The 72,089-nt window shown below is 44.9% G+C and overlaps 2 protein-coding genes across 2 annotated transcripts in view; both read right to left on the reverse strand.

Moving 5' to 3' along the window:
• Nucleotides 1–284: 284 nt before the first annotated feature.
• On the reverse strand, nt 285–26,604 carry LOC127583645 (out at first protein homolog). The gene is made up of 4 exons (XM_052039837.1): nt 26,027–26,604; nt 10,619–10,753; nt 8,068–8,248; nt 285–3,427 (listed from the first exon to the last, which is right to left on the reverse strand). The coding sequence occupies exons 1-4, from the start codon at nt 26,261–26,263 to the stop codon at nt 3,162–3,164; spliced, it is 819 nt and encodes a 272-aa protein (XP_051895797.1). The 5' UTR covers nt 26,264–26,604; the 3' UTR covers nt 285–3,161.
• A 26,143-nt stretch (nt 26,605–52,747) lies between these two features.
• LOC127583783 (myelin protein zero-like protein 3) overlaps nt 52,748–72,089 on the reverse strand; it is a 21,862-nt gene continuing 2,520 nt past the window's right edge. Inside the window, exons 3-6 of the mRNA XM_052040120.1 lie at nt 56,148–56,358; nt 54,915–55,068; nt 54,035–54,098; nt 52,748–52,943 (exon numbers count right to left, since the gene is read on the reverse strand). Coding sequence (XP_051896080.1) covers nt 52,881–52,943; nt 54,035–54,098; nt 54,915–55,068; nt 56,148–56,358 — 492 coding nt within the window. The 3' untranslated portion in view covers nt 52,748–52,880. The remainder of the gene's footprint in view (nt 52,944–54,034; nt 54,099–54,914; nt 55,069–56,147; nt 56,359–72,089) is intronic.

Genomic DNA, 72,089 nt, shown 5'->3' on the forward strand with positions numbered 1-72,089 from the left:
TTGCTTTAGCTGAGTTTCACACAAGCACTGTTTGAACACTCTAGTAATGTATTGTGCCATCTTCCTCCACTACTGCTCAGCTGCTATAGGCACACACTTAGATTCAGTGTTTCGGGCTCAGTTGATCCCTCTACCTCCCTCACAGCCACCACTCACCCCTACTCTTTCCTCTCATTCAAATCCTCTAACCTCAGGTCAGTCTCCAGCCTGAACACACAAAGCAATGGGAATCTGTGGGAGGAAGAGAATGACAAGTGCAAGACTTTAATATTGAACAAGGAGAGTCAATGAATAAAGTCATCTTTTATTTTTAAAAACACATTAATACAAAAATAATTTGTTAGGAATTCTGAAACACTGAACCAAAAGGCACTTATGTGACATTGCAGTTATTGTAAAGGCTTTTTCATGCTGCAGACCACAAAACAATCTCCCAGAACCACACAATTACACCTCCAATACCCCATTAATATTCTCACCAACACCATTGCACCTCCCAAGTTTTGCCTGAGGGTCTGGTGTCTCCACAATACCAGCTGTAAAGGTAGCCAATCAAACCCAGGCAGAGGCCTAGTGACACATCACTGGCTCAGCTCCTCTAAACCCGCAAACTGGACACAATTAGTGAACATGTTCGCACCTGGGATACAGTAACCTAGACAGCAGTGACATCAAAATAATCAACTTCTATTCTCCAAAGATCCCTCGTGAGAGAGACAATTGCAAAACATAGAATGTTCACCAGAAGCAGTGATCATTTTTCAGATGCTTGTAGAGTGTTGGTGGTCAACAGCATTTGAGACCAGAAGATTATCCAAACCCCTCTCTTGAGGAGAAGGTGAAGAGGTAGAATTGGAGAACTGTCACCACTATGTCCAACTGCGGTCAGGGAACAGAGTGAGAAACTGGGCTTGAACAACAACACTCTCCCTGCTGGGTCTTGACCACTCAATGGTTTAAGAACTGGCAGTTTCACCAGAATGAGGTCTCCTACTCAGCTCCAGAATTCATCACATTGCCCTTGCTGTCTTCAACCAGGAGAGAAACAATGGACATTCAGGAGCACAAACTGGGATTATATTGTTTAAAATGTCAAACATAGATCAAGGTGTTGAGGCCTAGCATCAATTCTCATAGAGTCAAAAATTTTCAATAACACAGACAAACAGAATATGTTCAAGTCATGAACTCGTATTTCTTTCACTGCTGTGAAATGCCTAGAAGCCAAGGAAATTATTAAAGTAGTGAAGAGAATGTGCTTATGCAAAGGAGTTTCCCCACTTCTACTACACACTCACTGGTTTGTCCACACACACACTTACCTCAGGAAGGACACATGTCAATTTAAAAGCACAGTGCAGTTGCTAGGATCTTTGGTTACTCAGTCTCATTTAAGTTTCTACTTTATAGTATTGTTTTCTGAGGAAAAACAACAATATAAACTCAATACTGTGACAATAATCTTTCCTTCCAGGCACTTCTGTCTTCCTTCTTGCAATGAGTAAATTCTGGGGATGATATCTGTTCTTTAATTTAAAAATCAGAAAGAACTTTGGACGCTGGAGATCTCAGGTTCAGGTTGTAATACTTGTAAACCTGACCTCATTCTTCAATCTCAGGAAATTTTGGCTATGCTTCACAGGATGGAGACTTCACATGTGGATTGACACTATTTAAAATCAAACTCAAGAGCCTTCTTGTTGTGGGATTTGGCAAATAAAGACAGGTGCACAGAATTGAGACCACAGGTACTCTTCAGATTTAATTTACTTCTGTCTGTTATGATTTAAGTATTTGGTGAAAATACAGACCCCATCATTCTGGACTTCAAGACAGGCTAGTCCAAGGAGGGAGCCACACAAACAGGATAATACCTTATTCACTTAGGAAGAACCAATAATAGGACTTGGTGGAACTCCTGAATTGGGGCAAGGTTGTACTAATCAGAGTTTACTTTCCTTCACCTCTATACTGAGATAGCCTCATCTTCTCTGGCAGATTAAAAGAGGACACAATCCTCTGACATTAGAGCAAAACAGCATCTCATTCAAATTGCTGGCTGTTCTTGTATTGGATAATACTCCCCGTGATTGTTCTTAATGGATAAATAACTGGGATTCTGGTCAAGCCATCAATTTAGTATTGTTGAATGACTACACTACCTCAAGAATAGCACTGGTAGTTTAGTGGTTAATATTTAGAGCTCTCATGGCTATGGATTCAATTCCTGGTCACAGAATTAGCTTCTTCCAACAAGGATGGCTGCACTGTATATTTAATGCATGGTAAGAAAATCTTTGAGTGCTGGATATGGTTTACCCAACAATCTGAGGCACTTCTCAGGTCCAGGATGAAGTGCATTGGTCCCTAACCGCGTTGACCTATTAAAGGGACATCTCCACTGCCACTCATCAAATGTGAAAAATGTTTCAGAAAATGGCCTTTGAAGCCAGTGGCTGGTTTCTATGATTCAAAGGGCCAAATAGGCTGGCCATTCTTGCAAATCAATAAGGAGCCACTTCTGCATTAAATGTCAGCAATGTTGGTAAAACAGGGCATTGAAATGATCGCCACTTAAACAACCTCCTAGAACACAGATCAGTTAAAATACAGCATTAGTTAATTCAAATTCTCCACAAAGAAAACAAGGCAATCCCCTGTGGAAAGGTTATCTGAACAAGAATTTCCAATTCTGAAACTTGGCTCACTGCCAAAATCTACAGTCCTTCAAAAAAATACAAATAAAACTCGTTTTACACATTCAGGGTCTCTGAAGATTTAAACTCCAAAAATCACTCTTGAAATGTACAGGAGGCACCAAATGTGGGCACAGACCTATCACAGAACAAGGCCTTGCACCAGAGGCAAAGCCCAAACCCCCATCCAAGCTCCAGTAAACCCACCAACCCCAAGTGCCCAGCCTCAGTTGAGTACCTGGGACCTGGATTCCTTCCCTCATACTGAAAAAATTCTAATCCAAACACACCAACCCACACAGACTTTCTCTCAACCCAGGGATCTCCCCTCAATGATCCAAAGAGCCCCGAAACTGATTGCCAGTCTATGTTTGGCCCACAGGATGAATACGTGGCCTGCAATTATCACTTTTACCCCGAACTCCTCCCTGTCAAATACAAACAGTGGATGGGGAGAGGCAAGGATTAAGTGTCCTCATCCCACAAACACAGCTGTTTCTGCGGGACGTAGAAATCAAACTGGGAACACTTCTGGCAGCTTTTGATGCCACACTTGTAGGTGCTAGTTTTCCCAGCGGCATCTTTTGTCCGACAGTATTTCAGGAAGCAGGGATACCATTCCACACACGAGGAGTAGCGGCAGATGCAACCCTTCCACCAATCACGACTGACCCGACATCGTGGAACATCTTCTGACACGTGGATTGCTTCAAAGATTGAACCATCGACACCTGGAAGGTGGGGGGTGGGGGTGGGGGGGGGGGGGGGAAGTGTGCAGCGATGTGAACAAAAGGAGAAACAGATCAACCATGAGTCAACTAGCAGCTAGGGGTTCCCCAAAGAAGGAAGTGCATTAATATAGCACCTCTCGTGTCCTTTTCAGGACATCCCAAAGCACTCTACAATCTATCAAGTACTTTTGGAAAGGTTGACATTATTATGATGTAGGAAATGCAGTGGCCAATTTGTACACAGCAAGCCTCCACAAATTGACAATGTGATAATGGCGATGTAATCTTTATTCACCAGATCAGCAGGGATAGCTCCCATGCCCCTCTTCAAAAGAATGCCATAGGAGCATTTACTTTTGTACATCTGCTCGAGAAAACAGACACAGCCTTGTTTTAACATCTTGCCTGAAGGACCTGTCCTTCAGCACTGTGGTACACCCTTGGTACAAGTCCCTGTTATCTAAGAGGGAGAGAGGCATAAACGTCCCACAAATAACAAAAAAAATGGTCAATACACCCCCAGAATAGACATAAATAATGTTCTAAGAGCCATCAATATACATAAATGAACATATTAAATATTTGAATACTTAAAAAGGGAATGACGTTAGCAGCCAACCCCTTGCATTGAACGTATTCAAACTTCCAAGCAGTGACTAATTTTAAAATCACAAGGTGCACCTGTGTAAATACAGACTGCTCTTTACCGGATGACATCCAGCAGGGAGCCACTTGACTCAAGAGGTTTGGAAACTGATCACCTTATTTAGAGAGGCTATGACTAGTTCCTCAACCTGTGCACATATCTATTTGTTTGAAAAAATTCGAGATGGTGTCTGTGCCAACCTGGTGAGTATGCAAAACAACAGATAATGAGGACTGGAGATTCATGATTTTTTTTATATATTAAGAAGTGGAGTGTGACTGGAACCATCTGACTCATTGGGAGCAGGTAGAGTCATACAGCATGGAAACAGGCCATTCGGCCCACATCCACACCTACTGGTGGGCACCCATCTGTATTAATCTTCCAGCACTTGGCCCATAGCTGTCTTTATCTAGGTGATTCAAATGGTCATTTAGACACCTCTTAAATGCTGTCTGCTGCCACTACTCTCTCCAACTGTGCATTCCAGGTACTCGCCACTCTCTGGGTGAAAAAGGTCCCCTTCAGATCCTCTGCAAATCTCAACCTGTACCCCAAATCTACGTGCACTAGTTTTATTCACCCTTAAAAAGGGTGAAGGATTCCTTCAGCCTACCCTATCGATACCTCTCATAACTTTATATACCGCAATTAAGTCCCATCTAACCTCCTCTGCTCCAGGGAAAAAACAGCCTCTCCAGTCTCTCCTCAATGTTCTAGACAATATCCTGGTGAATCTCCTCTGCACCTTCTCTGGCACGATCAAATCCTCCCTTTTGTGTGGTGACCAGAACTGCACACAGTACTCCAGCTGAGGTTTGACCCAAGTTTTATAAAGCTGGTGCACAACCTCCCTGCTCTTGTATTCAGTGCCCTGACTAATGAAGATGGGTATCCAACATACCTTCTTAACCACATTATCTAGCTGCGCTGCCACCTTCAAGGATCTTTGGACCTGCACATCAAGGTCCCTCTGTTCCTCAATACTCCCCAGGACCCTACCATTCATGGTGTATGTCATAACCACATTAGTTCTCCCAAACTGCATCACCTCTCATTTACCAGGACTCCATTTACCATTTCTCAGTCCATTTCACCAGCACATCAATGTCACCCTGTTACCCAAGGCTACCCTCCACACTGACACTAATCTTCGTGAAATCTGCAAACAGACTGATCATGGCATCCACATCCAAATCTTTCATGTTTATTACAAAGGTCCCAGCATCAATCCCCATGGAACACCACTAATCACTGGCATTCAATCAAAAAAGCCCTCTACCATCACACACTCTCCTATTGCCAAGCCAACTTTGGATCTAATTTATCAACTTGCCCTGGATCCCATAGGCCCTAATCTTTTGAACCAGACTCCCACGTGGGACCTCACTGAAAGCCTCAATGAAGTCCACGTAAACCACATCTACTGCACAGCCCTCATCAATAACTTTGTTCTTCAAAATATTCAGTCAAATTGGTCAGACATGATTTGGCCTTGACAAAGCCATGCTGACCATCTCTGATTAGTCCTTGTCTTTCCATTAATCCTATCCCTCAGAACTTTTTATTCCCCAATAACTTCCCTATTACTATTGTTAGGCTCACAGGTCTGTAATTATCAGACTTTTCCCTGATGCCCTTATTGAAAAGGGAGACCACATTTGCCTTCCTTCAATCACCTGCTACCTCATTCGTAACCAGTGAAGATGTGAAAGTTTCAGCTAAAGCCCCAGCAATCTCTTCCCTTGCCTCCCATAGCAGCCTGGAATAAATCTCATCCAGCCATGGAGAATTATCCACCTTTAAGTCTGCTAAGGCATTGAGTACCTCCTTTATTTATGGAGACTTGCACTAGGCTTATCACATACCTTCACTGAATTCTCCAACTACAAAATCTTTTTTCCTTTTGTGAATAATGAGAAAAGTATTCATTTGGTAACTCACCTATACTTACCTGGCTCTACGCACAGGTTGCCCCTCTTGTCCCTAATAGGCCCTACTCTTTCCTGGTGTTTTTTGTCCTTCAAGCACTGATAAAACATCTTTAGATTTACTTTAATCCTGACTGTATGTGATATTTTGTGACGTCTCTATGCCTTCCTAATTTCCTTTTTAAGCACCTCCCTACAATTTTTATACTCTTGACAGGCCTCCCATCTTTAGTTCTCTATACAAACTTTGTGCTTCCTTTTCACCCCCCCTTTATCCAACCCTTGATACCCCTCGACATCCAGGGTTCCCTGTACTTGTTACCCTTGGCTTTTACCCTTATGTGAATGCCCTGAACTCTTGTTATTTCTGCCCTGAATGCTTTCCACCATGCAGGTGTAGACGTACCTGCAAGTAGATGATCCCAGTTTAGATCCTGTCTATTTGGCCTTTCCCCGGTTTATCCCCATCTTTTTCCATAACCATTTTGAAATGGACAGAGTTATGGTCACCATCTTCAAAATGAACCCTCACTGACATTCCCTCTACCTGATCTGCCACATTCCTCACGACAAGGTCCAATAATGTTCCTTTCCTCAGTGGTCCATCTACATACTGTGTCAAAAAGAAACGCTCCTGGACACACCTCAAAAATTCCACCCCCTCTGAGCCTTTAACTGCACCCCACCCCCCACATCCCCGAGTTAATCCCAGTCAATACTTGGGAAATTGAAATCCTTCAGTACTGCCCACCTTCCTCCTCCATCAAAATACCCTGAACACACACACACAACTTTAGTTTAACTGACTCCTTCACATTGCAAAATACAAGGTGAAAATCAGATGCTTGGTGGGCTTGAACTCTTTCCCCCCTGCAACCAGCACCACCTTCCATACACTAAAACTATAGACCAGACTGAATAGCAGGATAAAGCAAAACAGGATCAAGAGATATGGGAACATGTTATTAGGCTCTTTGCCCACATGGATGTGTGATGCTGAATAGTTTGTTTGTGTCTTGCATCATCCATGTATTTGTGCATCTTCCTCACTTTCCCAAAATAATAGGTGACACAGCAGGTAGTGGAGCTGCTTCACATCACCAATGACCTAGGTTTGATTCCAACCTCTGACACTGTCTGTGGAGTTTGGGCTCTCTCCCTGTGATGGAGAGTGTTTCCTCCCACATCCCAAAGATGCTGTATTATTCTATGACTATGTGCTGGTTTGTAGGATAGATGGTTCCAGGAAACTCCCTGGAGTGTAGGTGGACAGCAGGAAGAATCAGGGGAATTGTCATGCAAGGGACAATGGGTTACAGTGGGTGTGTGTGTGTGTGTGTGTGAGAGACAGAGAGAGAAGGGATTGCTCCAAGAGCTAGCATAGATTCAATGGGCCAAATTACAACAGTGAGAGAGGCAAAAGGAAAAACAAAATATATACATGGATAATATCTCTGGGAGTTGTGAATGGAAGTACATCCATCTGTCAGAGTAAACTGTGTCCAAGAGAACCAGAATACACATGGGTGAAAGTTGCATCAGTGGTATCAAACAGAACCCAGCTGGTGTATTGAATCAGTTTTGAGCACAGCCTGCAGGGCTGAAGGAGATTCACCAGGATAACACCGGGCAAAAATGCAAGTGGAACAGGATTTTATTTCCTTGAGCATGCAGATCAAGGAATTACATTGTTTAAAATGACTAAAGGAACTTAGGGGCCAGACAGCTAGCAAGTATTTCTTCTGCTGTGCTAAATGTAGAACAAGGACACAATATTAAAATTAGAAAGGGATAATTCAGGGATTATATATTCTGGAACCTTCTCCCACAGAAACCTGTTCAGGCCGGGAGAGATGGGCCAATTGAAAATATCAAAACCAAGGTAGGTAAATTTCATCATTAAAGCCCGCAGCAGAGAGACAAGATACTGATCGGTCAAAATATAATTCAGTGGTGGAGCAGGCTCAAGGAACTGTACTCGTATGCCGTATTACTCTAACTGAATGGGCTCCTGTCCTTGTCATTCAATTTGCCAGCTTGCCTCTTGCATCAATTTCACGAACCTGAATTTATCCAGTGTTTCACGTCGCTCTCTCTTGCATAGATACCGTCTGTGGCCTCTGCGCACACATTGTGTATATGGATGCTCAACTGACTGGCCCTGCTGTAATTCACTGCCACATCCATGTACAAATGCTCAAGCCCTCGCTGCTCTTCTGCCACGCGCACTGCTCTTGGATTCTTCTGCAGTGTGAAAAAAAAGCATTCAGTATTGTGGGGGGGGTTGATGATCCAGGAAGAGATGGAGCAAAGGTCACATTTCAACAACAACATAAATAGAAGTACTGTGGTATCTAGAATGAAGGCTTGAGGAGTTAAATCGTAGAATATTACATTCACCCATGTCAGAGTTTTCCGTCGAATGAGCCATACCAACCAATCCAACTCTCCTGCTCTCATTACCCATCCAGTCTAATCTCAATTAAATGGGAGACAAAATGGGTGTGTAAAATCTACCTTAAAGAGTGCAGAGAGACCAGGGAAAATAGTAGTTTCCTGATCTTTAGAACAGAGTCAGAAAAGTTCAAGGAACTGTTGGAATTTAAGTCACTCAATAAGAGGCAGCTTGTAAGAGGTCAAAAGCAAGATTTCACAGGAGTTAATATTGATTTCTGCTGAAGTGCCCAGACCATTATTTAGATGTAACCCAGTAATATTAGAACTAGAATGAGAGCAAGTCCCTTACTGGAATGTACGAATTAGGAGGAGTGTACCACCTAACCCCTCGATGCACTGCCATTCAATAAGGTCACAGCTGAATTGAATTCAATCTCAACTCCACGCTCACAGCTACTCACAGTAATTTTCCACATTGTTTATTGAGAATTTACCTACTACTGCCTTAAAACATTCAAAAACAACCTTCTATAAATAAAGGAGACCAATACTGTACACAGTTCTCCAGATGTGGTCTCAACAATGCCCTATACAACTGAACCATAACCTCTCTACTCAAGTATTCAATTCCATTCACAATAATTACCAACATTCTCTCTTAATTACTTGCAGTACCTGGATACTAGTATTTGTGAATCACACACTAGGACTCTCAGATCCTTCTGCATCCTCTCTTCCTTTAGACAAGTTGCCTTTTTCCTTTCCCTGCCAAGATGGACAAAGTCGGTTTCCCCACATTATACTCCATTTGCCAGATCTTTGTACATTCATTTGAACTACCTACATCCTTCTTGTGGCCTCCTTACATCCTCTTCACAAGTTTCCTACCCATCTTGTCATCAGCAAGTTTAGTAACATTTTCTTTGGTGCCTTCTTCCAAGTCAATGAACCACTAAAAGGTTGAGGCCTCAGCACCTTATCACTTGTTGCATCTTATCAACTGGTGAAATACTCATTTTGCTTCCCTTTGTTTCCTGTTAGACAGTCAACCTTCTATCCCGTGAGGTTTTATTTCCAGAACAGACTTTGATGTGACACTTAATCAATTGCCTTTTGCAAATGTTAGTACCTCCACCATTTCCCCTTTATCCACAGCATGTTACTTGTTCAAAGAATGTCAATAAATTAATCAAACATGATTTTGCTTTCACTAAAAAAACATTGACCACCTGATTAATTTTTCTAAGTGAAACAAAGGACTGCAGATGCTGGAATCTAGATGAGAAACACGATGATGCTGGAGGAACTCAACAGGCCAGGCAGCATCCGTGGAGAAAAGCAGGCTGTCAACGTTTCAGGTCAGGACCCTTCTTCAGGACTCGGAACGCTCACAGCCTTCTGGCATGAACATTGAACTCCACTGCCAGGAGAATTCCAAGCACAAACTGGAGGAACAGCACCTCATTTTTTGTCTTGGAACCTCGCAGCCTAACGGCATGAACATTGAATTCTCCCACTTTAAGTAATCCCCTCACCCCCTTCCCACCCGCAAACCATGCTTCTTTTCTTCCTTTTCCTCGCCTCTCTTTTTTCCCCAACCCATTTTTTGTTCTCTCTCTTTACCCTTGACTCATCCCCCAGTGGATCTGCTCTCTCCTCCTTCCCCCCCCCCACACCTGCCTATCACTATCTCTTACCTGCATCTACCTATCACCATCCCGTGCCCACCCCGCCTCCCCTCTTTTGTCCACCCATCACCTCTCTGCTTTTCCCTCCTATATATTGGGCTTCCGCTTTTCCTATCTTCAGTCCTAGAGAAGTATCCTGATCCAAAACATTGACCACCTGCTTTTCTCCACGGATGCTGCCTGGCCTGCTGAGCTCCTCCAGCATCATAGTATATAATTTTTCTAAGTACCCTCCTGTGACATCTTTAATAACAGCTTCTGACATTTTCATGAGAGTAAAAGCAGTGATTAGCAGCCCCATCTCCAACTCCTCCACTCCCACCCAGTGATCAGAACAACCAGCCTTTCTGTTCAATTACTCCAGGGGTGAATGATTGCATCTCATTCTCACAGTCTCCCTAATCATTTACAAAATGCCTCAGAATATCACTTTACAAACCTGCACAGAGAAGAGACTGAAGAAAAAGAGGTAGCAGAAATGGTTAGAGGGTCCCTCTGGTTTCTGGCTGGGTGTGGGACCATGTCTCACCTGTCGGAGTTTTGCCATGGATTCACTTGGAATAATTTCATTCTTATGAAGCTTGGTGATGAAACAGAGACCCTGAAACTGTGTTTGACCTCGTTCCATCTCCCCCAAGATCAGGGAACGGATAATCTTCACGTCCTGTTTCAAGGAGAACAAAGATGGGACATGTATTACCAACGTTATGGGAGAATGTAGATGTAAAGCAGGACAAGAGTCCACACGATAATCAGATCATTGTACTCTTCTGTTATGAGTTTTCAAGTAAGTCAAGTTTATTGTTATGTGCACAAGTATGGTGAGGTACAGGTACAATGAAAAACTTGCTCATTGGACCCATGACACTGGTCCAGCTCAGTGAGACCCAGAGGTATACCCCATTGAGGTCCAAACTGGAGGATTTCATAACAAGAAGAAATTCTGGTTGTACATACCCCAAAAGTGACTCAGAACACAAATAAGACTGTAGGAGTCCTTTCAGAATGTACCTTCCAAGTTTTCGGGACAGGATCACTGCCATGTCTCCCTGTTCCTTCTCCCTCCCATTGATACTCTATACCTTACCCTTCCCTCAGGCAGCACTGAGTTCACAGCCCACAGTAACACCCTTGACAATAAAATACGAAAGTGATTTAAGGACTGAACTGAAATCCTTGTCCACATGATGGCGCCAGAAACCTATAAACTCCATTCAAGTGCCTGTTCATAACCCAAACCTCAATCTCAGGCTCATTATTCCGGAGGAATAATTTTAATACCCAACTCCTTTCACTCTCTCCCCCCCTTCCTTACTACCCAAACCTCTCACCAATTTCCACCATCTCACCTTTTAATAGTAAATGAAAAAAAAATCAGAAAACTGCAAATGCTAGAAATATGAAGCGAAACCAGAAACTGCTGGAAACACTCAGCAGGTGGAGAGAGAAACAGGGTTAACATTTCAAGGCCAAGGGTCTTCAACCAAAAACTTTAACTCTGTTTCTCTTTCCACAAATGTTGCCCAGCCTACTGTGTCTTTCCAGCATTTTCTGTTTTATCTCACCCTCCACCAATGGAGGGAATTCACTTGACATACACACAGTGAGAGAGTTCAGCAAGCTAAACATAACCATTTGACTGACTTGGTAGAGCCCTTCCCTATAGAGGGCCGAATTCTCACTAACAACCCTCCCTCACCTCCATACTCGGAGACATTAAAAGATTAAAATGTAACTAATGCCCACTTTCACAGCAGCTCATTAGAAAGTTGTAGATTTACGATCCAGAACAGGAAAGATTGTGTTTCCAAAAAAAGAACTTCCAAGGAAATAGACTTTGATCAATCTTTGGTTCAAATTGTGTGTCACATTTTACAATCTCTACAGGTCCCTTATCAAATATTTCAGAAAGTGAATGGGTAAATAAACCACTTCCTGTTGATAAGCAGATACAAGTCTGAAGTTGAACCATGTCCAATCAGGAAAGTCCCTGTGGATCTCTGCAGGAGCTGAAAGCAGAACAAACCACGTGAACAAGGCTCGGCCTCCACCGAGTGTTCATCCACAGTTTGGATTTCAAACAGATTAAAATGGTAACAGTGATAGGACTGAAACAGAGCAACAGGTGGAAAGATGCGTGTTGAATAATAGGTCAGTGTTTTCCAACATATTTCCCACCAATTCTATCTGGAAAATTAGAAATCCAGACGTGACTAGTTATATTTTTGACTTGTACAGAAAATCTCAGTGACAGACATTCAAGTCTGGTGTTAGATGCAGCTCAGCAAGTGGCATTTTTTTGAAACAATTGATCACAAGTTGGCGTGACACACGTGGGCTGAAGGGCCCTTTTCCGTGCTGAACTTAGAGTATGACTCTAAGTCCAAGTCTGGGAAGAAGGACAAAAATCCAGGCTGATGTTTCAATGTGGCTCTGAATACCATCATCTTTCAAATGCAACACGAATCTCAGGATTTATTTGCCCCTCTCAGATGAAGGTCAAACACCCTATGACACTTCAAGAACAGTGTGCCAATCTTCCCAATGTTGTTCATCCATTAACCTACACCATCACGAAGAGATTAACAGGTAATTCATCTTTTTGCCATTTGTGGGATAGCGTTCTGCACTGCAAAGGACCAAGTCCTGAAGAAGTGAAAGGCATTAAATGAACGGGAACCTTCTTTCCTTTGAAGACGCTACAGCATTAGCAAGATCACATTGAATTACCAAATCACACTTCCTCGAGAAGGTGCTGGTGAGACAACTGGCCACTTGTTCACTGCAGGGTACATTGGTGGTTATCAGGTATCAGAGCCCAATGTAGACCAGATTGGGTGGATGCAATAGTTGTTAGCTTTTCTCAAGCTAGATGAGGTCTTTGCTGCTGATGGAGCTTCCTTGATAACACAAAAGTGATAGATTCAAGAACAAAAATGAACTGATTCTTTGCATTTCTGTTTTAGCATTAAAGAACTCATTAGTGAAGCAATACTGGCACTCTCCTAGGCTTCCAACTGGTATCCAAGTTTATCTGCCATTTCCTCATTGCTGAGAGAACAGTTTTGTGCTTTAAGAACTTCTGTTGAGTATGGAGATGGGCAGACTACAGGCAACTAAATGCGAGGGGGGCAGGCAGACAGCGGCGAGGGAGAGGAGAGGTAGTAGCCTCCTGATACTCAAGGGCAGCCAATGGGTTGTGTGTCACCTTCCATTTTCTGGATCACTTGCACTCGATGAGTCGCTGTCTGACCAGGGAAAGAGCAGGGATATGGCACCCACACATTTCCCCAATTGGTTTGTAGCTCTGAAGGTCAGATCATGGCAACAGGCCCACTCGATTTCCCCAAAGAATTTTCTCCTGCAGTTCAAGGTAATGTGTTGGTGTTCATGTGATAGAGAATCAGGCAATGCTTCAGTGCATTCAAGTGTGTGCGTGCCAACTGCTCGTTACCACAATCCAGGTTTACTGTAGATCTCTGATCAGATTGTCTTCAGTAATCAACAATAGCATAGGCTTGGTGGCAAACAACAGACTATATTGGAGTTACCAAACATTAGATCTGTTGGAGGAACTCAATGGGTCAGGCAGCATCTATGAAGGGAAATGGACAGTCGACGTTTCAGGTTGAGACCCTTCATCCTAGCTCGTTTTTTTTAAAAACACTTCAAAGCTAGACTCTGCCCACCGTTTCCAGCAGTGAACTTCTATTGCCCACTATGTACCCTGTAATAAAATTGCCAACTCCACCACAGGTTGCTGAGTGATTATACATCCTCACACCTCCCTCATCAACCATACAGCCACTTCCTACAGCTTCTGACCAAACTCTCCTGTCTGTGCTGTGGATTCCTCTGAAGGCACTTTGGGATTGTTCCCCGCTGTGAAAGTAGCAGACAGCTCTTCACCAAGACTACATCAAGTCCAATAAATCATAATACATCATACTAGTGTTGTTCCGTGCTTGCGTTGGTGTCATCTCAGTGAGCAGAGGAGCTGGTTGAGATGTGGTAACAGGGAAGAGACTGGTGTCTGAGCAGGGAGAAAAAATAGACTAGACAGACACAGACAACGAGAAAGGATGACGATGCTGCCTGCCTGTTCTGGGCTGAGAACACTGCAGTCTGCCACAAGTGGAGTCTCTTGTGCTGTCAGGAACTGATTAATGAAAGGCCTGGATGCATGCAGACCCGTAGCTGGCCCCTGGAATTCTCTACCAGATGTTTGGTATGTTCTTCCGGAGAAAACTCTCAACCCACAGGGAGGTGACTCAGGCTGTGATCAGTTTTCAGTCTTTGAATCACAGTTTCTCAGCATTCACCATTTCTCTGTTTATTTTCATTCTCCAGCTCCGTCTTTCAATGCCCCCTTCCTTTCTGGATGGGTTCCAGAGTCTGAGTTAACACAGCCCACTGCACTCCAGCTCCTTGTACCCCTCCCTCCGTATCAGAGTGGCTGTCCATCCCAAATTACACAATTTATATATTATTTTCTTGGTTCTCCACAGTCCAGAAGTTTTCTCCTCCCCTCCCCCAAAAATCTAACACTTGGTCATCATCACTTTCACTTGGACGGCTGTCACCTCAGGTGAAGGCTCTCAGGATCTCTACAGTTCTATAAGTGTAATACAAGTGCAAAGTGTACAGTGCAAGGCAAATTAACAATCGGAATTTAACTCTTCAAACCGTATCTCAGTAGGATGCCTCCTTCCCCCTAGCATTATCACTGTAAGGCTTGGTCTGAATCAAAGCAAATCAGGCCAGGATGTAGTGTTCCAAACCCGTCACCAGTGGGGCCCTATGGAGTGACTGCTCTATGGTTCCTACAGTCAGACATGAGGGGAGCAGGGAAAGCCCAGGAGACTAATCACATTAGGCTGGGCATCTCTGACCCTGCATCAGAACACTGGCTGTAAATCCATTAGCTGATGGCAGGAAGCCTTTGTCTGTACCCAGAATGGAGACACCTTTTTCCCACTATGTATTTTACGGTAAATAGCGTACATGGGGAGCAAGGCATTGCCAATATTGACTGGTACCAGATTAAAACAAACTAAATATCAGCCATGGGATAATGGAACAGAGGTTCTCTGCCAACCAGTGGCAGTTGGTGTCTGTTCACGTGGTAGGGCTATGGTTCAAATCGTCAGTATGTCTTTGGTGGCCTTAGAAAGAAAAGTGTTGATCCTACCCAAACTTTCAAAATGGAGAAGATACGAAGGTAACTGAGCAACAGATTGATCAGTGCAGTGCATTGTGACAGTCTTGAAGGAGGAAGTGGAAGGGTTTCAGGGAGGGATTTTCAGTGCACAAGGCAGCTGGAGCCAACAATCAGATGACTCTCTCAAGCTAAGTCAAACTGTTGACGATACTACTGACTCTGACCAAGGTTCAGACATCAATATTTGCTCCATTTGTTCTTTACCCAGCTTGAATTCATCAAGGCAAAAGTACCCAGCATACCCGAACACTTACCAAGCTCTCATTTTCCTTCCTCACAACTCTCTTTCCTTGTATTTGGACAGTTTATTACCTGGGACACACAGCAGCACTAGCCAGCTGTGCTTCCATAGTTCCGATTTCTTTTTCATTCACCACGTTGAAGAATAGATCGTCACTTTGCTCTACTTTATGTCTCAGCATTTTACTAAGACCAACAGGTAAATGGAGGGGTATAAGCTCTGACTAATTCACAGTGCTGCTTCTGATTAAGAGTTGAGGTCACTCTATAAGCAACAATTGTACAGTTCTGAGCTTACAGAATGTTAAACAATCTGTCCTCCCTCCTACACAGAAGGCATGATATTGTTTTAGAAGGCACATCACCTTCTCTGAGTAAATAGAGGTGGACAATAAATGACACCCACATCCTGCAAATCAAAACGAATTTCAGAACCACCTCTTTCCAAACATTATTTTGGAGCACGAGTCAGGGTTAGTGACTCTAGCCTCAACCCCCAAACTTTCCACAACTTTTGTTCTATCAGACTGCCTGAACTTATTTGTGGCCCATTCTCTTTCTCTGGTAGGTCTCACCCAGCCCCAAAGCAAGCCCACCCACCATTCCATGAAGAGAAGCCCTGGATGTGCAGGACCCTGGAAGAGCCAGAGGCAGTGATGGTTGTCGAGTGATTACTCACTCACTGCTGTGCAGTGAATGCCCATGTAAACATCATGTTGTAATCTCATCTGCTGCCAGGTACAGTGCAGTGACATCACCTGTATCATTGGCCAGAAATCCACAGAAACACTGACTCAAACAAATGTACATTTCTGCTGAGAAAATTGTTCCATGTTTTGATATTTAAACATTATTTTAATACTAGTCAAAGCATAATATAAAAAATGCAGACAGAAACAGGAATTGGATTGTCTTATTCCCTGAAGTTTTTACTCTCACTTTAACTCCATTTCATTTAGTCTTGGCTTCCTGAAGTCAAGAGCACAAACGACTGGTTTACTCTAGAGGTAATTGGCTTTAAAGTGTCAAAGCTGTCTAAATCCTAGGAAAGAGTCAACTTCTGCAAGTTTCCTGCTCTTGATAAATGGATCTCTGCACCAAAGAAGAAAAAAAAATCCACACTGAACTCCACAGCAACCAGCCCAACTTGATGAGAGTACTCAATCTGTAGCCTTAAACCTGCCAATTAAATCAATTCCAGCAGTTAAACTTCAAAACATCAGCAAAACTCTCCAAATTAAAAATGAATTACAGGTCACAGGCAGACTGTTGCAATAAGTTTTACAGAAGACAATACTCAAAATGTACATCGGCGTCCCTGCCAATCCCACTCACCATCACAACATCACTTTATAAAAAGATCAATAGCCCAGAATAAAGGGTTAATCCTCCAATTAAAGAGCAAAAGGGTTCACCAGCTCGTTACACATTAACAATCAAATAAACCATAAAGTAATGGATTAATACACAAGTTATACAGTAACAGGTTAATGATCTGCAAAAAAGGTTGTATAGGAAAATCTTGTGTGACAAGAAGGAGTAATGAGAAGTTACATCCCATCTCACTCATTAATGAGGAAGTTACAGCCACCATAGTTTTGGACTTGATGCAGCAATGTTGGTTTTTACTAAAACCAGATCCGAACATCACTGCAGCACATTTTTTTTTAAGTCACACGTACATCGAAACACACTGTGAAATACATCTTTTGCGTAGAGTGTTCCGGGGGCAGCCCACAAGTGTCGCCACACTTCCAGCACCAACACAGCATGCCCACAACCTCCTAACCTGTACATCTTTGGAATGTGGGAGGAAACCGGAGCACCCGGAGGGAACCCACGCAGACACGGGGAGAACGTACAAACTCCTTACAGACAGCAGCCAGAACTGTACCCGGGTCACTGGCGCTGTAATAGTGTTACGCTAACCGTTACACTACCGTGCCTGCCATCACATCAACCCCAGATTCCCCTTTGGCATTGATGAACGTGGCCCAAGTATCAGTGCCAAACAAGCAACTCTGGAAATTTCTAATCCAAATCGTTTGGTATGGGACCGCAAGGAGTCTCATTTGCAGTATTTATGTTCCCCTAAACAAACTATAAACACTACTCTCAATCATCAAACTGATGGGAGCTGCTGTCAATGGTGCTATCAGCCAGCACTCATTCGCCAATAACCAATTCATTGATACGCAGTTTGGATTATGCCAGGACAACTTGGCCTCACTTCTCATCACAGCCTTGGTTCAAACACAGACCAAGGAGCTAAATTCCAGGTGGAGAGGCTAGAGCAACAGCTCTTGACATCAAGGCAGCATTGACCAAGTGTGACGTTAAGGGGCTCTGGTAAAACTCAAGTCAAAAGGGAAAATACTCCTGTGGTTGGAGTAAGACCTTGCACAATGAACGAGGGCTGCAGCTGGATGAGTTAATCACCCCATTCCCATGTCATCTCTGCAGCAGTTCCCTGGGGCAGTATCCTAGATACAATCATCTTCAGCTGATTCATTATTGACCTTCCATCCATCTTAAGATCAGAAGTGGAGGTGATTGCTGGTTATTGTGCAATGTTCAGCTCCATTCATAACCCTTTGCATATGAAGCAGCCCATGCCTGCAACAAAATCTAGATAACATTTAGGCAAGGACGATAGGTGACATGTAACATTCCTGTCACAAGTGCCAAGCAACAACAGTCTCCAATGCAAGAAAATATAGCCACCTATGCTTGACATTCAATGGCATTACCATACAGCATTCTCCACCCTTAATATCCTGGAAGTCACCATTGGCTAGAAACTCAACTGGACTAGTCTCATGAATATCATGGCTATAAGAGAGGTCAGAAGCTGGGTATCCCATGGTGAGTGATTTGCTATTTGACATGACAAGGTCTTTCCACGTTCTACAAGGAACACATCAGAATTGATGAAGTAGTGGAGAGCCAACAACTTAAGTTCAACACGATCCAGGATTTCCACAACACTAACCATTCATTCCCTCCACCAGTACATCAACAAAATGCACTGCAATTACTTGGACTGGTACCTGGATTGGAAAGGTTTAGAAGGTTATGAGCCAAATGCTGGCAACTGGGATTAGCTTGGATGGGCATCTTGATCAGCATGGACCAGTTGGGTCGAAAGGCCTGTTTCTGTGCTGTATGACTACTTGCCCAGGCTACTTCATAAAACACCTCCCAGACCACTCCTTCTGCAACTCCTTCATTTACTCTTCCATCTCCCCTTTTCCCAGAACATCCCCATGCAACCAGAGGTGCAACACCTACCCTTTTGCCTCTTTCATTCCCATCAAGGGACCCAAACATTCCTTCCTGGTAAAGCAGTGACTCAGTTGCTACTCTTCCAATTTGGTGCACTGCTTTCAGTGTCCATGATGTGGTCTCCACTACATTGCAAAAACCAAACACAGATAGGATGACTCCTTTGCAGAACATGTCTAGTCATTCTACAAAGGTAGCTCTGATCTCTCAGTTGCCTCTCACATCACCCAACTTCTATTGACATTTGTCTTTAGCCTACCACACCATTCCAATGAATCCCAACACAAGATTTGAGTTACAGTAGCTTATCTTCCATCTAGGTATGTTTCATCTCCCAGGGACCAATAACAAATTCAACATTTTCAGATAACCAGCTTTTCCTGTTTGTGTCAGGACCGGCTGGATCAGGTGGAAGGTTATTCATCTGTAAATTTGCCATTTTTCCTCTTTCTGTGAATGCTGCCTGGCAGTATTTTTAGAATTTTCTTTTATTTCAGCAGATGTTGTGTTCAACATCTCACAGTTCTAGTATTGTCCTTGCCCTCACACTCTACTTCCCACATTCAACAGCCTCCACTTACACTCCTCCAGAGTGACCAGCCATAAGTACTAAGCTTTCATTGCAGCAGCAGTACTTATGGTCCCACCCTATCACACAGTCCCTCTGTTCTCTCCACCCCTCCCTGCAACTTAAATCATGTTTGTTTTCGTGCTTTCCCAGTTTTGAAAAGGTTATCAATTTGAAACATCAGCTCTGTTTTTCTCTCCTCAGATGCTGCCCTGACCTGCTGATTATCTCCAGTATTTTGTGGTTTTGTCTCGGATTTCCAACAGCTGCAACATTTCACTTTGAGGCGCACAAACACCCCAAGTGTTAACATTCACAGAGCACACACTTCAAGGGTGAGCACCCATGACAATCACAAATCAATAGGTTAGCACTTCCAACAAAAGGGTGAAACTTAATGAAAGCGGGAGAGGACACACAATATATTCTGAAGGGTGCAGTGTGAATAGCCAAACATGATGTGAAATGCATGGTGTACGAGAGGACGTTGGAGAACAGGAAGAGCTTTGTGCTCATGTTTGACAGCAAATCAGTGAACCAACTGATTGTTGTGGCTGAGTGTGGGGGTGGGGGGGGGGGGGGGGGGGGGGGGGGGGGGGTGGCGGCACAAGGAACAGTTTACAGCATACTGGATACAATGACAGCTCTGGGGTTCCAAGTTCCAGGAATGGAATGTTCCAGACTCTGGTCCTTTCAACTGACTTAGTATCCACAACATTCTCCAGAGTTGGTGGAAAAGGGTTAATCGTAATTTAATTGATGCTAGAATCCAAAAAGATTGTTTTTTTGTCAGCCCTGAAGGATGGGCTAAAAAGACAATGGGAACAAATATTCTTAATCACACTTCCTGAAGGATTGGAACAAGTTATGACAGAACAAAGATACACCCACACAGAGAGACAGTACATTTCATGGGAATTAACCAGAGCTGTGGTGTAATCGACAACAACTTCAACACCCACCTACCAAGAGTTAAACCACCCACAACCAGTACCTTGGGCATCAACTGCAATCAGTGCAGTAGGACACAGTTCAAAATCCCACAGCTCGTCTGTGATTTATTGTTTCCTAAAGAATTCATATAAATAACTGAACTTCATACCAAGCTGCCCTGCTACTCTCCTAATCCAGGGTCAATAACACAATTAACCACTGACACACCAACCAGAACACGATGAGTATTCTTGCTGCACACTTTCCTTCATCATCAGCTATAAAACAGTTAAAAAAACACCATATAATCAATTCAGCGTGTGCGCAGTCTACCCTGAGGGGTTTAAAGATCATAATCCTGCAGAAACGAATTATCACCTTGAAACACTAATTCTGTTCATCTCTCCATTGATGCTGCTGAGCATATCCAGTACTTTGTTTTTACTTCTGATTTCCAACATGAGCAGTATTTTGTGTTAATAAAATTGGTGAGAAGACGAGGTGCCACCACCTTTCTTCAGTTGCCTCTAGCCCCTTGAAGGATACCATCAGAAGGGGCAACCCTCTGCCCTAGTCATTGCCCAGTGAAATGGGATGCAGTATCAGCTGTCTAACAGCATATGATTGGAGGTTTCCCTGATTCATCAGACAAGAGTTTGTACCGTGAACAAGTTTCTGAATTGAGCAGAATGTGCTTCGGTCACCGACAATTCAACTTCACGTGTGGAAGGCGGACCTGTGTTTGAGAGATGTTGCAGCTGCAGATGCTCCTACTTTTGAACATCAATTCCTCAATGGACAGTGTCTGACTATCTCAAGCACTCTGTCCATTATTAGTCAGAGAAATATAGTACTCTCATGCACTCCTGCACCCCACAGATGAAACATAAGTGTGAAGGGTGAGACCTCCATAAAACACAAGCCTCTGACACCAATCAGGACAACTAATGGAGAAGGAACATCTAAAACTGCAAGAACAAAACTCTCCCTTCCTGTTCTTCATTTTCCATCAGCTAAGCTCTGTCACTGGTGCAGGATGGGGTGGGGTGATTTGCAGGACGGGGTGGGGTGATTTGCAGGACAGTCGTTATAAACAGGAAGGAATAAACCATAAGGAAGAACATCAGTAGTGTGGGGTCTTCACAGCACATGACTAACCCAGTGCCCATATCCTCATTTACCAATTCATCTTTAACAAGTGCTCATGTTAACCCTTCCTCACTGATCTTCTCTGGAGCTTTAGTGACACAGTGTGATGTTCTCCAGACTTCCTCCAGGTCTCTAACTAACAAAGTGCTCAAGATGCAGTGAGACACCGTCCAACTAGAGAGCCCCAACAAATCTTAACTGATGGGGATTAAACATCAAAGTTAAGGACGTGTACTCCAAAATTAGAAGCATGTGTCGCTGCGACAGTTCAGCTTCTTACAGAATCTACATTTTTTGACCCAAACTACAGCCATCTTTGCCACTAGATTCCTATACTAGGTATAATTCCAATTTAGAAACAGCTAAATGACCAGATAATCCCTGTGGCACTGTGTTAAAAAGCTCATCTTTAGAATATTGCCAGTCTTCACACTGAGTAAGGCAAGCACGTACTGCCAAATAAATTAAATAATTGGAGAGCTCAGTAACAAAGGATGCAGCAGGAGAAACAAATAGGAACATAGGATCAGGAGCAGGAGGTCATTATATCCCTCTAGCCAGTCTTGCCACTCAATAAAATCACGGCTGTTCCATCTTAATCACAACTCTGCATTCCCATCTACCCCTGATAACTTCCTGATGAGCAAAGGAGTAAGAAGTTATCTGCTTCTGCACTAAAAATATTCAAAGACTTTGCTTCCACTCTCCTTTGTGAAGAGAATCCCAAAGACTCACTGCCCTCTTGGCACAGTAACATTGATTACATCTCTACCTTACACAGGCAATCCCTTCTTTTTAAAACTGACCTTAGTTGTGGGTTCTCCCACAAAAGTAAACATCCTCTCCACATCCCCCCATTAAGGCTCTCAGTCTATATTCATCAAGGAGGACGTGGAAGACAGCAGGTTCATGGAGGGTACGTGGATAATCTTGAGCAGGTCAGTATTAAGGAGGAGGAGGTGTTAGATATCATGGGACACAAAGGTTGATAAATCCCCAGGGCCAGATGAGATTTATCCAAGGTTACTATGGGAAGTAAGAAAGGAGATAGCTGGGGCTTGGATGGAGATTTTTTCATCTTCATTAGCTCAAGTGAGGTGTCAGAAGAGTGGAGGATAGCTAATGTTGTTCCTTTATGCGAGGTCATCCACTTTGGAAAGAAAAAAAATAAATCAGATTATTATTTAAATGGTGAAAGATTGCAGCATGCTGCTGTGCAAAGGACTTGGGAGTGGTTTTGCATGAATTGCAAAAGGCTGATTTGCAGGTGCAACAGGTTATCAGGCAAGTGGAATTTGAACTTCATTGCTAGAAGGATTGAATTTAAGAGCAGGGAGGTTATGCTGCAACTGTACAGGGTACTGGTGAGGCTGCACCTGGAGTACTGCGTGCAGTTCTGATCCCCTTACTTGAGAAAAGAAATACTGGCTTTGGAGGTGGTGCAGAGGAGGTTCACCGGGTTGATTCCAAGGATGAGGGGGTTAGCCTACGAGGAGAGATTGAGTTGCCTGGGAGTATACTCACTGGAATTCAGAAGAATGAGAGGGGATCTTATAGAAGAATATAAAATTATGGAAGGGATAGATAAGATAGAGGCAGGAAAGTTGTTTCCACTGGTAGGTGAGACTAGAACTAGGGGACATAGCCTTCATTCGATATCTATTCCAGGGAGTAGATCTAGAATGGAAATGAGGAACTGCTTTTCCAGAGAGCAGTGGGAAGCAGTAGAGGCTACCTTATTTAATATATTTAAGACACAGTTAGATAGATCTTTTAATAGTCAGGGAGTTAAGGGTTATGAGGAAAAGGCAGGTAGGTGGAGCCGAGTCCACGGCCAGATCGGCCATGATCTTAATGAATGGCAGAGCAGGCTCAACGGGCTAGATGGCCTCCTCCTGCTCCTACTTCTTATGTTCTTGTGTTTAAGAAGGGCAGCAGGGATAAGCCAAGTAACTATAGGCCAGTGAGTCTATAGAAATCAGAGAAGATCCTAAGAGATAGGATTTATGTACATTCAGAAAGGTAGGGGCTGATCAGGGATGGTCAGCATGGCTTTGTGTGGGGTAAATCCTTCCTCACTAATTTCAATTGAGTTTTTTTTTGGAGTTAACTAAGCAGACCAATGAAGTCATAGTGGTAGTCATTGTCTATGTGGACTTTAATAAGGCATTGAAAAGGTCCATCATAGTAAGCTAGTCCAGAAGCTTAAGGCACATGGGATCCAAGGTGGGCTGGCTAATTGGATCAAAAATTGGCTTGGTGATAGGAGTCAGAGGGTAGAGGTGGAAGGATGCTTTTCTGATCAGAAGTCTGTGACCAGTGCTGGACTGCAGAGATCGGTGCTGGAACTCTTGTTGTCTGTGATGTACATTGGATGCCAATGCAGGAGGTATGATTAGTAAGTTTGCTGATTACACAAAAGTTGATGATGTTGTGGATAGTAAGGAAGGTTGTCTAAGGCTACAGCAGAATATAGATCCGATAGAAAGTTGGGTGAAGCGTTGGCAGATGGAATTTAATCCTGACAAATGAGAGGTGATGCATTTTGAGAAGTCAAATACGGTTAGGATATAAATTACAGGTTGCCAAGAAATAATAATGAACAGAGAGACCTTGGGATTCGATTCCATAGTTCCCTGAAAGTGGCAACACAGATAGATAGGGTGGTGAAGGCAGCATATGACATGCTTGCCCTCATGGGTCAGGACATGAGTTGGGACATTATGCTGCAGCTTTACAAAACATTGGTTAGACCACACTCTAGTATTTTGTGCAGATCTGGTTGCAACACTATAGGAAGAATGGGGTTGTGCTGGAGAGAATGCAGAGGAGATTCACCAGGATTTTGCTGATTGGGAGAACATTAATCATGGGAAGAGATTGGATGCACTGGAAAATTTTCCCCCTGGAGCAAAGGAAGCTGAGGAGTGATCTGATGAAGGTATACAACATTATACAAGGCATAGATAGGGTAGATAGTCAGAATCTTCAATCCCCTCATGGTAAGGGAATCAAACAAGACGGCATAGGTTTAAAGTGAGGGGAAGGAGTTTTAAAGGGGATACGAGTATATTAGAGGATATATATAAAGCAGATTCAGATACACTATGTTTAAGAGACGTAAAGGCACTTAAACAGGCAAGGCATAGAAGGATACAAACAGGATTAGTGTAGTTGGGTGAAAAGGTGACCATGGATGTGGTGTGCCGGAGGGCCCGTCTCTCATGCTTTACGATTCAATGATTGAGATACAAGTCTATCCGTCCAATCTTTCGTCCAAGACTACCCACCTATTCCAGGTGTCGGTCTAGTAATCCTTCTTGTAACAGCTTGCAGCATTTATACAAACTCCTTTAAACAGGCACACAATGCTCCAGGGTTGATTTCATGACACATGCTCTGTACCCAGCAAAGACCAACTCCTGCTCTCACAGGCCTCTGAAAAGAATCCCACATGGTTTTGATGACAGGTTGGCTGTTTCTCTACATTATTTACTACAGCATTTTCATTTCCTGGGTGGTTCTAGCTCCAATACAACTGTCACCTGGGAACGTGCAAACACTTTGACCAATATTTAGCAGATGACTTGTTAATTTACCAGACAGCTACTCTTATTAAATGTCCTGTTGCCTAATTGAACAAGTATCCCTCTCCTCCCCCAATTCCCTCATAACAAGACTGGTAAATCCAGACTTGCAGGAAGTGGATCAAAAGGAAAAGGGGTGGGATGAAAATCTGAGGAAGGTAGAAATGCAGGAGAGTGGGAAATATGTGCATGTTTTTTCTCACTTCACCACCTCTCAGATTAACACCAATCTTGAATGAGCCACAGCTTTCTCAAACTAAACACTAGGAGGCCAATGTCACCTCTTCAGTTAACCCCACCCAACCCAGTTACCCACCCCCTCATATTTCCCCTCCCCAGGGGCCTACTGCTCTCCCTCACCTCCAGCCCCTCTCTGGCTGAAGTAGACATGTTGCTACCTGTTCAAACCTGGCCCAAGTTCCCACCACTCTCCACCCACTACAACCACAAACACTCACCGCAAACCAGAATCCAGTTGCAGTCCCCTAATCACGGCTGGATTGCCTCATCCCTGATCTCATCCTCCCAGGGCAACACCACACTCTCTCCCCATCCCTCCCTACCAGAGTGGGCTTGAATACCCCCAAATCAAGATCACCATAGGGTCTAATTGCCCCCACACCCCCCTCCTCCAGGGTCCAGTTGCCCCTTCACACCCCAGCCCCAGAATCCAATTGCCCCCTGACCCCAAGTTGACCCCACCCTCCTCCCTCCCGTGTGTCCCGCCGATTCCACCCGATTCAGTTACCCCTCACATCCCCCTGCCCAGGCACCAGTTGCCCCCCTCCCCAGCCCAATTGCCCCCTCCCGTCCAATTGTGCCCCTCCCCAGTCCTTGCCCCTCCCCAGTCCAATTGCCCCCCTCCCACCCAATTGTCCCCCTCCCCAGTCCAATTGCCCCCTTCCTACCCCTCCCCAGTCCAATTGATCCCCTCCTCACCCCCGCACCTCCCACCTTCCGTAAGTCAGCGATGAGGGTGATGAGACTCCCGTCACTCTTCTTGAACTCGATGCTGATGGAGTCGGTGTCCGTGTCCGCCTCCAGCGTCTCCTCGCCGACCTGCCCGTCCGCCAGCCGGACTCGAACCCTCAGCCCCGCCACCAGGGCTTGCGCCGGTCCGGCTCCGGCCACCCACATCACGGCTAACAGGAGCAGCAGCGGCCGGCGGGGGTGCGAGAGCTCGGCCAGCATCGTGGGGGCAGCAGCTCTCAGCGACTCCCCCCGACCCCACGGCACGTTCGCGGGAAGCCCGGAGCCATCCTCCCCGGAGCCCGACCACTCCTCCCGGCTCTGCTCCCAAACTCTCCCTCAACTTCTCCTCCCGGCTCTGCTCCCAAACTCTCCCTCAACTTCTCCTCCCGGCTCTGCTCCCAAACTCTCCCTCAACTTCTCCTCCCGGCTCTGCTCCCAAACTCTCCCTCAACTTCTCCTCCCGGCTCTGCTCCCAAACTCTCCCCCAACTTCTCCTCCCGGGATCTCCCGTCACTTCCTGGAGTTCCGCCCGCCCGAAACAACTTTAAAGCCGCAGCCACCCCATTCCTGTGGAAAGAGCAGCTCGGCAGCAGGGAGACTCATGCCCAGAGAGGAGGGACACCAGACTCACTGGAAGGGCGTCAAACACGTGGGCGTCATTCCCTCAGTGAATCCAACACAAGGTAAGGAGGAAAACCAAAGCCAGAACTCAGCTGGTCAGGCAGCAACTGTGGAAAAAAAATCAACTGTCAAAGTTTCAGGTCTGCAATCCTTTGTAAAATCCTGTACTAATGTAGGGGGCATTACATCGACCTCATCCCCAACAGAAGGACATCACAGTCAATTAAGAGGCATCAACCCTCCTGCAGAAAAATCGACCACAAGACTTGGGCATAAACCCCTAAACACTGGCATAATCCCTGTTGCAGTGGCAAGAATGCCAAAACATTGGTGTCAACCAAAATACAATGCCATAGAACCGTCGCAGGGGTACCTGCACTCAATACCGGGGTAATGGTTCCAAAATAAAGGCATCACTAGGCATCACTGCAAAGTAATAACATACTTGGGAATCACTTCAATACTGCCCCAGACAAGAGCATCAACTCAACAGTGGCAATGATGGTAATATACCCACCACCTTCTTGTGAAAAAGTTGCCCCTCAGCTCCCCTTTAAATCTTATGCCTCTCACCTTGAACCTCTGCCCTCTGGTTTTAGCCTCCTCCACCCTGGGAAAGAGACGATCACCATCCACCTTATCTATACCCCTCATGATTTTATAAAACTCTATAAGGTCACCCCTCAGCCTCCTACACTACAGAGGAAAAAAGTCCTAGCCTATCCAGTCTAGGAAGGTCTTAAGGAGAGGCAAGTGGTTCAGCTTGAATGGGGAATAGGAAGGCATCAGGCCAGGGTATCTGAGGGTTTAGGCATTAATGATGGAATGAAGAAAGTGGGGGATGGACAAGAGTCTGAAGACATCATGAAGTGCTGTGAGAGGTTGGTCAACTCCAGCCTACCAGACAGCCTGGACCCATCGCAATTCGCCTATTGGCGAAACTGGTCTACAGCAGATGCCATCTCCCTGGCCCTACACTCAGCTCTGGAGCATCTGGACAGTAAAGACACATACGTTAGACTATTGTTTATTGACTACAGCTCTGCCTTCAATACAATAATTCCAAGCAAGCTTGTCACCAAACTACGAGACCTAGGACGCAACACCTCCCTCTGTAACTGGATCCTTGACTTTCTAACAAACAGACCGAAATCAGTGAGGATAGGCAGCAATACCTCCGGCACGATTATTCTCAACACTGGTGCCCCACAAGGCTGCGTCCTCAGCCCTCTACTCTACTCCCTATACATTCACGACTGTGTGGCCAGATTCTGCGCTAACTCCACCTACAAACTTGCAGATGATACCACCGTTGTAGGCCATATCTCAAACAGCAATGAGTCGGAGTACAGGAAGGAGATAGAGAGCTTAGTGGAATGGTGTCATGACAACAACCTTTCCCTCAATGTCAACAAAACAAAAGAGCTGGTCATTGACTTCAGGAAAGGGGACGGTGTACATGCACCTGTCTACATCAATGGTGCTGAGGTCGAGAGGGTTGAGAGCTTCAAGTTCCTGGGTGTGAACATCACCCAACAGCCTGTCCTGGTCAAATCATGTAGATGCCACGGCCAAGAAAGCTCACCAGCGCCTCTACTTCCTCAGGAGGCTAAAGAAATTTGGTTTGTCCCCTTTGACTCTCACTAACTTTTACTGATGCACCATAGAAAGCATCCTATCTGGATGTATCACAGCTTGGTATGGCAACTGCTCTGCCCAGGACCGCAAGAAACTGCAGACAGTTGTGGACACAGCCCAGCACATCACGGACACCAGCCTCCCCTCCTTGGACTCCGTCTTTACCTCTCGTTGTCTTGGTGTAGCAGCCAGCATAATCAAAGACCCCACCCACCAGGGACATTATCTCTTCTCTCCTCTTCCATAGGGTACAAGATACAGGAGCCTGAGGGCACGTACCACCAGACTTAAGGACAGCTTCTACCTAACTGTGATAAGACTATTGAACAGTTCCCTTATACAATGAGATGGACTATGACCTCATGATCTACCTTGCTGTGACCTTGCACCTTATTGCACTGCACTTTCTCTGTAGCTGTGACACTTTGTACTGTTATTGTTTTTACCTGTACTACATCAATGCACTCTGTACTAACTCAATGTAACTGCACTGTGTAATGAATTGACCTGTACGATCGGTTTGTAAGACAAGTTTTTCACTGTACCTCGGTACAAGTGACAATAATAAACCAATACCAATACATTGAAATTGCAGTGCAGGGAAAACATGGCGCTGGGGGAAGGGACGAGACCCTGGAGAGATTTAAATATGTGAATGAGAATTATAATGTTGAGACACTGGAACTAATGTAAGTTGGCAAGAGTAGTGTAAAAGGGCGAATGGGAAAGGGTGCCAGTTAGGATACAGGCAATGAAATTTAAAATGGATGACATGTGGCTGGCGAAGCAACCTTGAAGTGGGAGGAATGAGAAATGAGGAACTTCAGCCACCAAATTAGTCTAGTAAATTGGGATTGTTCTCCTTGGAGCAAAGAGGGTTCAAATCTGTGGTGGTGCCTGGAGGTGGGAAAGGCACGAATGAAGGGTTTACTGGCAGGTGTCACAGAAACAGAAACAGATGTTGAGTGTGATGAAGAGTTCAGTTTAGGATGAAGTATAGACCCTTGCATGACAAATTATGATTCTATGTGGTTTGCGGATCAACCATATAAGGTTGTGGGGGCAATAAATAGTTTGGGGAGACTGTCAGTATTTGGGGTGGAGCAAGGGGAATATGTGATTGGGGAAAGGGCAGTACATGGTGTGGGGGAGGGGTAATATAACAAGTTCGCTGAAACAGTTAGACATTTTGTAAAAACATCTGCTTCGTGTTGGATTTTTGGAAGGAGCATACATTTTCCTGGACTCCATGCACGACTTCCCTATCAGGTCATCAACTGCACTGATGAAGCTGAATTGTGCTATTCCCTGCTCCCTTTCAAAGGGTCTGCCACTTGTCTGTCCTGAGAACCTGCAATCCCCACAAACCATCTGGTACCTTGTAGGTCACTAGTTGAAACCAATAATCTGCAGCCAAATCCAGACAGGATCTAATCCCAATAAACTGCTTATTTTTATTATATCCAAAATAACTTTTTTTTGGAAGTATTGTTTTGCTGTATCCTGGTAAACTGAAGCTAAATACATAATCTCAGTACAAACGTGGTGCTTTCAGTTTGTGTTTCAATCTTTAACATTGTGTCACCTATCTGAGTCTGGCATTGTTACGTTTTGTTGAGTATCTGTGTGCTAACTTAAAATACCTTATACACCTCTGCTTAAATGGATATTAGGTGACACTACATTCAGAAATTGACACTGGGCTCAATTTGACCCAATCCATTCCAAGACAAACTGTGCGTTTGGTAGCATTTCCTCTAGTTTTCCCATTTCATTTCCTCTCCCTGGACTCCTCCACTGATTTCCCTCTTCTAACTGAGTTCAAATACTACATCACAACCTATTCAGATAAGCTGTGGATAGCCAAGTATTTTTTTGTATTATTGAAGATAAAATATTAAATGACCTCAGAGGCCTCTGTCTGGACATTGCCCCAGATTTAGTTTGGGCATCTCCTCAACCTGTTAGTTTGACCTTATTCTTCAGTTCATTTAATGCTATTATTTGCTGATAATGGCAAAGGACTGTCGGGGACAATGAACTCGGAGACCAGTCTATCATCTTAACTATTGATATTTTAGAATTGAGAATGCAACAGAGGAATATCAGAAATGGAAATAGGGTGAAAAAGAGTCAAATCTGGTCCAGAATGAGAAACAGAGCAGGAGGGAAAGATTTGGTTTGAATATTTCTATGGGTCATCATTGTTACTTTTAGTTGCACATCTATGCGTAAACGTTATTACATTGAGTTAGTCGTGTTTAAATACTGTTACATTGGTTTACACATCTGCTTCAGAACATTGATACATTGGGCTACATGCCGCTAGATGTTGTTACATTGTAGTTAATACCTGTCTAAAGATTGTCAGATTGCATTACATATGTCCAATACTGCTACAGTGAGTAATACATGCATCTAAACATTGTTACATTGTGTTATATCTCTGGGTCTAAACATTATTACATTGATCCACACGTCTGTTTAAATATTGTTACATTAGGTTACACAACTGCATTTATATGTCAGGCTACCTACCTCTAAATATTGTTACATTGAGCTAAACACTTCTGTTTCAAGATGGTCACATTGCATTATGCATGACTAAACATTGCTACATTGTGTTATACTTCTGTGTCTAATCATTGTTAAATTGTTACAAATTTGTGTTTAAATTTTGTTACATTGTGCTATACATTTGTCTAAACATTGTTACATTGTCCATTGCCTGAGTGTTGCTACATCCCGTTATGTATCTGTCTCCATGACGATGTATTATAGAGCCGTCTTAATGTCATCCTATTGCATTAGCCAAAACAGGGTTAAATTGTCCTACACATCTGTGTCTAAGTATTTTTACATTGCAATGTATCACAGTCCTTTGAACATTGTCCCAAATTTAGATTGGATATCTCCCAATATGTCACATTAGTTAGACTTTAACCTCGGTCTTCTGTTAGTTTTATGCTGTTAGTTACTGATAATGGCAAGGTAATGGCAGAGACTCTGATGAACTGGGAGATCAGTGTATCATCTTAACCACTGAGAAGTCAGAGTTGAGAATGCAACAGAAGACTATTGGAAAAAGAAGTTGGATGAATCGGTGCCAAATCAGGTAAAGAATGAGAAACAAAGAATGGGAGGAAAAGAGTTAGGCTGACAGGTCACCATAAATCCTCATGGATTGAGAGTCTTCCAAGATCTTAGTTGAAAATTTCCCTTCAAAAACATAAAAAGTATTTGCTTTATTCACAACCTTTCTGAAATTTGATTTCAATCAGATTCCCACTCTGATCTGATCAGATAGTGATATCATATTTGACATGTGACATATAACCTGTGATCTGTGACTTAAATATGGACTTTTCCACACAAATTTAATTGTTGGTGTCAACTAAATGTCATTTCTGGAACATAACTTCCCAGAAAGAAATTGTCCTCCGGGAGATGGTTGTCAGGGTTACACTGTACCTTCTGTGATTAGAATTTTTCACAATCTAGCTTGCAGCTGTTGCCAATGGCAGTGGTGGTGAATGTGCTCAAGCAGGTACTGTGGTGTCTGGAACTGTTGTTTTGGGTAGAGAATGTGATCAATCCCCCATGGAGCGTATCTGGATACAGTGAGAGTAGTTGGGGGAGGGGTGGTGGTTTGGTGAAGGAGGCCATTACACAGTTCCATGACCAGATGGTCAGGAATAACAACTGAAGGAGCCAGAATGCAACAAACAATCTGCTGGAGGAACTCAGCAGGTCGAGCAGCATCCGTGGGAGGAAAACAATTGTCAACATTTCAGGTCAAAACCCTGCATCAGGACCCTGCATCAAAGAGCCAGGATGTCTCAGTATGGATAGGATTTGGTGGGGAGAGTTAATGTTTCAGGCTGATGAGTTTCCATCGGTTTTCAAAAGTCTTTACAAACTCACCCTGGTAAAAGTCTAGTCACTGAAAACAGTCCAGATGATGCAGGTAGTGCAGGCTGAGACCAGCCATTTCAATTCCACTTTCCATTCCCACACCGACATGTCTGTCCACAGCCTCCTCCACTACCCGGTCACAGCCAGTTGCAAACTAGAGGAACAACACCTCATATTCCACCTGGGCAGTCTCCAAACCAGTGGTATGAACATCGAATTCTCACGCCTCTGGAAACCACTGCCCCTCTTCACTATTTTTCCTTCTTTTTTTCTTTTTCCTCCTTATCCAACTGGCCCCTATCACCCTATGCCTTTCCCTCCCCTCTCCATCTGCCCAATGCCCACACACTCCTCCCACCGGTTCCCCTCCCCACCTCCCTCCCTTTATTCCACGCTCCGCTGGCCTCTCCTATCATCTTCAGCCCTTTGCACTTCCACCTATCACCTCCCAGCTTCTGACATCATTCTCGCCTAGCACCTCCCTCACCTGGATCGGCCTATCACCTGCCACCTCCTGCTCCACCCCTTCCCTCCATCTTTTTATTCTGGCCATCTCCCTTCTTTCTTTGCAGTCCAGGTGAAGGGTCTCGACCCAAGATGTCGACTGTCCGTTTCCCTCCAAAGGTGCTGCCTGACCCGCTGAGTTCCTCCGGCACCTTGTGTGTTGCTCCAGGCAATGCAGGCACAATCCCGTAAAACGCTGTGATAGGCTATCATAACAACTGTTACAGGACCAGGGATCAGATGATATCACCAAGTGCAAGGTGAAAGAGGCTTCAAGGGCAGGGGAAGGGGAGTAAGTTGTTGGGTCAGCGACAGCTGGAGACAACTGGACCAAGACCATTAAAGGCTCTGCCATTGACAGTAAAGCCAAGAAAGGGAGGCAAGAGAGCTGAGTATGAGTACGGGCAGGGTACCCAGAGTGAGAAAGCAGCCTTGTAAGATTGAAGCTGAGGGTGTTGTGAGCGTTAATGGTAAGAACACAATGAAATGCAGAGCTAGAGGGTCTTTGAGGCAATGAGCCAGAATGACTGAAGGACCACAATGTTCTTACACAATTCTCCACTATATGATGGAAGGTATTCACAAGAGAAACCTCTTAGAAGATTTTGCTTCTGAAATCTCTGAGTCCTAAAGGATACCCACCTAGCACTCCTCTCTCCACTGAAAAAGGGAGCAGTTAAGGTGTTATTATGTATTTGGTAATCAATGTGAATGTAGCTCACAAGTATCATGTCTTGTGATCCCAATAAAAGTGAACTGTGTGAATGCAGATATACAAAGGCTGAGACAGTCATAGAGTCACAGAATTATAGATTTATACAGCACAGAAACAGGCCCTTCAGCCTAACTCATTCATCCCGACCAAGGTGCCTACCTCAGCCAGTCCCATTTGGCTGCATTTGGCCCATATTGCTCTGAACCTTTCAGAGGTTGATGGCAGGACTCCTAGCAGTGTGGAAGAACAGAGGGATCTTGCGGTCCATGTCCATAGATCCCTCCAGGTTGCCATGCAGGTCAATAGGGTTGTTAAGAATGCATATGGAATGTTGGCCTTCATTCGTTGGGGTATTAACAAGAGCTGCGAGGTGATGTTGCAGCTCTATAGAACACTGGTCAGACCACACTTGGAGTATTGTGTTCATTTCTGGTCACCTCATTATAGAGGAAGGATGTGGAAGCTTTAGAGAGGGTGCAGGGGAGATTTACCGGGATGCTGCCTGGATTGGAGAGCATGTCTTATGAGGATAGGTTGAGTGAGCTAGGGCTTTTCTCTTTGGAGAGAAGGAGGATGAGAGGTGACTGGAATGCACTGCCTGGGGTGGTGGTGGAGGCAGATACATTGAACAGGTTCAAGAGCTTGTTGGACAGGCATATGGAGGAGTGTGGGATGGGGGGATATGCAGGAGGAAGGGGTTAGGTAGTGTGAGGGTGGTTTGATGGATGGCACGACATGGTGGGCCGAAGGGCCTGTTTTGTGCTATATGGTTCTGTGGTTCTATGGACTTGATAGAGGTGTACAAGATGATAAGAGGCATAGATCGAGTGGACAGTCAGAGACCTTTTCCCGGAGTGACAATGGCTAACACAAGGGGACATAATTTTGAGGTGATTGAAGGAAGGTATAAGGGGGATGTCAGGGGTAAGTTTTTACACAGAGAGTGGTGGGTGCGTGGAACGCACTGCCGGCAGAGGTTGTGGGGGCAGATACATTAGGGACATTTAAGAACCTCTTAGACAAACACATGAATGATAGAAAAATAGGGGGCTATGTGGGAGGGAAGGGTTAGATGGATCTTAGAGCAGGATAAAATGTCGACACAACATTGTGGACTGAAGGGCCTGTACTGTGCTGTATCCACGTACCTGTTTAAATGTCTTTTAAACATTGTAATTGTAACAGCCTCCACCACTTCCTCTGGCAGCTCATTCCATATACCTACCACCCTCTGTGTGAAAAAACTTGCCCCTCAGGTCCCCTTTAAATCTTTTTCCACTCACTTTAAACTGGTGCCCTCTGGTTTTAAACTCCCCTACCCTGGGAAAAAGACTGTGTCCATCCATTCTATCTACGCCTCTCACAATTTTATAAACCTCTATCAGGTCACCCCTCAACCTCCTTCACTCCAGGAAAAACAATCCCAGCCTATCCAGTCTCTCCTTATAACTCAAGCCCTTCAGTCCCAGAAACATCCTTGTGAATCTTTCCTGCACCCTCTCTGGCTCAATCACATTCTTCCTATGGTACGGTGACCAGAACTGCACACAATAAAAAACAAAAACAACACACAAGATCCAGGTGCAGTCTCACCATCCCGTATAGTTGTAACAGGACATCCCAACTCTTATAATCAATGTTCCATCCAATGAAGATAAGTGTACCATATGCCTTCTTCACCACCTGTCTACCTGTGTCACCACTTTCAGGGAACTATGCACCTGTACCCCAAAGTCTCTCTGTTCTACAACACTCCCCAGGGACCCGTCGTTTACTGTGTAAGTCCTGCCCTGGTTTAATTTCCAAAAGTGCATTCAATTCCATCTGCCTTTTCTTTGCCCACTTTCCCAGTTGATCTAGATCCTGTTGTAACCTTAGACAACCTTCTTCACTGTCTGCCACACCACCAATTTTAGTGTCATCTGCAAACTTACTAATCAGTCCACCTATATTCTCATTCAAATTGTTAACATATGTGACAAACAGTGGACCCAGCACTGATCCCTGCAGCACACCGCTGGTCACAGGCCTCCAATCTGAAGAGCAACCCTCCACTACCACCCTCTGCCTTCTACAATCAGCCAATTTTATATCCAGTTTGGTAGCTCATCCTGGATCCCATGTGATCTAACCTTCCAGGCCAGCCTACCCTGCAGAACCTTGTCAAAGCCTTGCACAAGTCCATGTAGACAACCTCCAGCACCCTGCCTTAGTCAATCCTCTTGGCTGCCTCTTCAAAAAAACTCAATTAAATTTGTGAGACACAAGTTCTCATGCACAAAGCCACATGTTATGTGGACTGAAGCAACATCTCAAAACAATTGGTTAAACTTTTATAAAAGTTTCACCATCTCAGAAATTGTAGAATGATAGGAATTGTAACACAAAGTGAGAAGGCAGTGAAAGTTCAGCTCGACATCGACCTGCTCTCCAAAAGTACTGCATTGGTTTTAAACATTTTCTAACATACTCCAGTCACGTGAGTTGCCACATAAACGCAAGATTTGGACACTCTATTTTAGAGGAGTGGGATTCAACAGGTGTGTTGGGATCAAGAACAGAATGAGAGGGTGAGGGAATTGTAGGGGTGGGATTCAGTGGGAGGGTTAGGTAATGGGTTCAGTGGGAAACTTGAGGGATGAGGGATGGGTTCAGTGTGGGATAAAGGAACAAAATAGAGGATTCCATTTGAGGGTTAAGGTCAAGAGGGATGAAGTTCAATTTAAGGACGAGGGGACTTAAGGGGATTTGGTTAGTGAAAGAGTTAGGGGAGCAGGGGAAGGGGTTCAGTTTGAAATAAAGAAGACTAGATAGAGGGCATTAGGTTTAAGGGTTAGGAGACCATAGAGGTGAGTTTAGGGGAAGGGTTAAGATCTTAGAAGGGTGGAATGCAATGGTATATCTTAGGAACTATTATGAAGTTTTAAATCTCCAGGGTTGGCAATTTGAAATCTGTTAATTGTTAATCTTTGTTCCCTCCCCTCAGATGTCATTGATTTTGAACTCTACAAAGACAGAAAGAGTCAGAGTGTCGGAGTGGGAGTGTTTCAGCAGATGGTTTCATTTAAACTTTCCATAGTTCTGGGAACCATATGCCTGAGCCTTTCAACTGCCCTGTACCTGCCGTGTTTCAGCCCCAAGGCAGAGGGGCTTGTGCGCAGGACACTAATAATTTCTCTGGGCTGCTCAGTCTCATTGTTACCTCCCTCCCTCTCTCACGGAATCGAGCTCATCAGAAATTTTACTGTGCACAGAATTTAGGGTGGGTTAAAGAATGACATTCACTCACCACTGTCTAAAGAATATTTATTGTACCGCTAAAGTTTTGCTGGAGTTGTCAGACTTCAGCATCATTGCAAACAGGGTCACAGTAACAGTATGAAGGCCAGACAGATGTTAAAATAATCATTGCTGTGCTGGAGGCTCACTTCCATCAATCCTGCAGGGAATTTAAAACTCTCAACCTTAAGACCACGGTGATGTCATTGTGTAAAACAGCTGCTGAACATCCCCATCACCCATCCCTCTGAACAATCCAGAATTGAGAGATGACTGTCTATCACAAGCCTGTGACCTGGGACCTCTGGAGCAACACACGAAGCATTGCAGGAACTCAGCAGGTCAGGCAGCATCTAGGGAGGGAAATGGACAGTCGACGTTTCGGGTCAAGACCTTTCATCTGGACAGGGCTAGTCTGAAGCCTTAGGTATGGAGCCTGAGGCCAGGAGGCTGGGGCTGGGGCCTGGGGCTTGAGCCTAGTGCAGGTGGCTTGGGCAACGGGGCTGCAGGCTGCCTCTGATTTGGAGCAAGGGACCGTGAAGCCTGTGGGCTGCAGGCTGGTGTGAAGCAACTGTGGATGCCATGGCCTGGGTGTTGGAGCACTGGTGTGAAACCAGAGCCTGGAGTTGTCTATAATCCCACTGGAGTGGCTGAGCAGCACTGGGATGCCCAGGGTGGGCTAGGATTGGGGTTCGGGGGGCAGAAAGGTAGCAGGGCATTGGGGAAGGAGGCACTGGGTGAGAGGGAGGGGAAAGAGAAAGGGAGAGGCAGGGGTGGGGGTGGGGTGGGCAATGAGGATGATGTTTTGGTGCCAGAGGAAAAGCAATTCTTCTTCTCTCCCTCTGTCTTTTCCCTTAACATTGTCGACCATTCCACCCTCCCCACTCCCCACCTCTTCCCCTTCTTCCCCCTTATCTTCTTGTGACCAGCTCCTAACATTCCAGGCACCAACGTACCCAGTGAGGGAACCAACACTTAAACTGTTTGCATTTTCAGTGTTGCCGGACCAATTACTGACAGGTCCTTTCATGGATTGGTACATTATCCCTCGTCCCTTCATCCATTCTCCAAACGCATTTGAACTGGATCCCAATCATTACAGAACATGCAGGAAAAAAAGCTCAGCAGGTTAGGTAACATCTTTGAAAAAAGAAATAATTAACTTTTCAGGTCAAAAACCCTTCTTTAGAACTGGATCCCATTTAAGGTGAAGGTTAGGTAGAGGCCCAGACTATTGAGATTTGATGGCTATGTTTCAGTGAAGAACTCTGGCTTTGAACCAAGTGTGTTTAAACCTCAGAGGATCCCTGGTCCAACATCAAGGGAGCAGCCCCTTTGCACACTTCAGCTTTGGGGACTGGGGATAGGAGGCTGAGAATCAGGAGCCTTCTATAATCTCACTGGAGTGGGTGGGCTAGGATTGAGGCCAAGGGGCAAAAAGGTAGCAGAAGGGCATTGGGGAAGGAGGAGGCACTGCATTGTCCCCAAAATTGTCCTCCTTGCCTCTATTTTGCACCCAATAAAATGGATAACTTCATCACTACTTCATTGCTCCCTGTAGTTCTTGCTGTGTGGAAATATGTTGACTGCATTTCAAAAGCACTTCATTAGGAACCTCCTGAGATCATAAAAGATACCATAGAGATGCAGGTCTTCCTTTCAACAGCTCAGATGCAGTTGATATTTCACAATGCTCACAATGTGGTGGCACCTACACACATTACACTGAAGAGCTGGTGTACATGCTCTATGGGAACTGTGTACACACTGCAGGGACAGAGGTACACACATTATGGGGTCTTGGCTACACAAACTGTTGAGGCTGGGGTACATACAGGGGCTAGGATGCATGCACTATGTGTCTGCCATACACACAGACAGGGGGTGGGACATAGCCACTATTGAACCTGAGGTACACACAGTGTAGCACGGAGAAACAGAGACACTGTTGGATGCAGTATGTGGGTTGGGGTGTACACATCATGAATACACACACACACACACACACACACACACACACACACACACACACACACACTTGGGATTGAAGTACACATATTAAGGGAACCAGGTGCTTTGGGAGCTAGAATCCACACACCATGTGGGCTTGGATACAGACATTATATTATTGGCCTACACTATGGAGCTGAGGTGCACACACAATGGGGGTTGGGCTACGAGGGTTGGATAGAGACTCTGTGTGACTGAGCACACACTGAGGATTGGATACATACCATGGGGATTGGGTACAGACACATCAAGGGGATTGGGTACACACATTACAGGGCTGAGGTACATGTGATGTGGGCCTGGGGGGGGGGGGCGGGGTGGTCACATAACATGGGACTGCAGTACACACAGTGAGGATAGAATACGTGTACTACAGGGATAGGGTGCACACATAAGGCACAGATTCCTCTAAACACTGCAGTAAAGCAGATTTGGGGCTGTGATACACAAGTTACATTGGCTGGGTGTACACATTTTAAGTGCCAGGAAATTTCTGCAGTAATTTTGTTGTTCATTCACACAGACATTGACCATCCAGAGCAAAACACACAACCTCTGACAGACTGTGGGTCTGATATTCCTGTAAACACAAGCAGGGCACCATCTCCCTCTGTGTAAAATCAGATGAATGTTTATTTAAATCTGCAGGCTGAGATGAAGGGAAATAAGAGGGGGAGAGGATGTGTGTGAGTGATCTGGTGAAAAGCCCGTTGTGGGCCGACTGCCAGCTCTCCCTGCAACAACGCCCCCCCTCACAGTGCCACAGGCTCACAGAGACAGCAGCCTTTCCCAGGATCCTGCCGGACTCTCGCCAGAACCACAGTCAGACCCTGAGACTGTGCCAGAAACACCCGAGCCTCCGCTGCGCAGAATCCACAAGGAATGGGGCAGGTCCCTGTCCGGGTTCCCCCTTGAAGATCGTTCAGCTCCCCCCAGGATCACACACGCTGAAGTTGCATTATGAAATGATTGACAGTTTCCATCTGAGGAACGTGTTGGGACAGACTGGATGTGTGACTGCCAGCACACACACACACACACACACACACACACACACACCCCCCCCCCCCCCCCCGAGTCGGAGGGTCCTGTTGGCACTAGTGCACCATAGTGACTGTCTCATGTTTTCCATTCTGTCCCTTACAATGCAATTAAACTTCGTGCGAGCTGTCTTAAAGTTTAATTAACCTGTTGGGTGACTAGATGGCACAGATTGATCCAGAGCAGAAAAAAATGGAACACTTGCATTTACATAGCACCTTTCGAGATGCCCCTCACGGTAGAAGCATCACTAACAGTGCAGCACTCACTCAGCACCTCACTGGAGAGACTACTCAGAGGTTAGTGCCTGGGGTGGGACTTGAACGCAGATCATCCCGAGGCAGCTGTGCTATCAACTGAGCCACAGCAGGCCCTAGGGTGAAGGCAAGGAGTGCGTAGGGGTTAAGAGATAAGGTGGGTGAGTGGGGAGAGGGAGATGGGAGGGAGGAGGTAAGAGAGAGAGGGTTGGGGTGGGTGGATGAAGTAGTTTGATGGGGAAAGGGTTAGAAGGGGAGAGGAGGGGTGGGTGGAAGGGTTGAGGGTGAGAGGGTGTGGAGAACGAGAGGAGAAACTGGAGTGAGGGACACAGGGGCAGGAGGTGTGATGAGGAAGAGCAGGAGGAGGGGGCGAGAAGGAAAGGTGAAGGGTAGGAGAGCTAGGGAGGGTGAGAATGAGGTAAAATGAGTGTGAGGGATGGGTGAAGGAGATGGGGTGGTGAGGACATGAGGGGGCACGGGTTCGGGACAACTGACGTGAGGGAGGATTATAATGAGGCCGTGGCATGTGGTGTGTGAGAGTAATTAGGAGGATGTGAGGGGTCGGGGTGAATGGGTTTCAGCTGCTGTTTCAGTTCACGGCCCGTCCACAGTCCCAGCCCAAAACCATTTCTCCGAAGCCTCTCACCTCATGAGTTTTGATCAGGTTATTCATCACAAACGGAAACTGCAGATGCTGGAATCTGGAGCAACACACAATCTGCTGGAGGACATGGAAGAACAGCATCTGTGGGGGGACAAAGGAATTGTTGACGCTTCAGGCTGAAACCCTGGCAAGGACAGTCCCTGAGCTCTAGACATACGTATGTCTCCAAATAATGTATGAGGACCGTTTAATGTCTCTGGGCCTATACTTGATGGAGTTCAGAAGGATGAAGGGGGATCTCATAGAAACCTACTGAATACTGAAAGGCCTGGATAGAGTGGATGTGGAGAGGATGTTTCCATCAGTAGGAGAGTCTAGGATCTGAGGGCACAGCCTCAGAATAAAGGGATGTCCCTTTAAAACTGAGATGAGGAGGAATTTCTTCAACCAGCGGGTGGTGAATCTGTGGAATTCATCGCCACAGAGGGCTGTGGAGGCCAAGTCATTGGGTGTATTTGAGGCAGAGATTGATAGGTTCTTGATTGGTTAAGGGTTCCAGGGAGAAGGCAGGAGAATAGGGTTAAAAAAAACACCCATGGTTGAATGGTGGAGCAGACTCAATGGGCCAAATGGCCTAATTCTGCTCCTATACCTTGTGGTCTTATGGTCTTGTCACAAACCTTGGCTTGGGCATTAAATCCTATCAGGACATTTGACCACAGACTGCACCACATCTCCTGTCTTCTCCTAACATTCAGAACCTTTGCTGGTGGCAGTCACCAGGTGATGGGCAGAAGGAGCTCCCTGTCATCCTCAGGCCAGCTGCATTGAGCACACTGGGCACACCTGTCCCCAAACACCAGCTCCAAACATCTGGCTCTTGAAAAGCTGGTCTCACAGATGTGACCCCCAAACACCTGGCCACAAAGACCTGGGCCTGAGCACCTGGCCTCACAACCCAGGCCCCAAACTATCTGGCCTTGAACACCTGTCTGCTTGCACCTGTCATTGAACACCTGATCCCAAACCTGAGTGAATGGTAACCTGTGTGAATGAAAGCCTGACTGAATCAGAGTGAGAGAGTGTGTGTGTGTGTGTGTGTGTGTGTGTGTGTGTGTGTGTGAACGAGTGTGTCAGGGCAAGAGAGGGCAGCATTGTGTGAGAAGGAACAAGAAGCTTTGAAGGTGCCTGCTTCCTGGATGGTTTAGGAACTTGCGAAGCTGGTGATCGAGAGCAGACACCTTCCCTCGAGCAATCCCAAGCCTCTCTGCATGCCAGCAAAGGATTATATTAATAGAGGAAAGGCACTGAGTTAACTAATCTGGGCCCTGCTTGTAGCAAGAACTGGAGCAGAACTCTTCGAATAAAACAGGGTAATCCAGTGTTGGAATGTGATGCCTAAGGCCTTTCTATTGAGTATGAGATGTGGGAGGCCCAGTTATAGTTACAGTCAACACCAGCAGGCCAGATATGACTGATGTTGTTGCTGAGCAGAATTCTGATGCATTCGTTTTGATCGGATTGGCTCAGCTCCAACACTGCTGGGTCCAGCCTGCGTGCCTGGACATCTGGGAGTATTTTGGACACAGCAAAGAGGGATTTGTGTGTTTGATGCTGTGGGTTTTGAGCCCTGTGTTCCTGTAATTATGACACCATGGTGGCAGGATAACATTACAGTGATTGGCTTTGGGCAGCGGGAATCAGCCTGAGTTTCCCCCTGGGGATTGGAGGGGACAAAACTTGGTCTCTTCTCTCCCCCCCACCCACCCTCTGATCCCAACCCCCACTGGTGAGCTCCTGACAGAAAGGGAAGGAAAGGAAATGAGGGATTCATTTTACAAATGGTCTTTACATGTAGCAAAAATATTAAATGATTCTTTTTTAAACCAAGTGGAAATAACATCTGGGTTATGAAGCAGTTTTGTGAACGGAAGGGCAACAGTTGGAAACAGTGTTAGGTTTCTGTAACTGCACCGAGGCACGACGAGGCAGTGTGGATTTGCAAAGATTAGGGTTGTGTCTTGTGAGTCTGGCTGAATGTTTTGGGGAGGTAACCTGTGTAGTTGGAGGGGGTAACCGAGGGGATGTTTATATGGACTTCCAGAAGGCATTTGACAAAGTTCCACTTAAGAGACCTAGCAGAAAAGGGGAAGTGTAGAACTAGTTTCGACTGAGAACACATCCAGCAGCTCAAACCTATTTGCCTGCTGTGTAAAGAAAGGTTTTTCTCATGACATCCAATTCCTTTGCCAATCTCCTTCATTCTCTACCCTCTGGTTCTTGACCCTATCACCAGTGGGAAGTTTCCCTGGGCATCACTGAGGCTCTGAGGACCAGCAGCAGGAATGTACAGCCTGTAGCCTCCCGGACTGACACATCCCTCACTATACCATGACCATCAAGCCAGGGGTTTAACCTGGTTTCCACGACGAGTTCAGTGGGCATGCCGGTAGCAGCGCCAAGGACACCAAAACATGAGGTGCCAGCATAGGTGAAGCGGCTAAGCAGTGAAATGAGTGTGCAATAGACAGAACCGGGCAATCACACAACCCACAGCTCAAGCTGAGGCTCTGCAGACTTACCGCATTTAGTGGTGTTCGGTGGCAGACGATTAAACAGCTAATGGGAGGAGGAGGTTCCAAGAACATCCCCACCCTCAACAATGCCTGCGAGTGCGAAGGACAAGGCTGAAGCTTTGGCAACCTTGTTCCACCAGGGGTACAGAGTGGACGATCCACCATGACTTCCTCCTGAGACCGCTGTCATCACGGGAAGGAGCCTTCACCCAAGCTGGTTCATGCCGCGTGATATCAAGAAATGGCTGACAGCACTGAGTGCAGTAAGGCTACAGGGCCAGATACATCCAGGCTGTGGCCCTGAAGGTCTGAGCCCCAGAATTAGGTGTTCCAATACTAGCATCTACCTGACATTGTGGACACTTGCCCAGGTATGTTCTGTTTGTATAAAGAAGGACAAATCCAGCCCATTAACTGTCCAATCAATCCACCCTCAGTCATTAATGAAGCAATGGAAGGTGTTGATGATGGCGCCTAGTTTGTGTTTTGCTGGGCCCACTACAGACCTCATTACAGTCGTGGGAAATACACGGACCAAAGAGCAGAATCCCAGAAGAGAGGTGAGAGTGTCTGTCCTTGGCATCCAGGTAATATTTGGCATCAAGGAGCCCTGGTAAAATTGAAGTTAATTGGCATTAAGGGAAAATCAGTTCAGAGGTTGCACATACCTGCCTGTGGTTGTCAGAAGTCAATCACCCCAGCCCCAGGACATCACTGCAGGACTTCCTCAGGGACTGTTCTGGGCCCAAACATGTTCAGTTGCTTTATCAATGACCTTCCTTCCATCATAAGGTCAGAAGTGGACGTGTTCTCTGATGATTGCACAATGTTTAATTTACTTGCAACTCCTCAGCAAATGAAGTAGCAAGTTCGAGACAATAATTAGGCACAGGCTGAATGGCAAATAACGTTTATGCTCATAAGTGCCAGGCAAGGACCATCTCCAACACCATTAAGACCCCCATCATTAAATTCCTGGGGGCCACCATCAACTGGACCAGCAACAAGGTCAGAAACTGATACCTTGCAGCAAGTGACCCACCTCCTAACACCCCAAAGTCTATCCGCCATCTACAAGGCCCAAATCAGAAGCATGATGGAACACTCTCTGCTTGGCCAGATGTGTGCAGCACCCACAATATTCAGGTAACTTCACACCATCCATGAGAAAGCTGCTGATTGATTGGCACCTATTCAACAACCCTAAACATTTATCCCTTCACCACCAGCACATTGTGGCTGCAGTGCATACCATCTATACAATGCACTGCAGTTACTTTCTCAGGCTATTCCAACAGCAGTTCCCAACTCACAACCATAACCAGCAAGAAGGACTCGAACAACATGTGTACGGGAACAAGTTACACTGAATTGGACATCTCCACATCCCTTCATTATTACTGGACCTCCTGGCATTCCCAACCCAACAGTATTGTGGGAGTACGTTCACCAGAAGGACCAAAGAAGTAGGTGGCTCATCCTCACCCTCCCAAAGGGAAACTTGGGACAGGCAAAAATTGGTGGCTTTCTCAGCAGTACCCCACAAATAAATAAAAGGGAAAAAGTTGGAGGAACAGACCCGAGGGGCTTAACAGACTCAACCTGTTGCTAGGATGCTGTACGATGTGCCAGCTTCCCAAGTTCAGCAAGGCAGATGGAATGAACTGTGGTTGCTTCATTCCACAGGCCCTGGTCTCAGGTGCAGTTATACTGCAGCTGGATGCTCAGAGCACATCCCACACACTCTGTTGCCCTGTCACTGCATAGTGTGTGTAATAGAAAAGGAAACAGCAACTCTTCAACCAAAGCACCTTTCCAATAACATCTGCAGAACACTGGACAGAGGTTCACATGAGTAAGAAGGCTGAGAATAAGGCACACAGTCTAAGGAGACACTTCAATAAAGTTGGTCACAACCCTAAGCTCGACCTTTGGGTGGTATCAGCGGGCAGAATCACTCAATAACTAGGGACCTGCAGTGATTGGGGGGTGGGAGGGGTAGGGGGGGCAGGAGGAAAGGGGAAGGCAAGGGGAGCAGGAGGAGGAGAGGCAGGGTTAAAGGGGAGGGAAACAAGGTGAACAAAAATGGGCAAGGAGCAGGGAAAGGGAGGGGAGAGGAGAGAATGCAAGGAGATGGAACGAAACGAAGAGGAGAGAGTGGAAGAGGCATGAGGGAAGGTGAGAGGAGGTCTGATGGGGGTCAAAGGCAAGTTTTGGAAATGGAGTGAAGGGCAGGTAGAAGCTATAAAGAGGATAAAAGCGGTGTGAAATAAATTCCCACGACTGTTCTAATTCTATATTTGTGCAAAAACTCATTTGCTACTAATTTTAATGTTGCAAAGTTTTTAATCCAACTTTATTTGTCTGTGACATGTATAAATAAAACCATCGGCTGGTGGGTTGGGATCACTGCTGCCCTCAGGTGGCCAACAGTGGAACAGCAATAATGGCAAAATACAGCAACTATTGGAAATCTGTAGAATAAAATATAATGTCCATATGCCCCACATATAGTTCAGTAATGAAACAACCTAGAAATCTGAAAATTTTCATGTAGGTTATGTTTACCATAAGGATGTGCACCACATTTTTAGTCTTTCAAAACCTTCTAGCAGAACCTCCATAGCCTAGAGGGGCCTTTATAGCAACACTATAACCACTTTGCACTACAATGGACTTTTTTTGTTCTAGTTGTGATTTTTCTTGTATAGTTTATGTGATGTTTTCCTTGTGAATGTTGTATCTCTAACGCTATGTGCCTGTGATGCTGCTGCAAATTAGTTTTTCATTGCACCTGTGCATAAACATTCTTGTGCAGATGACAATAAACTCGACTTTGACTTTAATTTTTCCCATTGAAAATTGATGAGTTTTTTTCAGATCTATGTTTGAGGTACTAAGTATTTGGGTGGACCTGACCCAAGTATGTTTGATGTATCTGAACCACAAAGAGGAAATGAAAATTTGAGCAATGTGTTGCTGCAGGAGACCAGCTATGATTTAAACCAGTTAGATGAATATATCCGAGAGAAAGAACTAAGTTTACTGAGATACCAAAGAAATGCCATAGATACTATTACAGAGGCTGCTTACAATGACCAAGGAATCATATGTTTTTGGATGCTTGTGGTGGAGTGGGAAAACTTTCCTTATTAATCTACTTTTAGCTAAAGTTTGAAGATATGATTGCCCCTGCTGTGACATCATCAGGCATTGCTTCAACACTTTTGACAGGAGAGAAATCTGCACATCTGGCTTCTAAACTCCCTTTAAGTTTGACAAAGGTGTAAACTCCAACATGTAACATTAGTCGGGAACTGCAAAGATGAAAATTCTAAAAAATTGTAAACGTATTGTCTTGGATGAATGTACAATGGCTCACAAAGCATTACAACGAATGTTGCAAGATCTTAGGGACAATAATAATTTAATGGGAGGTGCTACTTTAGTGGTAGCTGGAGATTTTCATCAAACGCTACCAGTAATTTCATGAGGTATTAAAGCAGATGAATTGAAATCCTGTATTAAAGCATCATATGTCAGGGAAAATGTTAAACGATTACACTTGAAAACCAATATGCGAGTTCATTTGACAGGCAATCCATCTGCGAGAGAGTTTGCTTTGAACATACATTAGGAAATGAGGAAATTAAATATGAAGACTCAGCAGGAATGATTTCAATGAAATACTTGGGTCAAATTGCTACAGCACAGCGTCAACTGATGCAAGCTGTTTTCCCAAATGTTACTCAACACTATTTGAATTACCATTGATTGTGTGAAAGAGCAATTTTAGCACCAAAAAATGATGCAGCTCAGGCCATGAATAAAGACCTACTTTTGAAGGTTCCCAGACAACCCGTACAAGATAAATCTATTGACAGTGTGACAGACATCGATGTGTCTGTACAATCTGTACATTTTAAACTCTCTGTCACCACCTGGTGTGCCATCATGTAATCTTGAACTAAAAAGAGCTCCAATCATGCTACTCAGGAATTTGGATCCAGTAATACTATGCAACGGCACAGGATTATCACTTCAAAAGTTACTACCTCTTGTAATTGGGACTAGAATAATGACTGGTAACAATGTTGCAGAAAATGTCTTCATGTCCTGGATGTCAATTATTCCCTCTAATCTACCGTTGCAATTCAAGTGACTTCAGCTCCCTGTTCAACTTAGTTTTGCTATGAGCACCAACTTTGTGCACGGACAATCCTAAAAGTTGTTGGCGTTTCCCATGGTCATTTGTATGTTTGTAGCTCCAGAGTTGGAGATAAAAATAAATACACTGATTTTTTTACACTGATTCAAAAGCAAGAAATATAATGTATTCTGAAACCCTTCAATTTACACATTGTGCGTAGGTACATACCTACTTAAAGAGAACTGTATTAAATGTAATTTTTGTGTACATTTTTATTATGTTTGTAGTTTTTTATTGGTAGCTTAAGTTAAACTACATAATTTTAACCCTCTAATTTTTTATATATGCGTTAGATTTTATTTCATTTACAAAAGTGTTATAAAACAAGGCAGAGCAGATAGTCTGAAATACAACCACAAAATGCGGGCAACATTCAGCAGGCCAGGCAACATCTGTGGAGAGGGGAACATAGGTAATGTTTCACGTTGATGAGCTTTCATGAAAATTGTCTGAAGTGAGAAATGTAGCAGTCTCTGACCAAGTACAAAGGCAGGGAACGAGGGAGGGAAGGAAAAAAACAGGAGGACAGGACTGTGATGGAGCAAGAGGCGGGAGGGGTTAAATAATAAAAGGGAAGAATATTTGAACCAAAAGGAGGTGGTTACAGGACAAGGAAAATTTAAAAAACTGGGTTCTGAGGAGATGTTATTGGCAACAGTAGACAAATTACTGGCAAGTAGGACATACCCCCTTTGTCACTGGTACCCCACCACCATCGCTACTCTGAAGCAGCACCACTCTGTCTGCCATCCTACCCAAATATTGTCATTGAACCCCTGACAACCAGAAGACCAACTTCTATCTATATTCACCCCTTTTCTTTGTCCCAGCTTTTATTTCTCCATTTCACAGGACAGCTGAGTGATTAATATCAACGAACAAACAAACTGCTGGAGGATCTCAGCAGGTCGGGCAGCATCTGTGGAGGGAAATGGACAGTCAACGTTTCGGGTCGAGACCCTTCATCTGGACTGATGCTGCTTGACCTGCTGAGTTCCTCCAGCATTTTGTGTGTTGCTCCAGATTCCAGCATCTGCAGCCTCTTGTGTCTCCACAGTGATTAATAATCCGCTGACTCTCAGCTTCCTCCTATTTTTATTCCCTTCAAGAACTCATCCTTCCAGTTTCCATCTGCACCACACCCAACCCGACCACTTTCCTTCCACATGATATGTGCTCTTCTGATATGTGTCCCTTTTCCCTCAACTGAGAGTTCCCCTCCACTGTCGCTGACGGGACCTCAATCCAATCCATTTCCCACTTTCTGATCTCACCACCTCTTCTCTACCAAGGCCACAACAGGATTCTCCTTCTCATGGAAATTTGCCAAGCCCATCCTGTCTTCGAAAATCAGTTCGACCTCACTGGGCTGTGACTCTGTCACAATCAGCCGGATGTGCTGTCTCCGCCTTCGCCTTCCCGACTACGTTCTGCAGGATAGTTTTAATCCTTACCATCACCTGCAGCTTCAGGCCACCATCAATTACATCTTCCCTTCAAGATGCCAAGGATCCAAACTCTCCACCATTCAAATCCACTCCTCAATCACCCCTCCTTTTCCCGTGGCACCATCCCATGCAACTACAGGACAACATCTGCCCTTTTTACTCCTCCCTTCCAGTTGTGCAGAGGCCCAAATATTCCTTTGGCCAAGCTGTGATTTTTTTCGATTTAGCTTTGCATATCTGCTGAGGGAAATGTTTCGTGGGACACCTTCATTCATTCTCCAAACATGGTCCAGTGGTTCTGGTTACCTATCACTTTAATTTCATCCCACTGCCACTCTGAACTGTGCTCTGTCACCTACAGCGTTCTGAACTTCAATGTGAACTTGAGGAAACGTACCTGATTCTTTGACTGACCACATTGCATACTTCTGGAATCATCAGAGATTTAACAATTTTAGACAATAATTCTGCAGTTTCCATTTACTCATCCCTTAGACATAAAAAAAAACGAGCTGATGGAAGAATCCAGCAGGTCAGGCAGCATTTGTGGCGGGGAATGGACAGTCGATGTCTCAGGTCAAGGCCTTTCCAAGAACCTTATGGAGTCATAGAGTAATACAGCATGGAAACAGGCCCTTCGGCCCAACTCCTCCATGCTAGTCCCATTTGCCCACATTTGGCCCATATCCCTCTAAACCCCTCCCATCCATGTACTTATCCAAATGTCTTTTAAATGTTGTTATTGTACCTGCTTCAACCACTTTCTCTGACAGCTCATTCCATATACGCACCACCTTCTGCGTGAGGAAGTTGCCCCTCAAGAGACCCATGCCCTCTAGTTTTTAATTCCTCTTTCCTGGGAAAAAGACTCTATGCACACACCCCATCTATAACCCTCATGATTTTATACACCACTATAAGGTCACCCCTCTATCTCCTATGTTCCAAGGAATAAAGTCCTAGCCTGCCCACCCTCTCTCTATAACTCAGGCCCTCGAGTCCTGGCAGCATCCTCGTAAATCTTCTCTGCACTCTTTCCAGTTCAATGATGTCTTTACTGATGGCCTTGACCTGAAATTTCAACTGTCCATTTCCCTCCACAGATGCTGCCTGACCTGCTGAGTTCCTCCAGCGTTGTGTTTGACCGAGTATGAAGCCAAGGAACGAGGGAGGGAAGGAAAGAACAGCATCTGCAGTCTTTTGTGTATCCTCTAGACACAAGATTCATTCCTTTACTTAGCCCATTACAATCCCTAATCTGCTCATCAGTTCTGATGTAAGGTCATCGTCCTGAAGTGATAAATGTGTATCTTCAACAACGGATGCCAACTCACCCACTAAATACTGGACCACAATGCTGATTTTATTCAGTTCTAATAAAATCCTAGAAAATGCTCCCAAATACTTCATAATACAAAGTTTTATTTTTTCCCCACTGAGTAAGATTCCTTGTTGACAATAAAAGACAATGTACAGAATTTACGTTTCACTTTCAGAATGCTGGATGTGACTTTTGAAACACGGTTTTATTTTACTGACTCACCCCCTTTGTCTGTGGGAATGTGCTGATTAATGGCATAATGGTGGCGATCACATCTGAGAGGGGGGAATGGGTGAAAGACCTCAAGTGTGTACAGTTACAGGATAAAAATCAAGGTCTGGTTCATTGTGAACATTTTGCTCCTGGGCCTGTGACATCCAGCAGAAACTTTATGAGCAGCCCACAGTAATCATCCAAGCAATTCACAGTGTCAGCACAATCAACGAGACATTGTGACACAATGGAACACTCTGAGTGTTAAATCCGTTTCCTGGAAAAATTGCTAAACAGGCTTGACTCAGCTCCCTACGCATCTGAATAAAGACCCAGCATGAATAAGGAAATCCACGGCCTCCTTCACATCATGGCTTATCACTGTGTCGAACAAGTGGCAGGGACCCTGTCTATGTATTCCTCCAAGGACTAGTGTAAGTAGACCTCAAATCACGGAAGAATCTGACCAAATAGTTTGCAGAGTCAATGCACAGGAATATCACAGCAGCAATGACTTGTAGTTACTGCAGTCTCACTGTGTTACCAAGACCAAAGGATGATGCAGTATTATTGGAATTAAGTGATTTTGCTGGAACTAATAAAAACTGAGGAGACATGTCCAAATTGAATCAAAACTAAAAATCAAAAACATTATTTTCCCAGGATCAGCATGGTCTCACTGAATGTCAGAGCATTCAATGGGGTTGTTAGATCTGCCGCTGCTTCTAATGTTTTTATTGATTGACATTTTGTCTCAAAATTGGTGGAGTCCTTAAATTGGAATTGGCTGGGAACAGAGGGGTGGTCAGAGAGCAGAGAAGTCAGAAGGAGCTATTAAGAGTAAAGGTCTTCGATCCGAAACATTGACGCCGTTTCTAATCCCATGGATGCGCTCTGATCTATTGAGTATTTCCAGCATCTGCAGTTTTTTTGATTTTTTTATTAAGATTTGAGTCAATGTTGAGGTAGGGAGTTTAAAATCAGGGATTAACTGCAGTTTCACTGAACTCCTGCTGATGGCGCTACTGATCAATGAAACATTCTGCGGGCTAGCTGTTGGTTGGATATTTATCCGGGCTGGGAGTCTAGAACTAGGGGCACGATCTCAGACTGAGGTCATGTCCATAGAATTCTCTACCTCAACAGGTTGAGCAGGCTCATCTGTTGAGAATATTCATGACAGACAACAACAGATTTCAGAGCACTTCTTGTGATGTCCATCCACCAGAGCCCGAGATCTCTTCTCAGATATTCAATATTCTGTCATCTAAATGTTCAGAAATCCCGATGGTTTGGCATCTAGCTCACTCGTGTTCTAGTCTAGAACATGAACTGGGGGTCCAGAGTACAAGCAGATAGTAGGTCAGAGCCATGGTTGAACATAGAACACTACAGCACAGTACAGGCCCTTTGGCCCACGATGTTGTGCCAACATTTTATCCTGTTCTAATATCTGTCTGATCCTTCCCTCCCAAATGTTAACTCTTCCCTCCCATTCCTCTATCATTCATGTGCCTATCTAAGAGTCTCTTAAATGTCCCTAATGTATCTGCCTCCACAACCTTTGCCAGCAGTGCGTTCCACGCACCCACCACTCTCTGTGTAAAAAATTTACCCCTGACATCCCCCTTATACCTTCCTCCAATCACCTTAAAATTATGCCCCCTCGTGTTAGCCATTTTTGCCCTGGGAAAAAGTCTCTGACTGTCCACTCAATCTATGCCTCTTATCATCTTGTACACCTCTATCAAGTTGGGGTCCAGAACACCAGGGGTCAGGAATGTGGGTGGGTTTGTGGTTGGAGCCTGGGACTGGACTGCTTGTATGTGTCCTGGTCCCTTTAAAGTAACAGGGTTCACTGGAAAATTATTATACTACTGTGGAACATGCAAAAAAGTGAAATACTTGTGATATGAAATGAGTAACATCCAATAGTCTGGAAAACCTGGTAGTCCGGCACTACCAGAGTCCCAAGGATGCTGGATTATCGGAGTGCTACAGCACAATGCCAAGCTCGTGAGTTGGCTTTGGCAAGGTTGCAAATCGTGCACGGCCCATCCTGGGAGTTGGGTAGCAGGGGTAGACCACTGGGGAGAGCATGGAAATAAGGTCAGCCCTAATCTTATTGAGTGGCAGAGTGGATCCTTGTATCGTATAGATTTTAATGGATATGCTCAGTATTCACATATGTTTCCTTTTTATAACGTTTCTGAGGTTTAAATACTGGAATAACAGCTGTCCGTCAAACTATCTCACTATATGTTTAGCAGGCCCTTAATTAAAAATAATACAAATTTATTCATCTCTTTTACCAGAGCAAGCGAACAAGAAGATAACATGTTATGAGACCCACCCCCACCCCCATTCATGCATTACCCAGAGCGGTGACAGAAAAACTACTCCCACCCTGACAGCGATCAGGGAACAGCCGGGAAGCCTTCCCAATAACTCTGCCACACTGCCCAGAACAAGGAACACTTCAGGCTATGTAACCGATTCTGACATGGGATAAAACTGATGGAAATCCTCATCTTCCTCGTCGGAATCCTGGAGAGAAACAAGAACAAATTAATCGTCTGAGGAAATACCAGTGAATAGAGCCGGCACACCCTGAGCAGATATGAAAGGCTCACTCTACCCTGCTCCACCAAACAATTCCTAAGCAGTGTAGAGCACAGGTTGGCCACAGGGTGACAAACTGGTGCAGGACTTGGCGCCAGCTCTGTGCGGAGTTTGTATGGTCTCCCCGTGACCCTGCGGGTTTCCCCCAGGGGCGCAGGGGGGTGGGGGGAGGGTCTGGTTCCCTCCCATATCCCAAAGGTAAGCAGGCTGTTAGGTTAATTGACCACTGTAAATTACCCCTGGTGTAGGTGGATGGTAGGAAAATCAGGGTGGGGTGAATAGGTTGCCAGGAAATCAATGGAGTAATAGGATTGATGGGATTGGTCTCAACCCAGCATAGATGCATTGGGCTGAATGGCCTCTTTCTACGTCATGAGAAATACAAGAGAAGCCCCGTGTATTGAATCCTGTCAAACTCTCTCTTCACCAACATTCTTAAAGCTACAGCTTACAAACTAATAAAACACTTTTTTTCAATGCATTGGGCTCCTCAGTGTTCATATGCTGGACCACCACACAGGCCCATTCCCACTGCAATGCAGGAATGTAGAATTCCTGGAGGAATTCCCAATGGAGGAATAAAGAAATGGAGGATCCCACCCTTGTCCTTGCCTTAATTGAAAAGGGGACAATTAAGCCAAGCTTGTCTCTGGCTCTCCACAGCTTCCAGCTCCTCCCCTGCACATCCTTGTGACTTCTGATGTGATGGATTATGAGTTGCCATTGGATTGTGTTTGGACACAATGCCCCCTTCACCTCCGTTCCTCACTGCTGTGACCACAAACCTTCAGTGCCGCGGTAGGCTTGTTCAAAGTTGAATTCAGCCCAAGGAGCAACCAGAGCTCCAACCTTTCCCTCTTTCTCATCTCCCGACACCTCATCCTCCCACTCCTTCCTGCCTCCCTTCTATCTAACCTCGCCCCTCCCTCTCATCTCACCCACCCCTGACTCTGCCTCTCCTCATGTGCCATCCTGAGAGGAAGATTGGTTTCTGGACACTCTTTGCTGGCACTCACCTCCAAGCAAGTGCATCGCATGCAAAAGCTGTTCCTCAAATCATTTTCAGAAGCATCAGCAGCTCTGTACAGGAAGAGACCTCCAGTTATTGCTTGCAATATGGCAGCAAGAGCAAGATTCATCTCCTCAAAGTATAAGCACAACATTTAAGAAAAAAATAGCGTTTGCATTGACCAAAATGTAAATTAGTTCCATCGGAACACCATTGAAGGACATGGGATGGAGGGGTTTTGGGTAGGGGTGGGATGCTTTGTGGGGGTTTGTGTGGAAGTCTATGGAATGGGGATGGGGGAATAGGAGGGTATTTGGGGAGGGGACGGGTGTCAGGAGAGAGGGAGGAGAAGTTATCTGCAGGATTTGGTGCTGTGTCCATGTTCACGCAGGTTTAAGATCACCCCAGATTAGTGGTGGGGATCTAGGACTTTGGGGTCCCTCCAATAAGTAATCAGCAAAAGAACTGGGGGAGAGGAGGTGAGTATTTTTCTGAGGTGAAATGTTGTGATCTGGACTGCACTGCTTGATGTGAAGCTGGCACCTGATTCAGAAGAGACCAGGAAGAATGTGAGGAAAAGGATATCAAATAGTGAGGAAAAGATCAGGGGGATGGGATTAATTCATCAACTCTTTCAGAGAGCTGGAACAGCCATGATGGGCCAAATGGCCTCCTTCTGTGGTCTGTGATTCTATGAACCACTGCTCTGTTTGTCACCAGACTCTCTATTCCAATGATTAACTGGTGAATCATCTCACTGCTCTTTGTGGGATCTAGTTCTGTCTTCACGGCTGATGTGTTTGAACTGATTTGTTAAAGCACCTCCCTGATCGAATCTCAAGATGACCATTGTCAACAGCAAACGGCGGTGCCAGTTCTGAGCCTACCCTTCCACCACCTCGATTGATGACTTTGTGGCATTTGACCCGCAGAAATCAAATCTCTTGCCCATCCACACCAGGAGCACGGTGACCACCAGCAGAGTCGGCACAACCACCAGCAGCACCAACATGACTGCCACACTCAGTCGGAAAGGGAGCTCTGTGCCAAGAAGAGAAGCAAGACCTGTTACTGAGAACCTACAGCATAGCAGGCCATTTGGCCTAACCAGAAAATGCTCGTCTCCTATTACTCTATCTACTAAATTGCTGCTTTTTAGATTTTTTAACTCCTTTCTTTCTCATGTACTTATCTAATTTCATTTTGAAACCATCCACACTATTTTCCTCAATGACTTCCTGTGCTAGTGAGCTCTACTTTGTAACCATAATCCCAGTAAAGTTTTTTTTCAATTCCTCAACTCGATTTACAAACGAGTTGCATTCATGGCCCCAAATTCATTTTCTCCTCTCTCCTCTTCCATAGGGTAGAAGATACAAGAGCCTGAGGGCACGTACCACCAGACTTAAGGACAGCTTCTACCCCACTGTGCTAAGACTATTAAACGGTTCCCTTATACAATGAATGGACTATGACCTTACGATGTACCTTGTTGTGACCTTGCACCTTATTGCACTGCACTTTCTCTGTAGCTGTGACACTTTACTCTGCACTGTAATTGTTTTTACCTGTACTACATCTATGCACTCTGTACTAACTCAATGCAACTGCACTGTGTAATGAATTGACCTATACGATCGGTTTGCAAGACAAGTTTTTAACCGTACCTCGGTACAAGTGACAATAATAAACCAATACCAATACCAATAATTCAGGTAACTTAACGATCCAGGGAGAAGGTAGTGGGATGATAGATACGGGGATCAGGGAGTCCTGGGGTAGAGGTGACATGACAGACTGTTGACCTTGATGGAGCATCACTACCCAATAATACTGGTGATTAGCTTGTGAAGCAGGCTCTCTTATATTAAATATCCCTTCCTTTGTAGAAAGGCCCTGATGCACCAAATCCCACAAAATCCTCCCTTCTGGAGAACCTTGGATTCAATGGGAATCAACTGGGAAAAGGGAGTAAATTTGGGAGAAGGGCAAGAATCAAACCTGAAGCCTCCACTCATGGACTAAGTGGGCTGAAATGGGGACATGATTGAAATACAATCCTCGACATTTAACTAACACATGCAAGATGTTTCATTTCTCAGTCACTTTGACCAGCTCACCTTTCTTGGTGACGGTGAGTTCAGTCGTCGGCACAAAGCTGCTGACGTCTGGTGGGTTCTGCACCACACAACTGAATGTCCCATTGTCGTTCTGGGTCAGATTCTTCACGACGATTGAAGCGTTGCCATTGCGAAGGTCCCCATTCCACAGGACTCGACCCTTCAATGGGCCTTGCAGTGCAGGGAAGGCTGCAGAGTGATAGTAGAGTATCTGTGGTGGGAGAGAAAGCAAGAGTGATTTCAGCTAAACTCAACCCATAAAGGCTGAGCCACAAAGCAACCCCTTCCCACAATGGTGATGCCACAACTGGTTGACTTCCATATTCTTGCAGTAACCATGGGCAACACCACAGGAAGTCTCCTCATATATTGCAGTGAGAGTTGCCAAGCTGGAACATTTGGAGATTGTGGCCCGGTATCTCAGGTCAGCTGGGAGAACACTAGGAGCAGGAGTAGGCCACACTTGGCCCCTCAAGCATGCTCCACCATTCAATATAATGACTGATCTGCCCCAGGCCTCACCTCCTCTGTGCCAGTTACACAGAGCCAGTCTTTCAATCATTTACCTGACTTCCCTTTAAATACATCAATGATTGACCTCCCCAACCATCTAGAGGAGAGAATTCCAAACATTCACCACTCTCTGCATGGAGAAAATTCCCACACACCTCAGTTTTGAATATTTGCAACCTTATCTTGTACCATGTCCCCTTGTTTGAGACTCTCCCGCTAGTTGAAACATCGCAACATCTACTTGTCATACCCCCTCAGAATCTCATGTCTCAATAAGATCACCCCTTATTCTTCTAAACTCCAAACAACACAGATCCAACTATTTTAGCCACTTGTGATAACCCTCCCATGCCAGGAATTAGCCTAGTGAATTTCTTCTGGACTACTTCCGATACAAGTAAAATGAAAAACATGATGATGCTGTAGGAACTCAGCAGGCCAGGCAGCATCCGTGGATAAAAGCAGGTGGTCAACGTTCCGGGTCAGGACCCTGCTTTTCTCCGCGGATGCTGCCTGGCCTGCTGAGTTCCTCTAGCATCATAGTGCTTTTCATCTAGAATCCAGCATCTGCAGTCCTTTGTTTTTCCAATACAAGTATATCATTTTTTAAATAAGGGGATAAAATAAGGGGATACAAACTGTACCCAGTACATCGGATCTTCCTGTACCAATACCTTGTGCAATTGTGACAATACTTCTCTATCATTAAACGCCAAACCGCTGGCAATAAAGGCCAATATTCCAGAATCAGAATTAGATCCATTTGCTTTCTTAATTATTTGCTGGATCTACGTGCTGGCTTTTTGCATTTCATGCACAAGAAACCTATGTCCCTTGATATTCCGCTCGTTTTCAGTCTAGCTCCACTTAGATAATGGTCTGCCTTTAATGCCTTCTTTCGAAGAGCATGATCTCACACCTTCCCACATTAAATTCCAGTTGCCAAGTTTTGTCTATACACTTAACATATCTATATCCTGTTGCAGGGCACATATATCCTCAATATAACATGCATTTGCTGTATATTGATTCTATTTTATATTATCTCATCATTGTTGGACTGCTAGTTGTGGGATCTTGCTATTCACAAACTGGCTGCCACATTTCCAACATTAAAGCAAGTGGCTACATGTCAAAAGTTCTTGAATAGCTGTTTGGGATATTTTGAGGTTGTGAGACGCTGTTAATTGCAAGGCTAGCTTTCAGTAAAATTTATCAACTGTTTAATCAGTCCTCTGATTGAGGTAAATGTTCTGATCCCAGAACCTTGCGGCTCCAAGCTGCAATACAAAATACTGCCACTTGAAGGCGCATCTGCTACATAAGTAAGTGACGAGAACCTGAGGAATGCATTGGTATCACCTCCATTTCATCTAATCTTAACCCAACGCTCTACCGGGAAGACAACACAGCCCTCTAGCTAGACTGGGTAAAACACATGTGACAATGAATGACAAGGCAGTATACAGTAGGCCAGAACAGAGGAGGTAGGTCAGTCACTGAAGGACAAGAGGGCTTCACTGAAAAAATACATAACAAAGGACTCTACTTAGGTTTTTAAAAAATCTACAACTTCAATGTTAATTAATCGAATGGTAAAATTTAAACAAGAGGACACAAATTAGAAATATTCCTAGGGATAAAAGTATTTAAGAATGGGGTTCTCTGGGTGATTAGGAAACTTAAAACACACTTGAAACTTTGAAACAGTGCGGCACACAAATGATTAAGAGTTAATTGCAATTTATCTTGAGATTAAAAAATAATAGTCACACTTAATTGCAACTTTAAACACACTGTCAAATAACAGGTTGTTGATAGTCATACAGTTCTACAATAGGAGAGGGGCTGTAGGGTCCCACGAGGGGCTCGAGCAGCTTTTGACAGCAAATTCTAGTTTTAACACATACTAATCGATGTTTGCAGATTAGATTTTCTTCCCTCTCAATCAATATGATTTAAAGTGTTGAGGTAGGAGAGGGACCTCCCTCTGCACAGCTGGTGTTTGTGGGTCCCTGTCCTTTCCCCATTCCCATCTGATGGGGGCTTTTTCTGCCACTGAGAGCTGACTTAAGCATATAGAACATAAAACTGTACAGCACAGCGACAGGCCCTTCAGCCCACGATGTCTGTGCCAAACACGATCCCAAATTGAAGTAAATCTCTTCCGCCTGCACATGATCCATCTCCCTCCATTCCCTGTACACTCATATGTCTAAAAGCCTCTTAAATGCCACTATTGTATCTGCTTCCACCATTCCCCTGGCAGCCTGTTCCAGGCACCTACCACTTTCTGTGTAAAAAATGTGCCCCGCATATGTCTCCTTTAAACTTTCCTCCTCTCACCTTAATTGTGTGTCCTCCAGTACTTGACATTTCTACTCTTGGAGAAAAATTCCATCTAAACTATCTATGCCTCTCATAATTTCAGATAAACTTTTATCACATCTCCCCTCAGCCTCTGACGCTCCAGAGAAAACAACCCAGGTTTGTCCAACCTCTCTCCCTGTAGCTCACACCCTCTAATCCAGGCAGCATCCTGGTAAACCTCCTCTGTAGCCTTTCCAAAGCCTCCACACCTTTCATGTAATGGGGTGACCAGAATTGCACACAATAACTTCACTGGATCACTGGCACCGAGCAGGTTGGGTGAGTGGTTGAAGCTTGTAAGAAGCCACCCATGATTGGGTGTTATGGGAGCTGGGTGCCGATGGAGAGATGAGATGAGTGGGGATACTCCCAGGAAAAATACTCTCCTGGTCAGGGAATGGACCTTTAGAAGGTAACCATTTAAAAATGTTTATAAAAATGGTGTCAATTGTAGGCATTAATTGTGATAAAAAGCACTCAGAATGTAGAGAGCAGATAATGTGGGGAGAATAAAGTGGGATTAATGTCGGGGTACTGTAAATGGGTGTGGACTTGGTTGGCCAAAAGACCTGTTTCTATGCTGTATGACTCAATGAGACAACAAAGAGCAGATCAGAGGTAAAGCGAATTTACAAAATTAAGATAAGAGAAAGCAAGAAGGAACTCATGTAAAGGGTTGAAAGTTTTAAACAGGGACAGTAGGCAGCACAGAGAGAGAGGAATGGATTCTGAGACAAGGCAAAGTGCGGGGGAGTATCAAACATCTCTGTTGTCACGGATAAAGAGTGAAGAAACACCAGAGGGTGTGGAGAACATTGGTGGGAGTTATTATTCAAGGAGGTGGGACTGAAAGTAATTTCATACAGATCACTTGTTGGTTTATCTTGGGATTGCTGAGGAGGGTGGGGGAGGAATATCAGAGAGGCTGACGAGAAGTTTCTCATAACTTCGGTGTGGAGGAGAGTGGCGTGGGACCACTGGAATGTGATGACCCACTGCACTCCTCCCCCGCCCAAGTTCCCAAAAGATGGGCAAGGAAAGGCCAGGAAGTTATTACCCGGTTAATCTCCCTCAGCAGTTTATACACTGCTGGTCTTGAGCACACGTTGAAATCATGGAGATACTTTGATTAACATATTCATGCTTGCCAGTGCAAACAAGTTACAGATTGACACAGATCTATTCAAATAAGCTGACAGGCTTTAGTCGCCCCGTTCTGTGATACTGAAATGTAACAAGCAGGTACCTGGCTGTTGTGAACCAGCTTCACTGTGGTTACGATGAAAGAATAATATACAAGAACAATCCACTCTTAATTTACATTGTGATCTAAAACTTTAAAAAACTTTAGTTTTAGTTTAAAAACTTTACTTATACAGCACAGTAACAGGCCCTTCCAGCCCAACGAGCCCGCGCCGCCCAATTACACCCATGTTAACCTACTAACCTGTACGTCTTTGGAATGTGGGAGGAAACTGGAGCACACAGAGGAAACCCGAGCACACAGAGGAAACCCACGCAGACACGGGGAGAACGTACAAACTCCTTACAGACAGCGGCGGGAATTGAACCCTGATCGATGGTGCTGTAATAGCGTTATGCTAACCGCTACACTACTGTGCCACCCATGGACAGTTAGGGACAGTTAATTAGTTTTATTAGTCTTATTGGTAAAAGTTAACGTCCGATGTATGCACAGCAACATCCCATACAGTGGCAAAACTGATGAACAACAAATCTATTTTTTGAGGAACAATTGTTGGTCAGGGCACTGGAGAAATCGGCCTGGTGGAGGAAGGGGAACATGAGGGGAGGGGAGGGGCAAGCAGGATTTTGTAGGGGTAGGGGGGAAAGGGCAAAGGGAGGGGAGAGGGGATGAAATGCAGAAGTCAGGACACAGAACTGTCACTGCTTCACTCTGGTTATTTATTTTCTAAAAAAGCTCATTTGACTTTATTATTTTATATTTTTAATGACGGAGTCGGGTTCATTGTGAATTTTTTTTGCATTATAGTGGATAGATTTCGGATTATAAGAAACAAAAAATAAAGTGACTTTTGAGTTTTCCACTGCGCTATCAGACCATCATTGTGAATCCTTTTTGCACACTTTCCAGCTTAATGATGTCCTTCCCATAGCTATTTCTCCAAATCTCCTCACTGTCACTGGCCATCACTGCTCCTATAAACACCACCCCCTTAAACACAGACGCTACATCCCAGCGCAGTTCCCTGGTACAGCTCTGGAAGATGCCAAATTCGGACCTCAGTGTCTACTAGGATAGATGAGGCAAAGGAGCAGGATTTAGGGTGTAACAATTGAGACCAAGTACCAATCTAATGAGCTGTCAAACTTACTGTGGCTCTTGGGAGGGAAAGGCACTTTGAAGAGACTTCACAGACGGCCATGCCCCTTGGGAAATAACTTCAAGCTTTCATGAAGGGAGAGGAGGAAAACTGAGAAATTAATTGCTTGTGCAACACTGGAGCCGGCAGAGCTGCCAGATGATGAATTACTGATGCTACAGCAGAGAAATTGCTCATTCAGCCCAACTAGTTTATCCTGGCGCTAATGCTCATCGAAGCCGCCTCCTATCCCTCTTTGGCTCACCCTTTTATTACATCCCTCTATTCCTTTCTGCTTTGTCTTGTCTCTCCAGAAATCCATTAAGGGTTGGAGCAATTGCTTCCACTTTGGTTCCATGGGTTCTGCAGAGGTTGATGAGGCCAATGTGGGGCCATAAGACTCTATCACAGCAGGTGCCTTTCAAGTAGGTAGGTTGGGCAATGATGCGCTCCTTCGACTGTTCACGCAGGCTTCTGTGTCAATGTGGACAGTTACAGTCGGGGATGGTGCGGTACAGTGGGGGCAGGTTAATGGAAGACCTTTGTTTTGGGGATACTGAGGACAAGGCCCATCTTCTCATATGATTGAGTGAATGAGTCTATGAGGACTTGAGCTTGGTCTCCGAACTTGCGCACACTCAAACGTCAATACCTGAAGTTGTAGCGACCTTGGTTCTGAAGTTGAGATCATGCAGGTGGAATAGTTTCTTATTTGTCCTGTACACTATCTTCACTCCACCGGGAAGTGTGTTGGAGTGGAGGTGCAGCATTGCCAGGAGAAAGACTCAGGAAAGTGTTGGGGCAATGACACGGACTTGCTTAATGCCAGTCTGCTCTGAGGTTGGTCTGTTAGTAAGATCATGGCCAGCAATGCCGTCCCGTAGCAGACATGAAGTGGAGATGAGTATCTGCTGGGAAGTCAAACCCGAGAAGTATGCTCCATAGTTCTCCTCAACTGATGGAGCCAAAGGCTTTAGAGAGGTCAAAAAAGCTGATGTATCGCAGTTGATTTATCTCCCGGCATTTCTCTAAGCATCGACACAGAGCAGTTCTTTGGCCACTGGGAGGAGATGGTTGAGAAGGATCTGGTGTTGGTTGTACCTGTGATGGACAGCAGGGAGATCCCTTTATAGACACCACCATCGGGTTTGTGTCCTTTTTTTTTGGATGGTCAGAATGACAGCATCTCTGATGACTCCTGTAACTTCCCCCCTTCAAAGATGTGGGAGATTGATTTGTGAACCTACCCTCTGACATGTTTTAGAACTACAACATGGCTATTATCTGGTCCAGAAACCTTGTTTTACAGTTGGCACACAGCCTTTTCAACTTCTTATTGGTCAGGACTTGTAGCAAAGCCGGACCGGATAGGTTGCTAAGAAAGCGGGGCATGGGAAATAATGAGATGTTCTTTTAATGGCTGACTGTCTCTGTCCTTCATGGTTCACCTCCATTCTTGGTCTCGGGGTGGGCCTCTGGGTGATTGGGCCTTGACAATACTGAAGAATCTGCAGCGCACGGTTATCAGCCAGTTGCTAGATCTCCTGCTCTCCTTCCACCCACCATCTGTTCTTTAGATCATGGGTTTTCTGTTGGGCCTTGGCCTCCAAGTATCTGTAGAGCTGCTTCTTCTCCCAAGGTGTGATGGAATTTCCAATTTAAGAAAACCTTGTGTTTGTGGTTAATTACAGTAAAACTTCAATAATCCAGTGTCCGATTGTTCAGAAATCCTGAATCCTGAAATCCTGTCAGGATCTGAGCCACTGGGTTCTGTTTTCTTTGCCTCCGTTAAACTCACTGGGGCCCCATTTCCTGTACTCCTTTTAAATTCACCTGGTCACTTTTCACCAGGTCCTTTGAACTCATTGTATAACATCTAAAAAAGTGAATTAAAGTATTCCGTGGTACTTATAGGAATAACATCTAATAGTCTGGAAAATCTACCAGTCCGACATCACTGAAGTCCCGATGGAGCCAGGTTATCAGAGTTTTACCAGAGCTCCTGGATTTCCTGCCTAGTCTCATCAGTAGACAAGAGCCTTTTCACTGGTGGACTTCAGGGCAGTACAGCCACAGTGGGCACTCTGTGGTGCTGTTTACTGGTGGCTGTCAAGTTATTGGCGAGGCACTGTCTGAGAGGGGTTATCTTAAGATAAGATAAGATACTTATTATTCACATGTACATCGAGACACACAGTGAAATACGTCACTTTGCATTACTGAGAATGTGCTGGGGGCAGCCTGCAAGTGTTGCCACTCTTCCAGCGCCAACATAGCATGCCCACAGCTCCTAACCCATATGTCTTTGGAATGTGGGAGGAAACCGGAGCACCCGGAGGAAACCCACACAGACACAGGGAGAACGTACAAATTCCTTACAGGCAGCGGTGGGAATTGAACCCAGGTCACTGGCGCTGTGGTAGCGTTACGCTAACCGCCGTGCTACCGTGCCTTTGAGTATTCAATATTGATTTTCTTGTGGCAATATTTCTGTCACCATGCCTATTGTTTTCAGAGCAGACTGATGGAGATAACAGAGCAGAAAAGGCAGTGATCAGTCCAACAATCAATGGTATACATCACGGCGAAGGTAATCCAGATTTCCTTGCTGTTTCTCGCTTGGAGTACCATGTGACAGGTGCCTGTGGTGATTCTGGTTATAACAAGATTGGTGATCCAGGAATTTTGGCTGTATAGGCAGTCCCCAGGTTATGAAAGGGTTCTGTTCCTAAGAATTGTTCGTAACCCAAATTTTTCATGAGTCGGAAATGAACAAGAACAGTGTGTGGGAGAGAGTCACAGAGACAGTTGTGACGGGTGAGCGAGCAGGCACGGGGAGAGCAGCTGCCAGCCGGCCTCACTGACCCAGTGAGTGAACGAGTGAGTCTGCTTAGCGCTCCCAGCTCTGCTCAGCTCCACCCAGACCCCGGTTGTTGCGGCTCATTTGTATAAAGGGAGTGTCCATGGGTCAGGTATCCGGTACCTGGGGAGGTTCTGTAGACGCACTCCACTGGAGGTAGCACTCCCTACTCCCTGCTTGCCAACAGCTTGCCAGAGGACCACATCTTCTCAAACCCTGGCATTGAACTTGAAAATTAAATAAAAACACAGACGTAGAGATCTGAAATTTTGACGAATAGTTCTGACAAAGAGTCTTCAACCTGAAGCGTTCACTCTGTTTTAGATGCTGCCTGACTTTCTGAGTGTTTCCTGCATTTTCTGTTCTTAATTAGGCATTGAAGATGGCCCAAAAGGATCAGCTTATCTTCCCCTGGGATGTCCTCCTTAGTCATATCTGTGGCTTCCAGGGATGGTGTGTACATGCTGATGACCCTAGCTTTCAGGTGCCATGTTGGACTGAGCCCAAGGGTCATGAGATGTTCATTTATCCATTGGGGGAGTCACTGAGACACCAATCTAGCAACCAAGCAGTGAAGCTCGCCCTACACAGACCTTGCCCTTGCCCAGTTTTCCCCTGCAGCAGAAGGCGTCCCCATTCTTGTACCTAAATGTATCACACCAGTTACTCTGTGCTGAACAGGAGGGGTTTAACAGGCGGGAAGGTGATTCTTCAGCACCCAGGGTTAGCAAATAAATAATCAAGGTCCTTGTTAAACTGAAGTGGCTGTAAAACACTCTGCTTGTAAAGTAGAGTGATTTACAGCTCCTTAACACAAGTAGGTTTTGATTGCAATAGGATTGTAAATCCTCTCTTCAGCCTGTGAAGTTTAGGAATAAGCTGGAGTTTAGATACCAGAGCCCCGCTCAATAACTGTATCAAGCAGACGCAAGCTTAAACAGAGGGGTACCAGGACAGGCAGTGCTGTTGGAGGGGCAGTGTTGAGGGAGTGCCGTGATGTCAGAGAGGTGGGGCTGAGGAACAGCACTGTTGTCAGAGGGCAGCATGGAAGTACACACAAGATGTTGGAGGAACTGAGCAGGTCAGGCAGCATCTATGGAGGGAAATGGACAGTCGACATTTCAGGTCCAGACCCTTCTTCTGGACTGAAAGATAGAGGGGAGACAGCCAGTATGAGCGGAAGAGGTGGAGCAAGAGCTAGCAAGCGATAGGTGGATCCAGGTGAGGGTGGGTGGGGTGGGGGGTGACCGGCAGATGGGGGGAGGGGAGAGTGGGAACAGCGACAGAGCTGGGAGGTGATGGGTGGAGGTGGCAAAGGGCTGAAGATGATGGAATCTGATAGGAGAGGAAGGTGGAGCTTGGAATCGAGTGAGGGAGGTGGGGAGGGCAGATGGGAACATCGGGGGAGGGGAACCAATGGGAGATGGGCAGATGGAGTGGGTGGAAGCTGGAGAGACGGTGTCCAGGGAATGCGGCATTCTCCATGGGATAGCGCCGACGTCAGCACCTCTATCAGCGCTGTGCTCCCTGGGAACTGCCCTTCCTGTGGCAGAGAGGGGCAAGGCTGCAGGTGTGCCGAGGTTTTGGAGGGACTTTGTTGAAGGAGCAGTGCATTTCCAGAGGGGTGAAAATGAAGGAGTGTTGGAGGACCCAACCCTGAAGTGGCACAATCGCTCCCCTCGGTGTCAGGGACTTGAGCCAGAGATCCAGCCCATACTCTGTGCAGATCCCAGAGTCTACGCTGCAGTCCACTGCCACCAGCTCCACCCCTGCCCTCCCCAATCCTTGGTTATCATACAGTTACCTACCATATAAAGCAGCACCATTTATTGAGACAAGAAATAAACAAAAAGAAAACTTCACTCAACACAGCCCAAGGCAAGCCAACAATGACGTCAGTCCACGCTGGAGCAGACTGGGGAAGTATGAGGCTCACATCTCCTGGTAGGTCACTGGCTGGGCTGGGTCGGTCTGAGGATGTTTTCTGATAAAGCCCATCATCAACACATAGATACAGCAATTGGCCTCAGGAAGGAAGGAGCCAATTACACAGAAGGAACGGTAATTAAACAAATGCTAACAAAAAAAAATCAAAGGGCGTAGCTTCGCTCAAAATGCCATAGTTAGCTGGTGACACAGAAAATCACGCAGTGGAATAGTTGCAGAATACAGCAGGGAATGAGCATTATTAACAATGAATTTACATTTACGTTGTGCCTGCCAGGACCCCAGGATGTGCTGAAGTGCTTCACAGCCAATGAAATACTTTGTCATTGTAACACAGGAAATCTGGCAGCCACTTTGAACTCAAAAATATCTCACATACTTAAAATCATGGAATCAAAGAATAGTTATGGCACAGATAGAGGCCATTGTGTTCACACTAGGTCTCTATCAGAGCCGCTGACTGGTTTCTCTGCCCCCTCCCCTACTCTCCTTTCTCCGCAGTTTTGCAAATTTTTCTTCACCATATGTTTATCTAATTCCCTCTCAAAAGCCACATTGGAACCTGCCCCCACCATCTCTGCATTGAACTTCAATAGCCATGTGTCTGCCCATTCCACCAGCCTCTTTTTTTAATATAAACGTTTATTAACTAAAAGCACTACAAAAGGACAACCAGTGTCAATACACTACAACTAATACAGAAAGAGAAGAAAACAACCTAAGCATCTACATAACTACAGCAAAATAATGCTAAGTACCCGTGAAACGCACACGAAACGCAGCACCCGCTAAACGCACCACGCAACACTTCAGAGAAGAATCGCATTCTCACTGTCCACGACACATGCGATCCCGAGGGGCCCACCGAGCGCGGAACTCAACCAGTGTGCCCGCGGAGACCGCATGCTCCCCCTCCAAGGACACCCGCAACCACCAGCCTCTTTATATCTTGTTGCAACCTATCACTATATTCTGTGTAGATCACAACACTACCTTGTGAACATCACTGTTTTTACGAAAGGTATCAGAGTTCTTGTGTGCCATTTGCAAATTTAAAAATCGCAGTTTGTACCTCCAAGTCCAGGTCATTAATAAAGATTAAAAGAATCATCTTTAATGCACTAATGATCAGATGGCTGTTTTAGTTGAGTGATGATTATCAGTTGGGATGGCAGAAGTCCCCACTATAGTGATGTTTAAGAGGCAGACACAGCCCTCATTTAAAACGTGACGCTGCCAAAGGAACAGTGTTCTTTTCGAACTGCTCCTCTGTGCAGTACTTTGTCAGTGTTATTCCATTAACTTTAGAGCACTTATTTTATGCAGCTCCTCAGAGTGTGAAGGACCCTCTCACTGCTGCCCCTCCCAACTGTGGAGAATTCCTTCAGTATTGCCCCTGCAATGGTATAGTCCTCTTACAACAATGCAGCTCCATGAAGAAATATCAGTCCAGTTTTCTTTTTGAAGTTTTTGTTTTTATTTGGTTTATTATCAATTTTTTTTTGATTTGGGGGTACTTCTTTCATGTAATTAAATTTCATTTCTTTTCAATCTTTCCTTCTGTATTTGTTCACTTGATAAGAGAACGGAAGGTCTAGATTACTTTTTTTTACTCCCTGTGATTATATATATTAACTGTTATGATTGCTATCCTGATCTCTTTGCACCATATGTATAATTACTCATGTTATATATATTATTTTGTACTAATTTGAAAATTAATAAAAAGATTGAAAAAGAAAGAAAGAACAATGCAGCCCTGATTTAGGACTGCCCCCTAAGAGTGCAGTGCTCTCGAGTGAGTTGCACTCCTGCAGTGCACCATTTCCTCAGCAATGCCTCAAGGGCTGTGCACTCTGTTGGTATTGCCTGCTCCTACCCCTTTTCCCTGCAACTGTACAGCACCGACTCTAAAGTCATGATGTTTGTTCTGCAAAAACTTTACTGCTGGAAAGATTCAAAGGGAACAAACAAAAATGAACAATAATTTGCATTTTACAGTAAACTCTGGTGGTCTGGCATCTGGTTCACTCAATAATCCAGGTGGGGATCCCAAGTGCAAGCAGGTTGTGCAGCTAGAACCAGGTTTGGGATCTGGGATCTGGAATACCAGGGGTCAGGAGCATGTGCAAGTTTGTGGCCGGAGTCAGGGTCAAGAGTGCTTGTTTCCACTCCCCTTAACCTCACTGAGTTCACTGGAGATTATGATAAATACTACATGTAAGAAAGTGTAATAAATGTATGTTTGGATATTATCAGGACTAACACCAAAAGTCTGGAAAATCTGCTAGGTGTTTAAGACGGATACGAATAGGAACATTTTTCAAACAAAGAATACAGATATTAGAATTGATGTCCAAAAGCTTGGCCAAGGAGCATTTGTAAGGAGCTTTTTAGAGGAATATAGAGATATAACACATGCTACAAAGAACTCCAATCAAACACGGCATTTCTTTCACAAACGACGTTGACTTTGCTTGATTGGCTTGAATTTCTCTAAGTGCCCTGTCTTTAACAATAGCTTCTAACATCTTTCTAATGTGAAGTTAACTGTTTCCTGCTCTCTCTCTCCTTTTTGACTGATGGAATTACACTCACTATTTTCCAATGTTATGGAACCCTCGCTGGATCTAGGGAACTTTGAAAAATTACAACTAACACATCAAACACCTCAGGTAGGATAGTTTACGAGGGTTGCAAAGAATTCTGCTTCAGGCCTTGATTCAGGGCTCTTTCTGGGAACTTGTTTGAAGGGATTTCAACTTGAAATGGAGACACAAGGCACTGCAGATACTGGAATCTAGAGCAACAAACAATCTGCTGGAGGAATTTAGCAGATTGAGCAGCATCTGTGGGGAAAGAGGAATCGTCGACGTTTTGGGTCAAAACCCTGCATCAGCACTGAGAGTAGAGAGGGGAAATAGCCAGTGTACAGAGGAGATGGTAGGTGGTGAGATAGGGGCCAGAAGTGATTGGACTGGGGAGGGAGGGGGAGGGGTGCTGAAGGACGTGGACAATCCCTTTCTCCCCATGGATGCTACTCAACCTGCTGAGCTCCCCCAGCAGATTGTTTGTTGCTTTTAAACTTGGAATGTGGGAAAGATAGGCTTGGATTTGTCTGCTGACAATACCTTTCAGCATTATCAAAATGGAGGTTAACGTAGGGGCAAGGACAAGGAGATTAAGCATGTTTTGTTTAGGAGAAGTGGTCACAGTTACTTCAAAGTTGGGGGAGGGAGGGTGACTGTGGTTAACAGTGTGAGAAAAATGCAGACCATTAACATCAGTCATAAGGGTCCCACAGAAGAAAGGTTGGATGGTTGACAATTTGGTTGGAACAGAATCGATGTAAAGGGAAGAGGGTCTCAAAGATGAATGGGCTTGGAAAGAACAAGATGGAAGAAGAGATAGAATTGAGGAAAAATGCAAGTTACAGCTTTATAAAACTCTGGTTAGGCTGCATCTGGATTATTGTATTCAATTCTGGTCACCCCATTATAAAAAGGATGTGGAGGCTTTGGACAGGGTGCAGAAGAGGTTTACCAGGATGCTGCATGGATTAGAGAGCATGTGCTATAAGGAGAGGTTGGATAAACTGAGGTTGTTTTCTGTGGAATGGCAGAGGCCGAAGGGACAGCTGATATTAATTAATAAGATAATGAGAGGCATAGATAGACAGCCGGTATCTTTTGCCCAGGGTCAAATGTCTAAAACTAGAGGGCATGCACGTAAGGTGAGAGGAGGTAAGTTCAAAGGAGTTGTCCTGGGCAACTTTTTTTACACAGAGAGTGGTGGGTACCTGGAATGTGCTGCCAGGGGTGGTGATGGAGGCAAATATGATAGAGGTGTTTAGGAGGCTCTAAGCTAGGCACATGAATATGCAGAGAATGGAGGGATATGGGCATTGTGTACGCAGAAGGGATTAGTTTAATTAGTTCGGCACAACATCGTGGGCCAAAAGGCCTGTTCCTGTGCTGTACGGTTCTACATTCTACATACGATGAGAGCAGAAGGGAATGTTAACGGAAGTGGCAGAGGCAGCTGACACAAATACCTGGAAGAGAGTCACAGGCTAGAATCTAATCAAAGGACTGGGAGGGGCGAGGGATGGATTAATGTACAGTTTATAGTTTTATATCTCCAGCAGATTCAATCACAACAAGGAAGCTTCTTCAATCTTCTCTCCCCCATCATGGGAAGATTCAAATTCACATCATGTGTTAGGGATTGCCTGGTCCTGGGAGAAACATATGTACCAGACCTGGTGATCAAACTTTGGAGAAGCCAGGCACCCAGGTGTGGGGATAAAGCAAAGATGCTGAGATCATGCTTTTTATTTAAGCTCCACAATATTTATAATTATCAGTTGCAATCAGAAAATCTCACAGCATAATTTATGGGAAACAGGGTGAGGGTAAGCTCATCTTGAACTGAATATAAGGATAATTCAAGCTCAACTACATGACCATTATGGGTGTGGAAAACAAGGCAAAATAGTTCCTGTTGCAATGACAGCTCTGAATCATATATTGGTTAACTTTTCCATTTCAGCTTTGCAAATATTCAAAAAGCAGAACAATGAGTTGTTGGCTCTGGTCCAATCCAGCCTTGTACGTCATAACATGCCTGAAATGATCTCATATATTGCACACTGAGTTCATGAGAGTCATCAGTTGCTTAGCACTCAGCTGCAGTTGTGCTGAATTCTGGACACCACACTACACGAGCAATGTCAAGGACCAAGAGAGGGTGCAGATGCATTTACCAGAATGCATCTGCACCAGGAACAAACCACGACCTCAAGAGTTCATGGGAAATCAAATATTAAACACGAGGGGTTTTGGTACAGTGATTATACATACACCTTTTCCACTGCCTTGAGGGTCAATTGCCAAAGCATAGATATGTGATTGGCAAATGGACCACAGACTGTGAGGAAGCAAGTTTCGCTTGTATAGTGAGTTCTGATCTGGAATACACTGCAGCTCCTCACCAGCTTATGAATGCCCAATTTATGTACAGGCTGTACATATGATCAAGCATTTGGGAGCTGCAGGAATCTTCTGCTATGTGTGAACTCTATTCAGGGGTGCGTTTCCAACTTGCGAACTGTCCCGGTTAGGAACTGTTCACTGGAATAGGGGCCTGCTGTCCCCAAGTAATGAACAGGTCCCTTATTTACAAACGTCCATCAGTTGAAAATAAAAAAAATCACTCGACAGTATTGTAATGAATGGCATCAAAAACACAATTACAAATAAAAAAGAACAATTACTAAAGTGGGGGGGGGAGGGGAGAGAGAGAGAGAGAGAGAGAGAGAGAGAGAGAGAGAGAGAGAGAGAGAGAGAGAGAGAGAGAGAGAGAGAGAGAGAGGGAGAGAGGGAGAGAGGGAGAGAGAGAGAGAGAGAGAGAGAGAGAGAGAGAGAGAGAGAGAGAGAGAGAGAGAGAGAGAGAGAGAGAGAGAGAACCAGTTGTGCTGTTCATAGCATGAATGAACATTTGCATGTACATCAGACTATTCAATTTAATAATATTATTGGAGTTCATTCCCATAAGTCAGGTCTTTGTGTCCTGGGATCAGCCTGTATCTGAGTGGGAGGTGGAAATAGATTTTTAAAAATCAAAATGGAATTGGATAAATAATTTAAATTGAAAAGTGTGCATAGATACGGGGAAGGACCAAAGAGTGACTAAATGTATCAACAGGTGCACTGGCCAAAAACACCTTTTTTTGTGCTGCTTTATGATATAGTTCTACCAGGGAAACAGGAATATTCAGAGATATAATTTTCTTTGGCTCTTCAACCAGGTCTTGGGGTGATTTATTCCTGGACTCTTCGAATCTACCTTTATTCTATACCTCTCAACAGTAGTAGGGAAAATATTGGAGAAAATTCTGAGGGACAG

This window comes from Pristis pectinata, chromosome 27 (genome assembly GCF_009764475.1).
Source record: "Pristis pectinata isolate sPriPec2 chromosome 27, sPriPec2.1.pri, whole genome shotgun sequence".
In the NCBI taxonomy this organism is placed as follows: Eukaryota; Metazoa; Chordata; class Chondrichthyes; order Rhinopristiformes; family Pristidae; genus Pristis; species Pristis pectinata.

Bases quoted from the DNA above. Each gene is read 5' to 3' on its own strand.
- LOC127583645 (XM_052039837.1), bottom strand. From the start codon at position 26,263: ATGCTGGCCGAGCTCTCGCACCCCCGCCGGCCGCTGCTGCTCCTGTTA. The intron at 8,249-10,618 runs GTGAGACATGGT...TTCACACTGCAG, and splicing joins CCATGGCAAAACTCCGACAG to AAGAATCCAAGAGCAGTGCG. The intron at 3,428-8,067 runs GTTCGTGAAATT...CCCACCTTCCAG, and splicing joins GAAACACTGGATAAATTCAG to GTGTCGATGGTTCAATCTTT.